The following is a 53,723-nucleotide window of genomic DNA, read 5'->3' as shown; positions in this document are numbered from 1 at the left end:
GGGGGTCTGATCTCTCCTGCCTGCTGTGGGTGGCGGGGGGGGCACCTCAAAGCCCCCCTCCGCGGCGAAATTCCCCCTCCCTCTCCTACCTGCTGCCTCCCCCTGGTGTTCCGGGCTGCACAGGACGCTATCCGTCCTGTGCAGCCAGTGACAGGATGTGGTCTGTCACATGGCGGCGATACCCGGCCGCTGATTGGCCGGGGATCGCCGATCTGCCTTACGGCGCTGCTGCGCAGCAGCGCCGTACAAATGTAAACAAAGCGGATTATTTCCGCTTGTGTTTACATCTAGCCTGCGAGCCGCCATCGGCGGCCCGCAGGCTATTCACGGAGCCCCCCGCCGTGATTTGACAGGAAGCAGCCGCTCGTACGAGCGGCTGCTTCCTGATTAATTAGGCTGCAGCTGGCGACGCAGTACTGCGTCGCTGGTCCTGCAGCTGCCACTTTGCCGACGCACGTTATGAGTGTGCGGTCGGCAAGTGGTTAATATAGGCCGTCTGTGACGTTGGGGGCAGTATTCCCTCGTGCATTATTTTGTTAAACATGGATTTCAGAGGTTGGCGCAGTTCCGTGCACAATAATTTAAAGAATTCCGCCGAGAGACCGTCTGGGCCTGGGGACTTGTGATTTGCCAAGTGTTTAATGGTGTCTTTAATCTCCTCTAATGTGATATCGGCATTTAGATTTTCTAGATCTGTTGCAGATAAAATTGGTAAAGGGATGTCCTTTAGAATGCTATCTATTTTGTTGGCGTCGTCAGTATCAGGTGCGTCCGCATATAAATCTGCGTAGAAACGCTGTAGACATGTGTTTATGCTCCGTGGGTCTGTTAAGATTTTCCCCTTTGTGTCTTTTATAGCGGATATGTGGTTCTGCGAGCGTTCCCCTTTGATATTACTGAGGAGCTTGCCTATTTTGTTACCATATCTGCGGAATTTTATGTCTGTAAATGTACTCGCTATATCTTCCTTGGCTCTCAGCCACCTATCTGTTTCTGCTTTTGCTTTGAGCCACTCTTGGCGGTTGCCCGGGGATGGGTCATTTTGGTAAAGTTTGAGTGCCCCTCTAACCTTTTCTACTGCACTTGTGTACTGCTTCTGCACTTGCTTCTTCTTGCCCCCTACGTATCCCATAATTCTTCCCCCTCAAAACTGGTTTAGCTGCCTCCCAGAACAGGATGGGGTCAACCATGTGGGCTTTGTTGTCCTCGCTATATTCGGACCACCACTGGCCTAATAAGGCCACAATTTTCATCCCCATATAGGTGTGTGGGAAAACGCCACAGTATGTCTGACCCCCTTTGTATTGTTTCTCCCATCTCCAGCTGAACCGGGGAGTGGTCTGAGATTACCATATCCAGCACCTCTACTGAGATTACTTAATTTATAATTGGTGCTGAGACTAACATGAAGTCTAAACGTGCCCACATATCATGGGGGCTGGAGTAAAATGAATATTGTCTTTCATATGGATGCAGTAGCCTCCATATGTCTGAGTTGCGTCTCTTTTGCAAAGGTGTTTATATTTTCTATTTTCTTTTTGTATAGCGCTGTCAATGTGCTGTTTGAAGTTCTGTCTTCATTAGCGTCCATTATTGTATTGAAATCTCCTCCCACTATCCAGCCGGAGATGGGGGACCCCATTAATAGACTTTGTACCTCCCACAGGCATTTTTTATTGTCTTCATTTGGCCCATATATATTCACAATCTGAACTTTGTCCCCATTTATGGTACCCCCTATCGATACCCATCGTCCTTCATCATCATGCTTCAGTTCCTCGAGACTAAATCTCAAATTTTTGTGTATTAGGATAATGACCCCTGCCTTCCTCCCAACTGCTGGGGAACCAAATACTTGTCCCACCCAGTATTTTTTAAGAAAGTTAAAATGCTCTTGGGTTAGGTGCGTAAGAGAGCGATTTCCGTTCGTAACTTCTTAACCACTTGAGGACCCACCCTTTACCCCCCCCTTAAGGACCAGCGCTGTTTGTTGAGATCTGTGCTGGGTGGGCTCTGCAGCCCCCAGCACAGATCAGGGTGCACGCAGAGCGATCAGATCGCCCCCCTTTTTTCCCCCCTATGGGTATGATGTGCAGGGGGGGTCTGATCGCTCCTGCGTGCAGGCTAGTTGCGGGGGGGGCACCTCAAAGCCCCCCTCCGCGGCGACATTCACCCCCCTCCCTCTCCTACCTCTCACCCCCGGTGATCCGGGCTGCACAGGACGCTATCCGTCCTGTGCAGCCAGTGACAGGACGTCCCGTCACATGGCGGCGATCCCCGGCCGCTGATTGGCCGGGGATCGCCGATCTGCCTTACGGCGCTGCTGCGCAGCAGCGCCGTACAATGTAAACAAAGCTGATTATTTCCGCTTGTGTTTACATTTAGCCTGCGAGCCGCCATCGGCGGCCCGCAGGCTATTCACGGAGCCCCCCGCCGTGAATTGACAGGAAGCAGCCGCTCGCGCGAGCGGCTGCTTCCTGATTAATCAGCCTGCAGCTGGCGACGCAGTACTGCGTCGCTGGTCCTGCAGCTGCCACTTTGCCGACGCACGGTATAAGCGTGCGGTCGGCAAGTGGTTAAGGTGTCGAAGTACCATAGAACGTTTACGTGGTGTTCTAAGCCCCTTTACGTTCCAACTACAAATTTTGATCACCATGATGATTCAGGAGGACGGGCATTGATTAAGGTATGTATCTTAACATTATGTGGTTTTTCCCTAATAGAGAAACAGTGACAACTCCCCCCCCCCCCCCCCCCCCCCCCAAATTAGTCCCTTCCCCAACAAGACCCAAAACATATAATATGGCATTCTATACTTTACATGTCCAGGCCAGATCGGGCCTGGTTCCTGGACTTCATCCAGTGAACCTTGTGTGGACCAGCAACGTGACTCCACTTCTTCCCTAAAGGAGAAGGGCCAGGAACGGAACCATGACTCCTAGACCTATTTAACTGTTAGGTATTTAACTTATAAACAGCCGAGCTGAGGCTGGTAAACATCCATGCAGTAGAGTTGCACGAAGAGTTCTTGACACTTTACTGAAGAGTCTTTAGTTTCCAGAAGTTTCTGCTGCATAGGATTGATGGATGGTATGGGTGATCAGTGCCCGCCATCTGTTTGATGTAAATCATCCTGTGCCATTTGCTCGCGGGGATGGCCTGATAGCGGCTATAGCTGCCGTGTCTTTACCCAGGAACAGCGACTCTGCTTCCTGGGGAGTTTTCAGGGTATGTGTGACTCCCCCTTCGTCGGTGACTTTTAGGATGGCAGGATACAGCAGGGTAAATCTCCATTTTCTCTGCACACATTCGCTACATGCTGTGTTGAATTTCTGTCTCAGCTTTGAGACTTCCAAGGAAAAGTCATTGAACAGCCTGAGCGCTGTGCCCTGATATTCCAGTCGCTGTTCGCTTTGCCTGTATGCGCGGAGTATGGCAGTTTTGTCCGCGTAGTCCAAGTACTTAATCATAATTGCTCTCGGTTTCACATTACGACTCCTCTCCTTGGGGGGAGCCACTCTGTGGGCTCTTTCCACTTTACAAGGTGTGGGGAAACCCAGAATCTGTGGTAATTGCTCAGAGCATAACTTGTGGAGTGTGTCTGCGGCGTATGATTCTGGAAGTCCTACCAGCCTCAGGTTACTTCGCCTGGAGCGGTTTTCTAGGTCCTGTATTTTATCATGCATCTTTGTTTTCTGCCAGGACTCTATCTAACTTTATTGCTCGGCCCGCATTTTCATCTTCTATATCAGAGATGCGCCGTTCTGCCTGCGTTATGCGCTGATTATGGGCTTGCAACTCTTTATGTACTTTCTTCAGGGTCTGCTGCACAGCCCCCTTTATCATGGATTCTAAGTCGGGCCTTAGTTGTTTGACTACAGCTGCTGCTATTTTGTCATATTCGGTCAAACTGGACTTACCCCCATTTGCTCCATCTTCATTATCTGAGTCCCAGTCCTGCTGGGTCTGGCTCTCAGCTTCCTCCGGGGCTTGGGATGATGGAGGGGACTTCTCTCCCGCGCTTGTCTTGGCCCTGTTCTTAGGCGCCATCTTGTCTTCCAGCGCACTGTCTCCCCGAGTATCTACTCTGCGGGTGAGGTATCTGTCCATTTCCCTTCCGGACGGTCTGTGGATGTCTGCGGAGGTTTACTTATGTGTCTCCCTGCCTTTGCCTGTACGAAGCGGGCGCTTTTGCTGTTTGTAGGCTCGGCTGGAGTCTGGTCACGGAGCGGAGCTCAGCAGCTAGCCTCCTCTCATCGCGGCGCCGGAAGTCTCCATACTGGCCATTTTAAGATATATTCAACATCCTCACTGCATCTATAAACTTGATTATCTAGGAAATTGAAATCATATAAACACACTTTTTGGGGAAAACCAGGCCTGGAGTTAACATAAGGCGTATGCCTGATGGAAAGGTGGTTCACGCTCCTCTGCCAGTGCCTCCCTCTTTGCCTATGCAGAGTGTAGATGAAAGGTTACCTGGGTCTCTGCATTCCACTGACTAGATCTCTCTTCAGTCAGGGGCACTACTAGCTATATAATACTGAGGGTACCTCTGGCTACCTAATTCTAAGGGGCACCTGCAGCTACTTATGAGTAAGGGAGAAGTGACAGCTGGGACAGCCAGTACACTTGTGGTGCAGTTCAGGTGTTTATAGGTCCATGAAGGGAGAATTCTAGGGTGCCAGGACATCTGTGCCTATAGGCTCCTATGTTTATAAATCCAGGTCTGGGTAGGACCAATCAATTTTATTGAATTGGGGTAAAATTTGAATGGAAAAATTGTAATTTGTAGCCACCTTAAGTCACCAAACAGGGAAAGTTCCATATCAGTTTATACAGTGTACAAAATGCATACTGCCTGCATTGCGCAAGTTGTAAACATTGCAACTGCTGCTGTCAGGATGCCTTCTTCAAATATAAGCCCCCCCCCCCCCCCCCCCCGTTCACAAGCTGAGGGAGAGAGGAAATTACTTTTTGGGGGGGGGGGGGGGGGTCCTATGCTCTGTGCATTCTGAAAAATAGGATTGTAATTATGTATAATGTAGAGTCACATTTGACCCTATTGCTGTAATGCAGCCTGTATAGTGCAGTATATACTGTAATTCATAGATGTCTGCATTGCCTAATAACTTACAGCATGCTGTGTGTTATCCAGTCAGCAATTGTCACACTGCAACAGTGTTAAAGTCCACATTGAAATATAGCTGCATTGTGTTTTAATGCAATTATAGTGTCTGATGGACATAGCGTGAAAAGCCTTGGAGTGGTACTGATCTATGCACAAAATGCAAGCAGTGAGGTGACCAGTACTATGAATAAACTTACCATTGTGTCACCGTAACACATTACTGTCAATCAAAGCATGCAAAGCCAAAAATAGGGAACATGGAGTACAGTGATCCTAAATATTAGAGTGGAGACGCACACTTTTAATGCTAGATTGCGTCACTGACAGCTGTAGGCCCCTTTTCCTCGGGCAGCTGATGGGCAGTGAAAAGTCTTACAATTGCTTGCTGAGCACACTGTTCCCCTTTAAGGGCTTACTTGCACAGGCAGTTGAACTTCAGCCTAAACATACTGTCATTAAGTTACATTAGTTATGTTAATTAGAATAGATAGGTAATATAATCTCTTACCCACCTTGTTTTAAAAGAACAGGCAAATGTTTGTGATTCATGGGCGTTGCCATCTTTTTGGTTGAAAGGAGGTGACTGGGAGCATGAGACAATGTTCCAACTGTCCTGTGTCCTGATAACCCCTTCCAGCTGTCAAATTCAAAATGTAAAAAAAAAAAATGCACCAAAACAGCAGAACGAGAACATCAGAAATCCCATCATGCTTTGCACAGCATAAGGGGAAACTGCCTGGGCAGTTTTCTTCTGTGCAGCTAAAAATGAGGCTTGTATAAGAAAAACAAAGTTCTGATGCTGTGAAACTGTTAAAGAAACACCAGGCCTTTTCAGTGCTGCTGAGTCGATTTTTAGTCTGGAGGTTCACTTTAAAGAGAAACCGTAACCAAGAACTGAACATCTACCCAAGCTACCCAACCACCCCCCCCATGATACGATATTGAATTGCGAATGCAGCTATGGTTTAATTTACTATCCCCCGTGGAACTGCACATCGCTCACATCAAAGATTATTGTTCTTCACAATTGTGGGGGGAGTTTGTGCTTTAATGTATGAACCGTGATGTGCCAAAAGAGCTTAGTGTTGAATGTGCATACAAACAATTGTGAAACTCATAGCTTCAAGGACATACTTTCAAAATATAATGTAACTACAACTTAATATAGGTAACTTTTGTGAGTACTAAATATAAACATTATTTTTCCAAAGACAATGGGATGCATGCATAGTACGTTATGACAGTCAGAGCACATGGAAATTGTACACTCGGGCACTTCTAGCCTTTTTGTCACTCCAGGTAAGAAGTCCTAAGTTACCCAATAACAAGGAGACAGAGGGAGGCACAATGGGGGATATAAGAAGGCATAGTGGGAGAGAAGGAGGCAGAGGGACACACAGATGGATGATCCACAAGGCAACTTAGGCAGTTGCCTAGGGCCTGGAGAGTCTAGTAGCCGGTTTATGCTAACCTCCGCAAATCTTGCCAAAAAAAGCTAGGTGGCCATCAAGCGTGGGCCTAAAGTCGTTGCTTGCCTAGGGAACCATTTCACTTTAACCCATCTCAGGATGCACGGGGGACTTACGGTAGCACAAGGAGACAGGAGGCACAGAGGGACATGGGGGGCAGAGGTGGCACAAGGAGACAGGAGGTACAATCACCTGTGGGGGTGTGGCTTCATCCATGAGGTGTGGCTTAGTTCAGGAGGTGGGGCTTAAACAGGGGCATGGCACCCCCAGGACCAATGGCACTCTAGGCAGTGGCCTGTAATGCATATGCCTGAAAACACCCCTGGGTACATTGGAAGCTGCTTTCTCAAGTTTGTGTAGCAAAACCAGCTGTTAAGAAAATGTGACAAGAAGGCAGCTTTGTGTTGGCATGATAAAAATTAACCCATTTGCACTATGTGCATTTAATGGCTATGGTATTGGGGCATGGCACAAGGTATACTCAGTAGGTCAAAATGTGGACTTTTTTTTGTAGCACGTATTGCTATAATAATGTGCTTGTAATTCTGAAGTGCAGGTGCATGGTCTGCTTAGTAGCAGTAGTTTGTTGTACCGTGTTAGCCATCCGTAAAAGCAAGAAGTTTTGGCTAAGTTAAAAGAATAAGAGTAAGCTTTCGGCTGTGCAGCCTTCTTCAGTCTGAAGAAGGCTGCATAGCTGAAAGCTTACATTTTATTCTTTTAAGGTAGCCAGTAAATGGTATCCTCTTAATTCAAAACTTCTTGCTATGGTCTGTTACAATGCAGAGATGTGAATGTATCCATACACTTGTATGGGTAGTGCATTTACATACAGCAAAGTAACCCGAATAGTGTGAACTCACCCTTGGGTTTGTTTTAGTTGAGAAGTTTTCTAATCTTTGCCCAGGCCGCTAGAGTCTAGGTCACATGAAATAGCCATGTATGGCAGAAGTTAGTTGCCTTTTTAGGAAACCGTAAACGCTTTAGTAATATTGGCAGACTGTAAACCTTTATGGGTCACATTCTCATATGTTTTATCTTTATTGTAGCTGACATCTCATAACGTGTTCAGTTCTTGCTTTCACTATTATTGCTGACACATTGAGGCCACGAGCAGAAATGATTTTAGGGCTGCAGTTCTAATGTTAGTAGATGCACTGAGTTTTTCCTGTCATATCTGCTCGGTCTGTAAACCTGAAATAAAATAGGCCGCTGCTCGCTGTAGCCGGTGTCAGCTCGGGCGGGATTCATCTGTTGTAGCGTGTGTGCCATAGAGCTTGCGGAGACTGGAGTCCAGCAAGAAGTCCACTGATCTGCAGAGAAGAAATGCAATATCATTTATATATGCCATCTCTGCATAAATTGCCAACACATTTTTCAGACAAAATGGTGTTTAATGATAATCTTCCCACAGGAGAATTCTTACTGGCATACATGCGAAAATGGTGCCGGGAAATTTGGGTGCAGGGTGAAGCCGTAAAAACTGCTTACCCTGCTCCTGCAAAAGTCCCGGCGGCATTAATTACTATTTCCCCTGCAGGCTGCCATGAACTTAATTTGGTAAGACTTAATTTGACTGCCAGCTATTACTGGTGGCCGAACTACGCTGTTTTTAAAGTAATTTGGGGTCCATTTTTTTACGGCGCCCAAATTACTGCCCAAGTGCTACTATAGCTGCAATTCACAGTGCGGTCTATGGCAGTACATGGTGCACCCAACTTCCTGCGCAGTTTTGTTCCTACTGACCAGATAAAATGACCAATAAGGAGTCCTGGAGGCAGATCCAAAGATGTTCCCGAGTTCACTATACTGGCCTGCCAGTCCAGTCTTGGCTTGTAACTACCTAAATCATTAGCCATGTTCAAGGAATTAATTCCTCCTTGCATGATGACATTTTCTTAAAGGAGTACTGTAAGGCGATTAAAAAAGATGAGTTCAACTTACCTGGGGCTTGTAATGGCCCCCCAGAGAAGTCCTGCGCAGTACACTCCAGGTGACGTCAGTGGGAGAGAGGACACGCATGTCGAGAGCTGTGCAGGCGCAGTGATTTGTAACGTTGAAGTGGGATTGTCGCCATAAAAATCAAATTTCAACAGCAACTGGTCTGAGTGTATTAAGCGATAAAGATGCTTATCCTGCATTCAAAACTTTTTCTGCTGTTATGGTTTGGAGTTATCACATACTTAAAGGAATACTATCGATTCACATTTTTTTCAATTGAGACAGGAATTGTCTGGGAAGTGCTGCTAAGTACTGGTGTATACATTTTAGTAGCAACTTCTTTGTTTACTGTTATCAAAATACATTCAATCTTTACTGACGCCAAAACTGACAGCTGACTGAGCCATGAGGAGAGGGGAAATTCCCCTCACACTTGATCAGTTAACTCTATGTGCAGCTCTGTGTGTGACAGAGAGAGAGAGAGCTCCCAACAGCTGCAGCTCCTGTGTCCTGTGTTTCTGATTGAAGTGTCTGAAGAGAGCAGAGGAAATGTAACTAATTGTCACAGCTATCCATACTGTTTTTGCTTTCAGAGTTTAATATGTTTAATATTTGCTTTCTGTAGTCTGATTTGCAACTCTGGCGGTGCATTGAAGCAGACACCCCTTCTGCAATTGATTTGTCCCAATATAGCTAAATCCTACCCTCAAATTACAGCTTTTGCCTCTGATATTTAACATGAAAAGTAGGAAAATGTTTACACAGCTACTTAGACATTATTTGCAAACTGTCATTTTATAACACTTGGGTATCGATAGTATTCCTTTAAGGAGCACTGGCCCTTTTAATAGTCAGTGCCAAACCGTTGCATGCTGTTTTTTTTTTTTTTTTAATCCTATAATATATTCCTCCTCTTCCATTTATTTCCCTGTCTAGCTGCCTATCTGAAATGCATCCCCTGCTCACTTGTGTTTACAGGCAAGGCTGAGGTGACTCAGGGATTGGAGAAGAAAAGGAAAAAAAAAAAGTAAAGGGCAGAAATGACATCAGGATTTAGCCTAAACTGTGGGCAAAAGACATGGTTCCCACCAGGAACAGAATTCTCTTCATTTACTGAAATCAAAACTCGGACAGTACAATACATGTGTTATGTAAGTAGATCAAGTATTTATCTACATATGTTTTTTTTTTTTTTTCCCCTGGCATAGTATGGCAGTATGGCTAATCCTCAGTGTTCTCCCCAGGCTCTTTTAGCCGGGTGCTCCACCCGGCTAGTTTTGGTGACCACCCGGCTGTCATCGGCTCACCTCCTCCTATGCTGTAAGCAAAATTGCTCACAGAGGCACTGGCCCTGCATTCTCATCTCGCCCCACCCGGCTACTTTTACATGCCACCCGGCTACTATTTCATGCCACCCGGCTGGAAAAAAATTTCTGGGGAGAACACTGATCCTACTGATTTAAAGCCGCAAATTCCAGAAGTGAGGCGCGGCGGGGGACTGGAGAATGGTTTTGTTCCAGCGCGGGCACAAGACTTCCCCGGGGAAGTGCTGCAAAGCATTCTGGGGCTGCTTCTCCCCAGTGCACTACCTTGGGTCATGCCCTTCATTTCCCTATCACGCCCTAAGGCTGCTTTCACAGTGAGAAGTTACAGGCTCATGTTACAGCAGCCTAAACTCACAGCACTGAAAAATCACAGGGCACATGTTCCGTTAGAGCGTTAGAGTATACTGCATGAGTCCGCTATTGTTCCTAGCCACATGGCTAATTAATATTCACTGCACAGTAGTGTTGTCCATTAGGATCTTTTTTGTGCGTCGAATCATCAGGAAGCAGGGAGGATATGACATCACAATTGGCTTCATAGGAGACAGACAAACATGGAACCTGCCATGAGCTGTCAGGAGCATCATTCTCTGGATTTCACAGAATTTGTATATAGGATTTGCAAACGTGGACAGTGAAATGCATATGTATTGTCAGTACAGACAATATTTAGCTACTGATATGTGTGTTTTTTTTCCTCTGAGACCCTATACCTAACAGCTCCTCTTTAAAGAGAATCTGTATTGTGAAAATCACACAAAAGTAAACATACCAGTGAGTTAGGGGACATCTCCTATTCCCCTCTGTCACAATTTCGCCGCTCCCCGCCGCATTAAAAGTGGTTAAAAACCAGTTTTAAAAAGTTTGTTTATAAACAAACAAAATGGCCACCAAAACAGGAAGTAGATTGATGTACAGTATGTCCACACATAGAAAATACATTCATACACAAGCAGGCTGTATTCCTTTTGAATCTCAAGAGATCATTTGTGTGTTTCTTTTCCCCTGCAGCTATCTTCCACTGAAGTGTCAGGCTGTTTCTTCCTGCAGACAGCTCTGCCTGTATGTAATTCCTCAGTATGTGAAAGCCCAGCCAGCTCAGAGGAGGATTTATCCAGCTTGTAAAAGATAAGAGAGAAGCTGCCCTAATCTAAATAATACACAGGCAGTGTGCATAGAGGGGCCTGGAGGGGGGAGATGCATCACAGAACCACAACACTGAAGAACTTGGCAGCCTTCCAGACACAGGCCTGACAAGTCTGACAAGAGAGAGATAAGTTGATTTATTACAGAGATGGTGATAGTAGAACGTGCTGTAAGCCAGAACACATTTTAATTAAATTTATACGTCCTGCTACTGATAAGGGTAATTTTGTCCAGGCGACCAGCTTGTTCTGAGCCAGGGATAATAGTGGAGCCACATTATCTTTATAGTAGAAGGAGGGGTTTGCCTGTATTACAACACCCAGATATTTAAACGAAGTGGTAATCTTTAGAGGACATGGAAGGCCTTCTTTTGATACTGATGGGGTATCTATGCCCAAAATAGCGGACTTGCTCCAGTTTATTGATAATCCTGAGTACTGGCCCATTTCAGTTATTGTCTCGTATGCAGCTTTTAGAGAGGAATGAGGGTCCTCTAGATACAGAATTGTATCGTCCGCGTATTGACTAATCTTTTCTTCTACATTGTGAATACGGAGACCTCTGATTAATGGGTTTTTCCTAATTCTACATGCTAGTGGTTCAGCTGATAAGGCATATAAAAGGGGGGACAGGGGGCAACCCTGGCGAGTTCCTCTATATAGAGAAAATGGTTTAGAGATGATAGAGTTGGTACAAACTTGAGCCTTGGGTTCAGTGTACAATAATTTTACCCATTTCATAAAGTTCTCACCAAATCCAAATCTAGCTAACGTAGCAAATAAGAAGGGCCATTCTACTGCGTCAAACGCTTTGGCAGCGTCTAGAGTTACTACGCATCTGTCTCCGGTGTTTTCATGATGCGCTTGTAGATTAGTGAATAGGCGGCGAATATTGAGGGCAGTCTTTTTTCCAGGCATAAAGCCAGTCTGATCCTTTGTGACCAGGGAGAGAATTACTTTATTTAGTCTGGTTGCAAGGATTTTAGCTAGTACTTTAACATCCATGGGTAGTAAAGAAATTGGTCGATAAGAAACGCATTGTGTGTGATCTTTGTCAGGTTTGGGGAGAACTATTATTAGGGCTGTACACATGGAGGCAGGAAGAATATTCTTCTCAAAGGCCTCATTAAAGGTAGAGAGTAGTTCTGGAGATATAATGTCATTAAATCTTTTAAATAATTCTATAGGGAGGCCATCTAGTCCTGGGGCCTTCGAGTTTGGGATAGCGTGTACAGCTACTTCCACGTCCTCCAGAGTAATGGGGCTATCTAAATATTCTCTTTGTTCCGGGGACAATCTAGGTAAGTCAATCTCTGCAAGAAATATTTCTGCATCTGTCTGTGAGAACTGAGTTTTTGAGGTATATAATTCTTTAAAATATTCAGCAAATCTTTGATTTATGCAAAGTGTCCCTTTTAATAATTTTGAGTTCTTATCCTTGATTGCGGTTATTGCACAGGATGCTGTTCTCCCTTTCGCCATTCTGGCTAGAATGGTACCAGTTCTTTCCCCGTGCTCATAAAAGGATTGTTTGTAGAAGAATTGTTGAGATTTGGCTTTTTCGTGGAGTATTATGGATAGTTGATTTTGAGCTTTCTTCCACTCACATAAGGATTCCTCAGATGGTTTTTCAATGTACAATTGCTCCAAGAGGGGGAGCTGGTTTTGTAGTTTGAGAATGGTGGATGAGGATTCTCGTTTAAGGTGGGAAATCGTACTGATTAGAATTCCTCTGAAATAAGGTTTAAAACTGTCCCAAACAAGTGAACGAGAATGTTCATTTTTATGTACTATGAAATAGGATTGCAGTTTATTTATTAGCCAGACATCCGATGTGAGTATGGAAAGCCAAAAGGGGTTAAATTTCCACATGAAATTTGTAGGAGTGTCAGACCATCTTAAAGAGAGATAAATAGGAGAATGGTCAGATGTCACCCCAGGGAGATGTTTTATAGATTCAGTCAGGGGTAGCAAGGATTGGGAGACAAAAAAATAGTCTATTCTTGAGAGCGTATTGTGGGTTGCTGAAAAACATGTATACTGTGTGGATGATGGGAAAAAATGTCTCCATACATCACTTAGTAATAGTTCAGACATTAGGTTTGCAAAAGGGGTGTTTTTTGAGGGCAATGTATTTGGGAATCTATCCAGTGCTGGGTTGCATACTGCATTGAAATCTCCTACCCATATGGATGGGCATGGGGGGAATGATGTAATGAAGGAGACACCTTCTTTAAGTATTGTGGATGAGTATGGAGGAGGAATATAGAAGGATAGTATAGTTATTGGTTTATTCTCAATTGAGCCATATATGAATACATAACGGCCTAAAGGGTCAATATTTGATTTGTGCAATGAGAAGGGTAAGGATTTATGTATTAGTACTGATACACCTCTTGAATATTGGGAAAATGTGGAGTGGTATGCCTTTCCCACCCAACCACGCTCTAAAGCCTTCACCTTACTACCAGTGATGTGAGATTCTATGAGAACCAGTATGTCAGGTCTATGTCCCTTAACATAATTAAATACAACAGAACGTTTAATTTGATCATTCAATCCTCGGACGTTCCATATTCGCTAAGAATAGTTAGTGCTTTTATGGGATTCATTGTAAGGGCCGGTGTAGAGTTGTGAGCCATAATGAAGCCATATGCAGCATCAACGTGTTTCCACGTGGTAGTACTAGTAGATGTATTTTTCCATTGCGCACCAATTGTATTTCAGAATATAAACTGAACCTGAACCTGAATACCCTTAGGTAATTAACCCCCGGATCCCTCCCTATCTCACTGAAAACCCTAAGTGAGATCTTAAACCCATATAAAAACATAACTTATAAGCCCTTACAAGTGAAACACACCTTGAAACGACCTATTAACCGATGTGTACAAACGTTGTTGGTATTACAAAGTATGAGGGGGGTGGTAGGACATCAGAGCGACAGCTCGTCCGGCTTAGTAAAATTTAGAACCATCCTTATCGCTTTGTGCATAAATGTGTGCATATTAACCGGGAGATACGGGGTATAATATTCAGATGTAGTCTTTTCGATTGTATGAGGCACCTGTTAGGAGATCCTCTCAAGAGTGTAGTCTAAGACCAGTGACAGCCGCCCTACACATAGCTGTAATCGTACCGAGAGCAGCAATGTAATCATACTAGACATATTATTTAGCGGCGATTTTGTGGAAGGCACTGAGAGGTGATTCAATATTTATATATCTAAACATAGCATAGCAAAGTACATACAGTAAGATTCAAGATTATCTGCTTTACAAACAAAACGTGCATGCATACCACATTTTGGTGCATAAGGCACCAACTTAGGAGAACTTTCATAAAGTAAAACGTAAAGTTATTAATAGGAGCATTATATACGAGTAGATACTTTAGGAACAGAAAAACGTACGAGCCTGTCATGGTTAGGGTTGCCGCGATTTACCGGTACCGCGGTATACCATGGTTTTACAATGCACGGTAATCACGGTAAGCACTTTTAGGAAATACCGGTTTAGGCTGCATTTCCGTTTCCCCCGCCACCGCTCCGGCATTGTCCTGCTCTCCGTCTCCCTCCGTTTGGAAGGCAAGCTCCCAAAGCTAGTTCCTGATTGCGGGAGGCTTGCCGACATGAGTGCAGGAGCTGGGTGGTGATACGCGTCCTGTGATGACGCGGGCGGCCACGGCTGGAGAGCACACAGAGATCTTTCCTTCCCCCGCCCGCCCGCAATGTTTCCGCTTGTGGTTTTTTATTGTGGACTGTACCACAAAGGCAGAGGGGGAGTCACCAGGTCATTCCTACCTAAATAAATACGGGAAATGAGAAAAAGCAACAGCCCGTTCTCCCCTCCTGCTAGATGTATGCAGCCCCCTGCCTCCCCCGACTGCAGAGCTGACATAAACACTGATACAGATCAGTGTTCAAAGGAATGTCCAGCTCTCCTCCCCCATAAAAATGAGTATGCCGCCCGCCCGCCCGGGAGAAGGAGCGAGAGACACACTGCACGTGGACAAGCTGAAGCTTATGACACAAGATAAGCGATGTTGCTGTGTGAGAGGTGCTGTGTTTGAATGCAGCCAGTGTGTAATGTATGGCATGTGTGTGATGCCTGAGCTATGTCTGCCTGATGGATGAATGTCTGCCTGATGTATATGTGTGTGTGTGTGTGTGTGTGTGTGTGTGTGTGTGTGTGTGTGTCCGCCTGCCTGATGTACGTGTGTTTGTGTGATGTCATGTGTCCTCATGCCCACCGCTCCCCCCTGTTCTACTCTGTCCCCCTACTTTTAAAAGAAATCGTCCGCAGTGGCTTAGCACAGGACTTCACCTAATTCATGTCCGCTCCACCCATTTGCATTTTATTTTTCAGCTCTGGTATCCTTTAAAGGAAACCAGAGACGCAGCATAGTGAAAGTTTTATAGGTAACTGCGGCTTCCTCCAGCCCGATCATGCGCACAGATCCCTCCCACGCCGCCATCCTCAGCCTTTTCTATCGCTGTTACTGAGTCCCGTAACTTTGGCCAGTCGCTGCCAATTTTACGCATGCGCAGTGCGCTCCCTCTGTCTCTGGCAGAAAATATTACTATGCCTACGTAGTATTATTCTCTGCTGCAGAGAACGCACTGCGCATGCTCAGACTGGCCGCAACTGGCTCAAGTTACCGGACTCAATACCAGCGATAGAAAAGGCTGAGGATGGCGGCGTGGGAGGGAACCGTGCACATGATGAGGCTGGAGGAAGCCGCAGGTATATATAAAACTTTCACAATGCTTCATCTCTGGTACACTAAGGTGTATAGTAAAGTTTACCACCAGCATTTTTAAAGTGGACCTGAACTCAAAACGTCCTCTCTGCTCAAAAAGATATGCAACAGCAATTTCTTTCTTTGTTACGGCTGATACAAATCCTAAAATAAATCTGCACAGTTTCTACTTCCTGATTCATGGAAGCCGACATATTAACCTACTGTGCTTTCAAATGGCCTTATTATCTGCCCTCTCTGCCATAGGCAGTCATGTGACACGGGGAGAATGAGATTTACTTTTGGTACTGTTTGGGATTGTTATTTTTTTGACATTTTTATAGGTAGATTGGAATGAGAATAATTGCGTAATACCGTATACCGTAATACCGTCATACCGTGGTATTTTTTTTGACGGTTATCATACCGTGAATTTTCATACCGTTGCAACCCTAGTCATGGTAGGCAGATAATGTGGAAGTATTTGGTCGAAGGCACCCATAAGGAGATCCATCGAGTACAGTTAGAGACATTGCTGAGTGCATAAATCCCTGATATAGCTGCCATACATAAACGACATGCAGCATTGTACATGTGATCTGCAGAATAACGATTGTTATACCAGGATGTTAACCACTTGACGACCGCCCCCAGCCAATGGGCGGCGGCAAAGACTGGGCCCAAACGACCGCAATACGCCCATCGGCGGGGGCGGCTGCGGGAGTGGCTATGCAGCGATCGAGTCATTAGTGACGCGATCAGCCGCCGGGGACTCGCTCCGCCCACCGCTCGTGGTAACCCGCCGGCCGTTCGGAAGCGCCGGCAGGTTACTAGCACCCGGATCGCCGCTGCACATATGTATAATAGGCTTTGTAATGTATACAAAGCCTATTATAATGGCTGCCTCCTGCCCTGGTGGTCCCAGTGTCCGAGGGACCACCAGGGCAGGCTGCAGCCACCCTAGTCTGCACCCAAGCACACTGATTTCCCCCCCCCCTGCCCCCTGATCGCCCACAGCACCCCTCAGACCCCCCCCTGCCCACCCCCCAGACCACTGTTTGCACCCAGTCACCCCCCTAATCACCCATCAATCACTCCCTGACACTATCTGTCGACGCTATTTTTTTTTATCCCCCCCACTGCCCCCTCCTGATCACCCCCCCACCCCTCAGATTCTCCCCAGACCCCCCCCCCCTGTGTACTGTATGCATCTATCCCCCCTGATCACCTGTCAATCACCCGTCAATCACCCCCTGTCACTGCTACCCATCAATCAGCCCCTAACCTGCCCCTTGCGGGCAATCTGATCACCCACCCACACCAATAGATCGCCCGCAGATCCGACATCAGATCACCTCCCAAGTGCAGTGTTTACATCTCTTCTCTCCTCTAAACACCCACTAATTACCCATCAATCACCCCCTATCACCACCTGTCACTGTTACCCATCAGACTAGACCCTAATCTACCCCTTGCGGGCACCCAATCACCCGCCCACACGCTCAGATTGCCCTCAGACCCCCCCTTATCAATTCGCCAGTGCAATATTTACATCTGTTATTCCCTGTAATAACCCACTGATCACCTGTCAATCACCTATCAATCACCCCCTGTCACTGCCACCCATCAATCACCCCCTGTCACTGCCACCCATCAATCAGCCCCTAACTTGCCCCTTGCGGGCAATCTGATCACCCACCCACACCAATAGATCGCCCGCAGATCCGACATCAGATCACCTCCCAAGTGCAGTGTTTACATCTCTTCTCTCCTCTAAACACCCATTAATTACCCATCAATCACCCCCTATCACCACCTGTCACGGTTACCCATCAGATTAGACCCTAATCTGCCCCTTGCGGGCACCCAATCACCCGCCCACACCTCAGAAAGTCCTCAGACCCCAGCCCTGATCACCTCGCTAGTGCATTGCTTGCATCTATTTCCCCCCTCTAATCACACCTTGAGACACCCATCAATCACCTCCTGTCACCCCCTAGCACACCTACCCATCAGATCAGGCCCTAATTTGCCCCGTGTGGGCTCCTGATCACTCGGCCAAACCCTCAAATCCCCCTCAGACCCCCTTCCGATCACCTCCCCAGTGCATTGATTGCATCTATTTTCCCCTCTAACCGCCCCCTGAGACACCCATCAATCACCTCCTGTCACCCCCCTAGCACTCCTATCCATCAGATCAGGCCCAAAACATCCTGTCATCTAAGAGGCCACCCTGCTTATGACCGGTTCCACAAAATTTGCCCCCTCATAGACCACCTGTCATCAAAATTTGCAGATGCTTATACCCCTGATCAGTCATTTTGAGAAATTTGGTTTCCAGACTACTCACAGTTTTGGGCCCGTAAAATGCCAGGGCAGTATAGGAACCCCACAAGTGACCCCATTTTAGAAAGAAGACACCCCAAGGTATTCTGTTAGGTGTATGATGAGTTCACAGAAGATTTTATTTTTTGTCAAAAGTTAGCGGAAATTGGATTTTTATTGTTTTTTTCACAAAGTGTCATTTTTCACTAACTTGTGACAAAAAAGAAAATCTTCTATGAACTCACCATACCCCTAACGGAATACAATGGGGTGTCTTCTTTCTAAAATGGGGTCACTTGTGGGGTTCCTATACTGCCCTGGCATTTTAGGAGCCCTAAACCGTGAGGAGTAGTCTAGAAAACAAATGCCTTAAAATGACCTGTGAATAGGACGTTGGGCCCCTTAGCGCACCTAGGCTGCAAAAAAGTGTCACATGTGGTATCGCCATACTCAGGAGAAGTAGTATAATGTGTTTTGTGATGTATTTTTACACATACCCATGCTGGGTGGGAGAAATCTCTCTGTAAATGGACAATTGTGTGTAAAAAAAAATCAAAAATGTGTCATTTACAGAGATATTTCTCCCACCCAGCATGGTTATATGTAAAAATACACCACAAAACACATTATACTACTTCTTCTGAGTACGGCGGTACCACATGTGTGGCACTTTTTTGCACCCTAAGTGCGCTAAAGGGCCCAAAGTCCAATGAGTACCTTTAGGATTTCACAGGTCATTTTGCGACATTTGGTTTCAAGACTACTCCTCACGGTTTAGGGCCCCTAAAATGCCAGGGCAGTATAGGAACCCCACAAATGACCCCATTTTAGAAAGAAGACACCCCAAGGTATTCCGTTAGGAGTATGGTGAGTTCATAGAAGATTTTATGTTTTGTCACAAGTTAGCGGAAAATGACACTTTGTGAAAAAAAAAAACAATTAAAATCAATTTCCGCTAACTTGTGACAAAAAAAAAAAATCTTCTATGAACTCACCATCCTCCTAACGGAATACCTTGGGGTGTCTTCTTTCTAAAATGGGGTAATTTGTGGGGTTCCTATACTGTCCTGGCATTTTAGGGGCCCTAAACCGTGAGGAGTAGTCTTGAAACGAAATTTCTCAAAATGACCTGTGAAATCCTAAAGGTACTCATTGAACTTTGGGCCCCTTAGCGCAGTTAGGGTGCAAAAAAGTGCCACACATGTGGTATCGCCGTACTCAGGAGAAGTAGTATAATGTGTTTTGGGGTGTATTTTTCCACATACCCATGCTGAGTGGGAGAAATATCTCTATAAATAGACAATTGTGTGTAAAAAAAAATAAAACAATTGTCATTTACAGAGATATTTCTCCCACCCAGCATGGGTATGTGTAAAAATACACCCCAAAACACATTATACTACTTCTCCTGAGTACGGCAATACCACATGTGTGGCACTTTTTTGCAGCCTAACTGCGCTAAGGGGCCAAAAGTCCAATGAGCATCTTTAGGCTTTACAGGGGTGTTTACAATTAGGCACCCCCAAAATGCCAGGACAGTGAACACACCCCACAAATGACCCCATTTTGGAAAGTAGACACTTCAAGGTATTCAGAGAGGAGCATAGTGAGTCCGTGGCAGATTTCATTTTTTTTTTTGTCGCAAGTTAGAAGAAATGGAAACTTTTTTTTTTTTCTTTTTTTTGTCAGAAAGTGTCATTTTCCGCTAACTTGTGACAAAAAATAAAATCTTCTATGAACTCACCATGCCTCTCACTGAATACTTTGGGATGTTTTCTTTCCAAAATGGGGTCATTTGGGGGGTATTTCTACTATCCTGGAATTTTAGCCCCTCATGAAACCTGACAGGTGCGCAGAAAAGTCAGAGATGCTTGAAAATGGGAAAATTCACTTTTGGCACCATAGTTTGTAAACGCTATAACTTTTACCCAATCCAATAAATATACACTGAATGGTTTTTTTTTTAATCAAAGACATGTAGCAGAATAACTTTCGCGCTCAAATGTATAGGAAATTTTACTTTATTTGAAAAATGTCAGCACAGCAAGTTAAAAAAGTAATTTTTTTGCCAAAATTCATGTCTTTTTTGATAAATATAATAAAAACTAAAACTCGCAGCAGCAATCAAATAGCAGCAAAAGAAAGCTGTATTAGTGACAAGAAAATGAGGTAAAATTCCTTTAGGTGGTAGGTTGTATGACCAAGCAATAAACCGTGAAAGCTGCAGTGGTCTGAATGGAGAAAAAGGCTCTGGTCCTTAAGGGGCGAAAAGACTGTGGTCCTCAAGTGGTTAATGAGGCATATTTAGCAAAGTCAGCAAAGACATACAGTACCTGAGGTTGAGGCTGGGGGATCTGCAATGCTCCCCGAAATGGAGGAAACAATATAGTTCTGATGCGGTACTTCCAATGGTTGTTTAAAGCAGTAATAGGGGCCAGGTGCATCGGGAAACTTGCAGGAGAAAACTTGCTGTTTGTCCCGTGACGCAGTTGTAATTTCTATTGTGCTGGTAAGGGTGAATACTGCGAAGTTATCCTCTCATGACCTTAGCTAATCTTCTTCCTCTGTGAGAGATGGTTTTGAGCGAGAGCATTTCTCCAGCCAGCTAGTGACTTCTTCTGGGTCTGTAAAGAAGTGGGTTTTGGCACCATCCGCTACTCTAAGTTTGGCCGGGTAAAGCATGGCGTATGCAAGATTGTTGTCTCTCAGTTTTCGTTTGGCTGCAGCAAATGTGGCTCGAATCTTTTGAACCTCCAACGAAAAGTCCGGATAAAAGGATAGGGTTACGTTTTCAAATTTAACCGTACCTTTTTCTCTCGCCGCTCTCAAAACGGTATCCCGGTCTCTATAGTTCAAAAGTTTAAAGATGAAGGTTCTGGCAGGTGCACCCGGAGGTGGAATTTTTGGAGAGATTCTGTGTGCACGTTCAATTATGAATGCGGAAGAAAAGCTGTCACGGCCGAATAGCGTTATAAGCAGGTCTTCGGTAATTTTTTCTTGAGAATTACCTTCACTTTTTTCAGGTAGTCCTACAATTCTTATGTTGGATCTACGCTGTCTATTCTCGTGATCCTCCTGACGGTCTTTGATTAACTTCAGGTCCTTTTGCATCTGACCCTGCTCTCTGGAGAAAGGTCGCATCTTATCTTCCAGGTCACTAATACGTGTCTCTGCTGCTTCCACTCTGGCCTTAAGAGCATGGAGGTCTTGTCTGAGAAAGGATACATCTGCTCGCACTTCCCCTAGAGTGGATGTAATGGAGGTTAAGCTGGTTTGACATGCCGTGATTGCTGTTAAAATCTGTGTTAGTGTAGGAGGCTCAATGTCTTCTGTAACCTCCTCCGCTGGAGCTGATTGCGTGTCAGAGTCAGCGCCATCTTGGTCATCTCGGCGGAATTTATTTAGTTTAGCAATAGCCGTGGATTGTCTCACCGAGGCCATGGTCTTTCCTCAAAAGGTCAGTGTGGTGTTATCTGCCCGATCAGCCCAAAACTTTGAGCTTTAAAGAGGGTTTAGGATGCTTTCAGGATGTTGCCGGAGCAGAGCTTGCCTGGTCTGCGTCCTCACTCCATTAGCACTTGGCCACGCCCCCCTTTGGCAGACACTTTAGACTCGTGCAGAGATGTCTTGGGACATGCTAGGCCTCCCTGGAGCCTTTTTTTTTTTAAATGTAACCCTGATGTTACTGGCTCATATACCTGTATATAAGTCTACATGCTGCAGTGACAGAGTTAAAGCAGACCTGAACGGTTATTCCACATATAGGGCCTGATTCGCAAAGCTTTTCTGTTAAATTGTCTCACCTTATTTATTAATTCACGATTGTCTCTCCTTAAAGAGACACTGAAGCGAAAAAAAAATATGATATAATGAATTGGTTGTGTACTATGAATAATTACTAGAAGATTAGCAGCAAAGAAAATATTCTCATTTTTATTTTCAGGTATATAGTGTTTTTTCTAACATTGCATCATTCTCTAATATGTGCAGATTACACAACACTCAGCATTCAAAATGATTCTTTGAGAGCAGTCTGTGAACTAATGACCTCTCCTCTGGCAGAGAAAAAGTAAATAGTTCAATAACAGTTGAGATAATAAAAGTCAGAAAACAGCCCTCTCCAAGACTTTGAAAGTCGTAGAGATTAATGGCTTTTTTGTATAGAGATAACAACTGGAGTTTCTTAACTCTTCCTGTACTGGAAACAATTAGACTGATGTATCTGATCTTAATGTTTTTTTTCTTAGCTGTACTACACATACAAATCATAATATCATAATTTTTTTTTCGCTTCAGTGTCTCTTTAAATGACTTAACTTATGATTTAGCTCTCCTTAACGGACTAAACTCATGGTTTAGCTCTCCTTAAAGGGACTCCGAGCTCACGAAAAAAAGAAAAGTTGTACTCACCAGGGGCTTTCTCCAGCCCAGTGCTGGTCGGGAGGTCCCACACCGGCGTCCTGGCTCCTCTCCTTCTCCCCGCTCCGGTATAGCTGACAGGCCGCAGCCCGGGCGACACTCGGTGGAGTGTCGGGCTGCAGCTTCCGCGTATGACGCGGATTACGTCACACGCCGGCCGCCTCGCGTCATCACGGCGGCCGGCGTGAAAGTACTGCGCATGCGCAGTACTTTCACGCCGGCCGCCGTGATGACGCGAGGCAGCCGGCGTGTGACATAATGTGTCGCCCGGGCTGCGGCCTGTCAGCTATACCGGAGCGGGGAGAAGGAGAGGAGCCAGGACGCCGGCGTGGGACCTCCCGACCAGCACTGGGCTGGAGAAAGCCCCTGGTGAGTACAACTTTTCTTTTTTTCGTGAGCTCGGAGTCCCTTTAAAGAGACACTGAAGCGAAAAAAAAATTATGATATAATTTGTATGTGTAGTACAGCTAAGAAATAAAACATTAGGAGCAGAGACATAAGTCTAATGTTTCCAGTACAGAAAGCATTAAAGCGACTCTGAAGTCTCATAAAATTCACGTTTTCATTTTAAAAATCACTTTAACATCATTGCCCTACCTAAAACGCCGCAGCTATACCGGAGCGGGGAGAAGGAGAGGAGCCAGGACGCCGGCGTGGGACCTCCCGACCAGCACTGGGCTGGAGAAAGCCCCTGGTGAGTACAACTTTTCTTTTTTTCGTGAGCTCGGAGTCCCTTTAAAGAGACACTGAAGCGAAAAAAAAATTATGATATAATTTGTATGTGTAGTACAGCTAAGAAATAAAACATTAGGAGCAGAGACATAAGTCTAATGTTTCCAGTACAGAAAGCATTAAAGCGACTCTGAAGTCTCATAAAATTCACGTTTTCATTTTAAAAATCACTTTAACATCATTGCCCTACCTAAAACGCCGCATCTCGTGGCTGAACTCTAACTAAATCCCCCCCTAACTCTCCCCCGCAAAATCCATGACTTGGTCGTGGATTTTGCTGCCCCGGGAGGCAGAGCTTCAGCTCTGCCTCCATGGGCGTCAATCCACGCGTATCCCCGCCCCGCATTAAAAGAAGACTGAGAGGGGCGATCCGTGCTGATAGACGCGTGTAGAGGCAGAGCTGCAGCCGAAACCTCTGCCTCTCACTGAAGCGCTCCCCACAGTGTGCCCTGGGAGTTTGGGATGATTTAGTTAGTGTGTCAGCCGCGGGGATGTGCCATTTTAGGTAGGGCAATGATGTTCAAGTGATTTTTAAAATAAAAACATTAATTTTATGAGACTTCAGTCTCTCTTTAAGAAACTCCAGTAGTGCTCTATTCAAAAGAGTTATTGAACTACACGACTTTAAAAGTTGCAGAGAGCTCTGCTTTCGGAAGCTTATTATTTCAAGTGTCTGCAGAAAAAAAAAATACAGTGCCAGAGGACAGTTCTAAAGTTTACTAGCCGGCTCTGTAAAATCATTTAGGATGCTGAGTAGTGTGTAAATTGCAAATATTAGAGAATGATGCAAGGTTATAAAAAAACTGTATAACTGAAAATAGAGAACATTTTCTTTGCTACTAACGTTCTAGTAAGTATACGTACTACACAACCAATTCATTGTATCATAATTTTTTCTCGCTTCAGTGTCTCTCTGACTTAAATCATGGTTTAGCTCTCCTTATCTATTTATCTCATGAATTATCTCTCCTTATTTGTTCATCTCCTGCATTAGCACTCTACACAGTTAAGGTGAAAAATAATTAACCTTTGTGAATCAACCCCATAGTTGCTTAACCACTTGAGGACCGTGGGCTTTACCCCCTTTTAGGACCAGACCCTTTTTTTCCATTCAGACCACTGCAGCTTTCACGGTTTATTGCTCGCTCATACAACCTACCACCTAAATGAATTTTGGCTCCTTTTCTTGTCACTAATAAAGCTTTCTTTTGGTGCTATTTGATTGCTGCTGCGATTTTTACTTTTTATTATATTCATCAAAAAAGACATGAATTTTAGCACAGAAAGTTAAAAAAAATCATTTTTTTTGCCGACATTTTTCAAATAAAGTAAAATTTCTGTATACATGCAGCATGAAAAATGTGGACAAACATGTTTTTGATAAAAAAAAAACCCATTCAGCCTATATTTATTGGTTTGGGTAAAAGTTATAGGGTTTACAAACTATGGTGCAAAAAGTGAATTTTCCCATTTTGTAGCATCTATGACTTTTCTGACCACCTGTCATGTTTCATGAGGGGCTAGAATTCCAGGATAGTATAAATACCCCCCAAATGACCCCATTTTGGAAAGGCATCCCAAAGTATTCACTGAGAGGCATAGTGAGTTCATAGAAGATATTATTTTTTGTCACAAGTTAGCGGAAAATGACAGTTTGTGACAAGAAAAAAAAAAGTTTCCATTTCTGCTAACTTGTGACAAAAAAGTTTTGTTTCAAGATTACTCCTCACGGTTTAGGGCCCCTAAAATGCCAGGGCAGTATAGGAATCCCACTAATTACCCCATTTTAGAAAGAAGACACCCCAAGGTATTCCGTTAGGAGTATGGCGAGTTCATAGAAGATTTTATTTTTTGTCGCAAGTTAGCGGAAATTGATTTTAATTGTTTTTTTTTCACAAAGTGTCATTTTCCGCTAACTTGTGACAAAAAATAAAATCTTCTATGAACTCACCATACTCCTAACGGAATACCTTGGGGTGTCTTCTTTCTAAAATGGGGTCATTAGTGGGGTTCCTATACTGCCCTGGCATTTTAGGGGCCCTAAACCGTGAGGAGTAGTCTTGAAACAAAAATGACCTGTGAAATCCTAAAGGTACTCATTGGACTTTGGGCCCCTTAGCGCAGTTAGGGTGTAAAAAAGTGCCACACATGTGGTATCGCCGTACTCAGGAGAAGTAGTATAATGTGTTTTGGGGTATATTTTTACACATACCCATGCTGAGTGGGAGACATATCTCTGTAAATGACAATTGTGTGTAAAAAAAAAAATCAAACAATTGTCATTTACAGAGATATTTCTCCCACCCAGCATGGGTATGTGTAAAAATACACCCCAAAACATTATACTACTTCTCCTGAGTACGGCAATACCACATGTGACACTTTTTTGCAGCCTAGGTGCGCTAAGGGGCCCAACGTCCTATTCACAGGTCATTTTGAGGCATTTGTTTTCTAGACTACTCCTCACGGTTTAGGGCCCCTAAAATGCCAGGGCAGTATAGGAACCCCACAAGTGACCCCATTTTAGAAAGAAGACACCCCAAGGTATTCCGTTAGGTGTATGGCGAGTTCATAGAAGATTTTATTTTTTGTCACAAGTTAGTGAAAAATGACACTTTGTGAAAAAAAAAAACAATGAAAATCAATTTCCGCTAACTTTTGACAAAAAATAAAATCTAACTCGTCATACACCTAACAGAATACCTTGGGGTGTCTTTTTTCTAAAATGGGGTCACTTGTGGGGTTCCTATACCGCCCTGGCATTTTAGTAGTCTGTGAGTAGTCTGGAAACCAAATGTCTCAAAATGACTGTTCAGGGGTATAAGCATCTGCAAATTTTGATGACAGGTGGTCTATGAGGGGGCGAATTTTGTGGAACCGGTCATAAGCAGGGTGGCCTTTTAGATGACAGGTTGTACTGGGTCTGATCTGATGGATAAGAGTGCTAGGGGGGTGACAGGAGGTGATTGATGGGTGTCTCAGGGGGTGGTTAGAGGGGAAAATAGATGCAATCAATGCACTGGGAAGGTGATCGGAAGGGGGTCTGAGGGGGATCTGAGGGTTTGGCCGAGTGATCAGGACCCCACACAGGGCAAATTAGGGCCTGATCTGATGGGTAGGTGTGCTAGGGGGTGACAGGAGGTGATTGATGGGTGTCTCAAGGTGTGATTAGAGGGGGGGAATAGATGCAAGCAATGCACTGGCGAGGTGATCAGGGCTGGGGTCTGAGGGCGTTCTGAGGGTGTGGGCGGGTGATTGAGTGCCCTAGGGGCAGATAGGGGTCTAATCTGATGGGTAGCAGTGACAGGGGGTGATTGATGGGTAATTAGTGGGTGTTTAGGGTAGAGAACAGATGTAAACACTGCACTTGGGAGGTGATCTGACGTCGGATCTGCGGGCGATCTATTGGTGTGGGTGATCAGATTGCCCGCAAGGGGCAGGTTAGGGGCTGATTGATGGGTGGCAGTGACAGGGGGTGATTGACAGGTGATCAGGGGGATAGATGCATACAGTACACGGTGGGGGGGGGGGTCTGGGGAGAATCTGAGGGGTGGGGGAGTGATCAGGAGGGAGCAGGGGGCAGTTTAGGGAATAAAAAAAATAGCGTTTACAGATAGTGACAGGGAGTGATTGATGGGTGATTGGGTGCAAACAGTGGTCTGGGGGGTGGGCAGGCGGGGGTGGGTCTGAGGGGTGCTGTGGGCGATCAGGGGGCAGGGGGGGGGGAAATCAGTGTGCTTGGGTGCAGACTAAGGTGGCTGCAGCCTGCCCTGGTGGTCCCTCGGACACTGGGACCACCAGGGCAGGAGGCAGCCTGTATAATACACTTTGTATACATTACAAAGTGTATTATACACTTTGTATGCGGCGATCCGGGTGCTAGTAATCCGCCGGCGCTTCAGAACGGCCGGCGGGTTACAGCGCGAGGGGGGCGGAGCCAGTCCCCAGCAGAAGATCGCGTCACGAATGACGCGATCACTCCGCCCGTACAAGGACCGCCGCCAATTGTACATACGACGGTCCTTGCAGGATCCACTTCCCGGCCGCCATTTGTACATGCGGCGGTCGGGAAGTGGTTAAGCCCTGTTCACACTGCACAGGTTTCCAGCCTTGTTTTGGAAACGCGTGCAGGAGGCCGACACGCATAACATCAGACAGTGCATAGAGTGCACTGTCTGATGTTCACACTGAATGCGTTCCGGACCTATGCGGTCCGGGAACGCATGCTGCACGCATTTATTGCAAAAACGTACGGCTGTCCCATTCACTTTTCAGTGATGGAATCAGCCACGCAACGCATACAAAAGCGGATGGCGTGCGTTCTGCACGCATGACGTTCCGCGTTTGTAATGTGAACGGGGCCTAAGAAATTCACTGTCCTGTATTTGTTTAGCCAGATCAAAGTTTCTAATTAATTCTGATCAGCTGCTGTGAATAGACTGCAGGACCTCTGCCAAGGTAGCTCTCCCCATACAGTAACACTGAGACTTAACTCTTTCAGTGCTCTCTGCAAAGTGAAGCCAAGTTAACTTAAAACTCCAGATTTTTTTATTTTAGGATTTCTCTAGATTGTAATGAAAAATTTGCTCCATAAAGGTTATCCTGCTGTGGATAATCTTTTAGAGCAGATAGGAAGTTCTGAATATAGTTCCACTTTAAAGTAAACCCGCGGTGAGAGTGATATGGAGGCTGCCATATTTATTTCCTTTTAAGCAATACCAGTTGCCTGGCAGTCCTGCTGATCCTCTGCCTCTTAATACTTTTAGCCATAGACCCTGAACTAGCATATGCAGATCCGATATCTGACAAGATTAGCTGCATGCTTGTTTCAGGTGTGTGATTCAGACACTACTACAGCCATTTAGACCAGCAGGGCTACCAGACAACTGGTATTGTTTAAAAGGAAATATGGCAGCCTTCATATACCTCTCACCTCGGGTTCACTTTAAGTTAATTGATCACAGTTGTTGTAATTGAACCTCCTTAGTGATAAACCCCACTCAGGCTCGGGCGGATAATTTGCATCTCAGAGTGGTAACCTCGAGTCTGACTTGTGGTAGCTGCCAGGAGGTATGTGCAGAGCATAGCGTGCAGTGGCCATTTGTAACTCACCTCCCCCCAGGATGCAGACGCTGGCAGCCATTTTTCTTCTAGTCCTCGGAGGCTTGCAATCTCACTATGGGGGTAGACCACCACCTGGTGGATGGAGGGAGAATTGCAGCACTGCATCCAGGGGTGTAAGTCGCTGGGCTGCTGCAGATCTCTCTAGTGGCATGATTTTTTCCTGCTTTTAGGGTCTTAAAGCATATGAAAAAATTGCACCGCTTTTAGACCCTAGATTTGAAACCATGCTGTTAGTTAGGGAGATTAAACCAAACAAAAATGTCCACATGGGCTTTGCTTATACTTGAGTGCAAGGTTAGCGGATTCATGTCTGTTTTTTTTTTTTATTAATGGAAACTTATGGGAATCTATAGAGCATTTCATAATTACCCTCTACATTGACTTGATCTGTAATGTGTTATTTAAAGCAGAACGTGAAAATATTGTATACACGAGTAAAATTAGCACTGACCTGTCTATTGGCGTTATAATAAATGGAATAGTGGAAAGTCCTACAGCAGTAGTAGCCCACTTTCTTGCTGGGAGTGGCCAGCGCGTGACTCGTGCCATTATGTAAAGTGATGCAGCGCATATTCGGTTGATGGTGAATCCAGGAATAGCCACAGATGCCAGAGCTTGCCAGACAAATGTATCGATCACAGCCACCGTGACCTCCTTTGTTCTTCCAGGACTCTCCTTATTAGCCTTACGAAAAAGCAGAGAAGAGTGAAGAGAGGGCCAGCACATATTTCTTTTAAATTATTTAGATTACATTTTTCTTTTATTAGAGAGCTCCAGAAATTGTTGTTTGATATTGTAGAGCCAAGTATAAAGCTATAAAGTTCTCTCAACACTTCAGAACATTTATATTGGAGCTCCACTTAGTAAACCATGCATTTCAGTACTACATGTTGATGGGACTAAAGGAAAAGTCAACTTTCCACTCAGATTACATATTTCAAGGATTTCTGGAAAACCTTATTTCAGCCTGATTCCTCCCCAGTTGTGAGCGTTTGACAGTCATTTCACTGCATGTCATCTGCTGGAGCAAAGGGTCCCTTGGGGCATTTCCATGAGCAGTTGATAGGCAGTGAAAAGACTGTTGAACTCTCACAACTGCTTGGTACATGCTCACTGACTATGCAGTTCAGCTGCCCATGGAATAGGGCCCTTAGGCCCCTTATCCACGAGCAGTTGATAGGCAGTGAAGCCTCTCAGGCCTCTTTTCCATGGACAGTTGATAGGCAGTGACATGCCTCACAAACGCTCACTACTGCTTGCTGCTGCCGGATAACTGCTCACTGCTGCGGTAACTTCTTGCAGAGCACACAATTCAACTGTCCGTGGAAAAGAGGCCCCAGACTCTTACAACTGCTTGCTGCCACCTGGCTACTGCTTGCAGAGCACACAGTTCAACTGTACTGTGGAAAGGAGCCCTTAAAGGATAATAGAGATCATTAATAATAAAAGAGTTATACATACCTAGGGCTTTCTCCAGCCCCATCCACATGGATTGCTCTGGTTTCCTTTAAATTGAGGGCTCATTTCCACTATCGCGAATTCGCATGCGTTTTTCGCATGCAAATTCGCATAGCAATACAAGTGAATGGGACTGTTTCCACTTGTCAGGATTCCTTTGCGTTTTTCTGTGCAGAAAAAATTCACATGGCAGAGCCATCAGAATTCGCATGCCGCATACCGCTATGCGAATCGCATACAATGTATTTCTCAATTCGCATAGAAACAATGGAAAAGCACACCAGCACTGCCATGGTTAAATTCGCATCATCCATGCGAATTAGCGTGCAAATTTTTTCCGCGGCGATTCGCACCGCACAAGTGGAAATGCAGCCTTACACACTATTTAGAATTGCATGCATTTGCTGCATAGTAGAAAACGCATGCAAAATCACACATACTGTAAGTATGTGTTGCTCAAAAATCACATTGGTATGCAAATTGTCTTGCAATTTTACGTGTGTTTTTAACATTGCACAGAAAGTTCCTTTTCCCCACATACTGTATGCGAATTGCATGCTACTTACATACAATACCTTTTTTTTTTTAATGGAGCCCTAAAGACGAGCATTTTCGCATGTGTCTTAGAAAAAAAATTCAGCTTATTTTTTCACATCTCTCTTGAATAGGTACACTATTAAAAACACATGAAAAAAACACACAGAAATGCAAAGAAAAATGCACATGCCAGAAAATGCATGGTTTCATAATCATTATAGGAGTCTAAAGTAGAGATGTCGCGAATCTCCAATTTTCGGTTCGCGAACCGGGTTCGCGAACTTCCGCAGAAGGTTCGGTTCGCGGAAAAATTCGCGAACCGCAATAGACTTCAATGGGGAGGCGAACTTTGCAAAAATAGAAAAAATTATGCTGGCCACAAAAGTGATGGAAAAGATGTTTCAAGGGGTCTAACACCTGGAGGGGGGCATGGCGGAGTGGGATACATGACAAAAGTCCTGGTGAAAAATCTGGATGTGACGCAAAGCAGCGTTTTAAGGGCAGAAATCACATTGAATGCTAAATTGGAGGCATAAAGTGCTTTACAACATCTTGCATGTGTATACATCAAACAGGGAGTGTAATTAGAGTACTGCTTCACACTGACACACCAAACTCACTGTGTAACGCACCGCAAACAGCTGTTTGTGTAGTGACGGCCATGCTGGACTACTGCGCAACATGGCGTGATTGCTCTTCCTCACTCAGTGATGTCAGGTAATGTGTGACTTCCTTCTCAACTTTCCATGGCATTGTTAAAAAGCTTACGTTTTGTTTTTAATTTACATTTTCTACTTGCTGTGTACTTGTTCAGTACCGCTACAATGAGAATCCTGTGGAGGCGGGCAAGTCTGCCATTGTGACCCCGGGTAATGGCCGGGGAATGAGAGGTTTGAATCCGGTGTGGAGCCTGAGCAACGGCTACCACTACACATCCAAGGAGGGCAGCGGGCAGGCATGCACGCCCGCCCGCCCCGAGGTAGTGACCAAAAATAACAATACAGGAGGAGGACTTTCGAGGCCCTGCTGTGTATTTGAAATGAATGTACTTTAAATCCTTTAACGAGAACCAGTTATGGCGGGCAAAGATGACACCACATTCCTTTCACGAGAATCATATGGAGGCGGGCAAGTCTGTCATTTGTGACCCCGGGTAATGGCCGGGGAATGAGGGATGGAATCCGGTGTGGAGCCTGAGAAACGGCTACCACCACACATCCAAGGAGGGCAGCAGGTAGGCATGCACGCCCGCCCCGAGGTAGTGACCAAAAATAACAATACAGGAGGCGGACTTCCGAGGCCCTGCTGTGTATTTGAAATGAATGTACTTTAAATCCTTTAACGAGAACCAGTTATGGCGGGCAAAGATGACACCACATTCCTTTCACGAGAATCATATGGAGGCGGGCAAGTCTGTCATTTGTGACCCCGGGTAATGGCCGGGAAATGAGAGATGGAATCCGGTGTGGAGCCTGAGAAACGGCTACCACTACACATCCAAGGAGGGCAGCAGGTAGGCATGCACGCCCGTCCCGAGGTAGTGATCAAAAATAACAATACAGGAGGCGGACTTTCGAGGCCCTGCTGTGTATTTGAAATGAATTAACTTTAAATCCTTTAACGGGAATCCGTTATGGAGGGCAAGTCTGCCATTGTCACCGCGGGGAATGAAGGTTGGATTGCGGCCCGAAGTGGGAGCCTGCTGAGACCCATGCTGTAGCTGCCCTGACCGTGCTTTGCAGACCAGGCATCTGTGGTCAGATGGACCCTTGAGCCAGCGGAAGACAAACCAAGTCGAAAGCATTTGCCAAGAATGTTTTACGGAGGGCAAGTTTTTTTGCCCTTTTTTTTAAATTTTTTGAAAATGATAGATGGTTGTATTTTTAAATTGTTTGAAAGTTTAGATGGTTGTATTTTTAAATTGTTTAAAAGTGTATCCATTCTTCCTCCCCCCCAGCCACGAACAATACCATGGGAACGTGGAGCAGCAGAAGCCCCCTGTGACGGCTGCCACGGTTGTTCTCCGCTGCTTGTCTTTTGAGGGGTGCTTCTTTTCCTCAGGTGTTCTTGCCATAGCTGTTTGTGCCTTCTCTCCAGGTGCCTTCGTAAAGCACTTGTCCCTACGTGACAGTTGGCCTTTCCACGGCTCAATTTTTGCTGGCAGAGACAACAGATGGCTTTGCTCCGATCTGAGACACACACGTGAAAAAATTTCCAAACCGCTGAGCCCCCCTGGGCTGATGGCGCTACGGTGGCATCAGCAGCTGACGTTGAAGGGCATGTTGGCTGTCTGGCCATAGCTGGCGATACATGGCGCCGGACACTGCCCCCAGCTGATTCTGAGGACGAGCTCCCTCTTGTATTGCGTTCCGGAGTTGGAGCCTGATCAACGTCTACCACCACACATCCAGGCAAGGAGGGAAGCAGGCAGGCATGCACGCCCGCCCCGAGGTAGTGACCAAAAATAACAATACAGGACTCAGGAGGACCTTTTGCGGCCCTAATTGAAATGAACTAACTTTAAATCCTTTAACGGGAATCCGTTATGGAGGGCAAGTCTGCCATTGTCACTGCGGGGAATGAAGGTTGGATTCCGGCCAGAAGTGGGAGCCTGCTGAGACCCATGCTGTAGCTGCCCTGACCGTGCTTTGCCGACCAGGCATCTGTGGTCAGATGGACCCTTGAGCCAGCGGAAGACAAACCAAGTCGAAAGCATTTGCCAGGAATGTTTTACGGAGGGCAAGTTTTTTTGCCCTTTTTTTAAATTTTTTGAAAATGATAGATGGTTGTATTTTTAAATTGTTTGAAAGTTTAGATGGTTGTATTTTTAAATTGTTTGAAAGTTTAGATGGTTGTATTTTTAAATTGTTTGAAAGTGTATCCATTCAAGTGCAAGTTATGCACTGACTGCCAGGTATAATGTGCAGTCACAGATGCAGTGAAAGGTATGCAGTGACTGCAAACAGCCGTTTGTGTAGTGACGGCCGTGCTGGACTGGTGCGCACCGTGACGAGAGTGCAGGTGATGGTGGCTTTTCAGCCCATATGCTTGCCCGGCTGATGTAGCTGAATGACAGAACAGTGACTTTCCAGCTGATCAAATTTGGTCTGACCACAATGAAGCAACGACCTTAATATCTTTTGTGTGCCACCCCCACCCGAGACACTCAAATAGCCGGCGGTCATTGCTTCATTGTGATGCGCAAGCCCCTTCACCGCGGCAAGGTAATGATCACGAAGGGGGATGGGCACATGTACACGCACCAGAAAAATTAGTGTAGCGGCCGCTGCTAGCAGCGGCCTTAAAAATTCAGGAATCCGCCTAGAGTCCTGGACCCTGTTGGTAGTGGCGGAGAAGGCAGTCAAGCGGCCTGCAGGCAGAGATGCTGTGTGTGGGGAGTGGACTGACTTAGTCTTCGGTCGTGCAGTAGCCCTCCGTGATCCATTCCTCATTCATTTTGATAAAGGTCAGGTACTGAACACTGTCGTGACTTAGGCGACTTCTCTTCTCAGTAACTATGCCTCCAGCTGCACTGAAGGTCCTTTCTGACAGGACGCTTGCGGCAGGGCAAGAGAGGAGTTGTATGGCAAATTGGGACAGCTCTGGCCACAGGTCAAGCCTGCGCAACCAGTAGTCCAAGGGTTCATCGTCGCTTTTCGCAGAGTCTACATCCACACTCAAGGCCAGGTAGTCGGCTACCTGCCGGTCCAGGCGTTGGTGGAGGGTGGATCCGGAAGGACTATGGCGAGGAGTTGGACTAAAGAACGTCCGCATGTCCGACATCACCCTGAGATCGCTGGAGCGTCCTGTTCTTGCCTGCGTGGACTTGGGAGGAGGAGGGTTACTGCCAGTGGTAACTTGATTGCGTTGTGCAGCCACATCACCCTTAAACGCATTGTAAAGCATCATCGACAGCTTGTTCTGCAAGTGCTGCATCCTTTCCGCCTTTTGTTGAGTTGGTAAGAGGTCCGCCACTTTGTGCCTGTACCGAGGGTCTAGTAGCGTGGCCACCCAGTACAGGTCATTCGTCTTGAGTTTTTTGATACGGGGGTCCCTCAACAGGCTGGACAACATGAAAGAGGACATCTGCACAAAGCTGGATGCAGAGGTACTCTCCATCTCCTCATGCTCTTCCTCAGTGACGGGACGCAACTCCTCTTCCTCCCCCCAGCCACGAACAATACCACGGGAACGTGGAGCAGCAGAAGCCCCCTGTGATGGCTGCCGCGGTTGTTCTCCTTCCGCCGCCTCTTCCTCCTCCACAGAAACACCTTCCTCATCATCACCATCATTAGAGTCTGACTCCTCTCCTTCCCCACACGACTCCTCTTCTTCCTCCTCCTCCCCCCTCTGTGCTGCCGCCGGTGTTGTGGAAACATCGGGTTCGTGTGTAAATGGCTCCAATGAATCCTGCTGCCCTAACTCTTCTTGTTCACGCTCCTCCACAGCTGTATCCACCACTCTACGCACGGCACGCTCCAGGAAGTAGGCGTAGGGGATCAAGTCGCTGATGGTGCCCTCATCGCGACTCACCAGTTTGGTCACCTCCTCAAAGGGCTCCATGACCCTGCATGCATTTCGCATCAGTGTCCAGTTGTTGGGCCACAACATCCCCATCCTCCCAGATTGTGTCCTTGTACTGTAATGATACAGGTAGTGGGTGACGGCTTTCTCCTGGTCTAGCAGGCGAGAGAACATCAGCAGGGTGGAATTCCAGCGAGTCGGGCTATCGCAAATCAGGCGTCTCACCGGCAAGTTGTTTCTACGCTGAATCTCTGCAAAGCGTGCCATGGCTTTGTAAGAGCGCCTGAAATGCCCACACAACTTCCTGGCCTGCTTCAGGACGTCCTCTAAGCCTGGGTACTTGGACACAAATCTTTGCACGACCAGATTAAGCACATGTGCCATGCAGGGTATGTGTGTCAGCTTTCCCAAATTCAACGCAGCAATGAGATTGCTGCCGTTGTCACACACCACGTTGCCGATCTCAAGCTTGTGCGGGGTCAGCCATTGCTCCACCTGTTTGTTAAGAGCAGCCAGGAGAGCTGCTCCAGTGTGACTCTCCGCTTTCAGGCAAGACATGTCTAACACTGCATGACACCGTTGCACCTGGCATGCAGCATAGGCCCTGGGGTGCTGGGGCTGTGTAGCTGGGGAGGAGATGGCGGCACAAGCCAAGGAGGAGGAGGATGACGACAGCGAAGCGGTGATAGCAGGTGGAGAGGAGGTGGCTGGAGGCCTGCCTGCAAGCCGTGGAGGTGTGACAAGTCGGTCCTCTGCGCAGCCACGTACTCCCTGCTTGCTGCCATCGGTCACCAGGTTGACCCAATGGGCTGTGTATGTAATGTAGTGGCCCTGCCCGTGCTTGGCAGACCAGGCATCCGTGGTCAGGTGGACCCTTGACCCAACGCTGTGTGCCAGAGATGACACCACTTGCCTCTCAACTGCACGGTACAGTTTGGGTATGGCCTTTTGAGAAAAATAATTGCGGCCTGGTATCTTCCACTGCGGTGTACCAATGGCCACAAACTTACGGAAAGCCTCAGACTCCACCAGCTTGTATGGTAATAGCTGGCGAGCTAATAGTTCCGCCACGCCAGCTGTCAGACGCCGGGCAAGAGGGTGACTGGCAGACATTTGCTTCTTCCGCTCAAATACTTCCTTCACGGACAGCTGGGTACTGCTGTGGGCAGAGGAGAAGGAACCGCTCAAGGGAAGAGGCGGTGTGGAGGAGGGTGGCTGTGAAGGTGCAAGGGAGAAAGTGGATGAAGACGATGCACCTGAAGGAGGAAGAGGAGAAGGAGTTTGGCTTGTCTTTTGAGGAGTGCTGCTTTTACTCAGGTGTTCTTGCCATAGCTGTTTGTGCCTTCTCTCCAGGTGCCTTCGTAAGGCACTTGTCCCTACGTGAGAGTTGGCCTTTCCACGGCTCAATTTTTGCTGGCAGAGACAACAGATGGCTTTGCTCCGATCTGAGACACACACGTGAAAAAATTTCCAAACCGCTGAGGCCCCCTGGGGTGATGGCGCTACGGTGGCATCAGCAGCAGCTGACGTTGAAGGGCATGTGTGCTCCCTGGCCATAGCTGGCGATACATGGCACCGGACACTGCCCCCAGCTGTTTCTGAGGACGAGCTCCCTCTGCTTCTATCATGGAGTCGTCTCCTCCTACTCCTCTCTGACTCCTCCTCTGAACTGTCCCCCTGGTCATCTCCTCTACCGGGAACATATGTGCTATCCGTATAATCGTCATCATAATCCTCCTGGCCAGCTGCGCTTTCCTCAGACACCTCCTCAAGTGCACCAACTTCAGGTGGGCCACCATCATCCCCATCCACACACGTTACGTCCATACTATCGCCACCTAACTCAGACGTATGAGGTGGTGTACCTGCGCCTTCTTGTTGTTGTTGCAGTAGTGGCTGGGTATCAGTGATTTCACCACCACCACCAAATAACTCCTGCGAAGTGTCAAATGCAGCGGATGTGGTGCTTGTTGTAGCGCTGGTGGCTGCGGGAGATGAGGTGTTCTGTGTTAAATACTCAATCACCTCCTCACGATTTTGGGAAGTGATGGCACGTGCCTTCTTCTGAGCACTGTATTTTGGGGCAGGTCCGCATGAAATCACAGCAACACCACCTCGCACAGCCACAGACCTGCCGGTGCCTGGTGGCCTTCCTCTGGGTCTGCCTCTACCTCTTCCTCTACCTGGTTTGTCCATTTTGTCCATCTCGGGGGTATGCTAGCTATATGCAGTGAGGTGGGTTCTCACTCAACACAACAGGTAGTTAGATGCAGTGAGCTGGGTTCACTCAACAGTAAAGGTACTTAAGATGCAGTGAGGTGGGTTCTCACTCAACACAACAGGTAGTTAGATGCAGTGAGGTGGCCAGGTGGGTTCTCACTCAACACAACAGGTAGTTAGATGCAGTGAGCTGGGTTCACTCAACAGTAAAGGTACTTAAGATGCAGTGAGGTGGGTTCTCACTCAACACAACAGGTAGTTAGATGCAGTGAGGTGGCCAGGTGGGTTCACACTAAACACAACAGGTAATTAGATGCAGTGAGCTGGGTTCACTCAACACAAGGCTAGGTATATGCAGTGATGAGGTGGGTTAAGTAAACACAACAGGTACTGGGTAGTTAGATGCAGTGAGCTGGGTTCACTCAACAGTAAAGGTACTTAAGATGCAGTGAGGTGGGTTCTCACTCAACACAACAGGTAGTTAGATGCAGTGAGGTGGCCAGGTGGGTTCACACTCAACACAACAGGTAGTTAGATGCAGTGAGCTGGGTTCACTCAACACCACGCTAGGTATATGCAGTGATGATGTGGGTTAAGTAAACACAACAGGTACTGGGTAGTTAGATGCAGTGAGCTGGGTTCACTGAACAGTATACAGTAAAGGTAATTAAGATGCAGTGAGGTGGGTTCTCACTCAACACAACAGGTAGTTAGACTTAGATGCAGTGAGCTGGGTTCACTCAACACAACGCTAGGTATATGCAGTGATGAGGTGGGTTAAGTAAACACAACAGGTACTGGGTAGTTAGATGCAGTGAGCTGTGTTCACTCAACACAAAGCTAGGTATATGCAGTGATGAGGTGGGTTAAGTAAACACAACAGGTACTGGGGTATATGCAGTACTGGGTAGTACAATGTGCAGCTCCCTGTCACACACACAGGCAGTCAGTCACTGAATGTGCTGGGCTGCTGGCAGTGGCACACACACTATCAATTAGCAAGGCTGTGCATGCAACAAAAGTGTCAGAAAAAAAAATGTACAGGTTGAGCTCTGAAAAGAGCTGTTGCTGGGTGCTTTAAAAGCAATATTAATCAGTCAGGAACAAGCAAAGCAGCCTAGAACCTAACTAATCTGTCCCTAAGAGAAAAAGTCTGCAGCAGCTGTCCCTTTCCTCTCTCTAGCAGGCACACGAGTGACTGTAATGGCCGCCGGAGGCTGCCTTATATAAGGGGGGGTGGGGCTCCAGGGCTTACTGTAGCCTGAATGGCTACAATGTGCCTGCTGACTGTGATGCAGAGGGTCAAAGTTGACCCTCATAGTGCATTATGGGGCGAATCGAACTTCTGGAAAAGTTCGCCTGGCGCAGGCGAACGCGAACCCCCAATGTTCGCCTGGAACCGTTCGCCGGCGAACCGTTCGGTACACCTCTAGTCTAAAGCTGGTCATATGATCTTAATGTGACAATCTTATTATAACTATACAGTATAGGAGCCAATAGAGGGAGAATACTACAAAACTGTAAATTGTAAGATCAAAAATGTATAGTTTTCTGTATTTTAGATAAACCTGATACCTCTGCTGCTTTGTGCCCCTTGTCTGCAGCATCTGCAGTAACATAGGCTGATGCAATTCCATATGTGGCCCAAACTACTACTTTAGGCACCAAGGCACGAAATGACTCTCCAACTTCATTCGCATAGCCTGGAGAAAGAAAGAAAAAGTCATTTTGACACAGCACAATTCCCAAGTAAATTCTATTCCATCATGTCGTCTTAACCTACATGCATACTCTGTGTTCAACTCTCAGAAGCTGAAATATGTTATATCCATAATAATATATTCATGTATTCAAGTGATTCTGAATCCGGTCTGTTGCATTACAGGATAATACCACAGGCCTGATTTACTAAGCTTTTCTTAGACTTCTATTATGTGAAGAAAAAATGGTGATATATTAAATGGCAAAAAATGTCAACACTTGTAATGGTCATACTTAATTGACAGTGATGGATGTTGAAAAGTTAGTGGATTAATGACTACAGGATTGAAGTAATAAACACACCACAGCGAGTACTTTAACCAGCTGAGGCTTTCCTAAGTAATTGTTTCCACCAGCATCTGATAGGCGGTAAATTCACCGCCTGTCAGTTGCTCCCGTCCACCGTCAAGGAACTTATTAGCATGCGGCATGGGTGGGGGCCCCTCATGGAGTTGCATCTGAACACGGCAGTTTTTGCCGCATGGTAACACCGCTGCGTGTCAGTGCCTTGACAAGCATGGTGTTGCAACCACTGCCATTTGGCTGCATTTTCATTTCACCTGAATGGCAGTTTTAAATAGCAAGTATTATCAGCGCACCAATTTGCAGTGTGGTTTACGCCTTGACAAAGGGGAAACCTTTGAGGCCCCTGAAACAATTGTTGGATTTTCTGTAGATACTGGAACAATAGAAAGTGCGCTGTGAGCAGGGGCGTAACTAGAAATCACTGGGCCCCCCTGCAAAGCTTCGGATGGGGGCCCCCCCAACCCAAGTAAAGGTGCCCCCAGTATAGCCAGGTAGTGGTGCCACCCCTCCCCCCCCCCCCACACACACACACACACCTCAGGCTCTCCCTTCAGCATTGACGGCAGCATCAAGCGGTTATGGCGTGGACATACCTCTTTCGCCCTCCATGTGGTGGAGGTTCTTCTCTGTAAGCGCCTGATCCTACTTCTTGATAAACAAGAAGTAGTGTCAGGCACTTACAGAGTAGACCCACTGCCGCATGGAACATGGAAGTATGTCCACGTTCCATTCCCGCTTGATGCTGCCATCAATGCTGGAGGGGGAAGCGCTGACAGGGGAGCCCAAGGTGAGGGAGGTGGGATAGTGGGGCCCCCTTCCCGCCGCTCTGTGTGGCCATTATTCCCCTCATGCGCTGCACCCCGGGTCCCCCGTGGCTGCATCCCTTGCAGCCCCGATAGTTACGCCCCTGGCTGTGAACTGCAAATTGGTGTGCTGATAATATTTGCTAGTGGTACTACCTATACCACTTTATCAAGCACCCTGGAATATTGACGGCGTGCCTACTCTACCATTGGACTTTCGGAATGCCAGTTGTGGGTGGCAGACCGAACAGTAAAGTGTTAAACAAGCAGTTCAGATGACCGTGGAAAGGATTACTGTGAGCATGTACATATGATTGCAAATTAGAGTCTCATCTAGTTTCATAATTATGCAAAAAAAGTGTACTATTACACAAAAACAGGGTTCCAAAGAACTTGCTGGATGATTACATCGTCCAAGCAAGTTCTTTACCACCCAGCCAGGTGATATTTAGAACTGAATTAGGCAGCAAATTTTAGAACTCGCCGGTGCTTAACCCTGGGGACTTCATGAATTGCATACAGCAAAATGAGTCTATTACATGTCTTTACTGGAATTTTGGACCACACTTGCTTTGTCAGCTGCTCCAAGGCTTTCAGATTTGAAGGGTACTGTCTCTTAACTGCTGTTTTTAGACCCCCCCCCCCCCTTTCACCACCCCTTGCCCAGTGACATACTTCCTGCTGGACAGGAAGTATGTCACTGAGATTCCCTGTCGTATTCACATCATTCTGTGCCACACCTGCCAACATATTTGCATTTTCAGTGTCGCCCATTGACTTTTATTACTTCAGCTGTTGCATCATTGTGGAAGTCCAACAGTAACGCACTGTTGACTTTGCAGTGGCTCGTCAGCCGATTGGGAACTTCCGGTGCAACGTGACGAGGTAAGTGTGCTAAGACCCTTTGCCTTGCATTGTTGTTGTGGTACCCTGTGGTAAAACAGGGTAACGCAATACACTCTTGCAAGGCAAGTGTAAAAGGGGCCGCAAAGGAAACCTGAAGTGAGAAGTATATAGAGGCTCCCTTATTTATTTCCTTTTCAACAATGCCAGTTGCCTGGCCGCCCTCCTGATTTATTTGGCTGCAGTAGTGTCTGAATAACAACAGAAACAAGCATGCAGCTAATCTTGTCAGATCTGACAAGAATGTCAGAAGCAACTGACCTGCTGCATGCTGGTTCAGGGTCTATGGCTGAAAGTATTAGAGGCAGAGGACCAGCAGGATAGCCAGGTAACTGGTATTGCTTAAAAGCAAATAAATATGGCAGCCTCATCCCTCTCACTTAAGTTGTCCTTTAAGACTATACTTTCAGGGATCGTCGCTATAGATTTTGTCTATGGAGATGTGCTCTAAAGTATAGTTTCCCAACCCGGTCCTCAGGGCCCACCAACAGTACATGTTTTGCAGAAAACCAAACACAATCACAGGTGGGGTAATTAGTTTCTCAGCAGAGTTGATTAACTACCTTTGTGGATTTCCACAAAACATGCACTGGTGGGCCTTGAGGACAGAGTTGGGGAACACTACTCTAAAGCAGAGGTAGGGAACCTTGGCTCTCCAGCTGTGATAAAACTACAAATCCCAGCATGCATTTGCCTTTATTAATCATGGCTGTGGCTGTCAGAATCCTGCAATGCATTATGGGACTTGTAGTTCCTTAACAGCTGGAGAGCCAAGGTTCCCTACCCCTGCTCTAAAGTGTAAAAACTTGCAAGCAGTGGCTGGATAGTGCTCTGCCTCTGCCACAGGAGACCAGGGTTCGAATCTCGGCTCTTCCTGTTCAGTAAGCCAGCACCTATTCAGTGAGGAGACCTAAGGCAAGACTCCCTAACACTGCTACTGCCTACAGAGCGCATCCTAGTTGCTGCAGCTCTGGCGATTTAAGTACGGCAAGAGAAAAGCGCAATATAAATGTTCTGTGTGTGTGTGTGTGTATATATGTGGCCTGAGGATGATCTAGAGCAAGCCTGGGCAAACTTTGCGTGCCCCTTGCAGCATTCTGCAGACCACGGGCCGCATTCCTATCATTCCTGGGCTCCTCCTCTCTTTCCCCCTCCCTCCCGCAAGAGTGCGATTAGCGGGGGGTTAAGTCACCTACTCGCTGCTTCCTGCGTTGTGTCTCCATGACAACAGGGCATCTTGTGACATGTATCACACGCTGTCAGCCAGCATGTAATACGCTGCCACGTCCCAAAGGCGTCATGTGACACCCTGTTGCCATGGAGTTGTGATACAGGAAGGAGCGAGTAGGTGAATTTCAACCCCCACTAATCGCCTGCTCGTGACTCTGCAGGGAGGGAGGAGGAAAGAGAGGAATCCGGCCACCTATCAGCAGGCCGGATGTACTGCGCCGTATCTGGCCCATGGGCCGTAGTTTGGCCAGTGCTAATCTAGAGGTTTGTCAGACCCTCCTCCAATTTACCGCTGTTTGCTTGGGACCATCTTCTTTTGCAAATGTGCTCCCATCCAAGTGAGGCCACACTGCACAGGCGTAGGAACGGCCTGCACAGCATCACAAAGATGCTTGTGCACGGAGTAAAGAGCGGTGCACAAGCAATTCCATGCTACTGCACAAGTACACAGACAGGAGCATGGACAAGAACATATTCAACAAGGCTTGTTCAATATGTTCAAGGGGTCCCAGTGCTAGAGTGGCAAGGTAGAGGAGAATGAAGAAAGCTTCTGGACTATCCAAAGGCTTCCCACTACTAAGGTATGTGTGCAATTTTATTTTTTACTTCATGTACCCTTGAATAGCATGACCCTGGTCTTTTTAAGTGAGAACTGTTTCTGCTCAACTGACTGAGGTTTCTACAGGTGTGTGACTCAAAAGCAACTAAAGCTCAGCATGACTGCGTGGCTACTTGAATTGGTTATTAGGGAATGAAGATGGTAGCCTCTGTATTCCTCTCTTACACGTCAGTCAGGACTACACAGTTTTCGATCTACCTACAGAAAAATGAGCATGGGGTGAACCTGAATTAATCAGGTTCAGAAGCCAATGATTTTAGTTTCTGAATCTGTTTACCCTCCCAACAAATTTGGCTCAGTCCCTACAGTTTGCCACTTACCACAGTAGGTGGAAACTTCTGCATGATTCAGAGGCGTTCCCAATCCTCCAAGACCTCTTTGCTTATCTTCATGGCCATGGAGCTGCGAGCACCTGTGCAGTATCTATAACTATTAAGAGTGTAGACTATCCACTGATGGCTGGTACACACCATGCAATTTCCCATCAGATCAAGGGTTGAATTGATAATTTTTGATAGGTCTGATCAGGTTCATTTTTCCAATCAATTCTGGACACATCTATCCAAAAATCGACTGGAAACCTGATCAGATCAGCCAGAAATTATCAATTCAGTGGGAAATTACATGGTGTGTACCAGGCATAAAAGAAAAAAGTTCTGGTCTGGATGTCCTTTTATTAAAGAGACACTAAAGCGGAAAAAAAAATATGATATAGTGAATTGGTTGTGTACTATGAATAATTACTAGAAGATTAGCAGCAAAGAAAATATTCTCACTTTTATTTTCAGGTAGATAGTGTTTTTTCTAACATTGTATCATTCTATAATATGTGCAGATTACACAACACGCAGCATTCAAAATGAGTCTTTCAGAGCAGTCTGTGAAGTAATGACCTCTCCTCTAGCAGAGGAAAAGTAAATAGTCCAGGAACAGTTGAGATAATAAAAGTCAGATAACAGCCCTCTCCAGGACTAACTTAGTCGGAGAGCTTAAAGTGAACCTGAGGTGTGTTTAAAGAATGTTATCTGCATACAGAGGCTGGATCTGCCTATACAGCCCAGCCTCTGTTGCTATCCCAAACCCCACTAAGGTCCCCCTGCACTCTGCAATCCCTCATAAATCACAGCCATGCTGTGAGGCTGTGTTTACATCTGTAGTGTCAGTCTCAGCTGCTCCCCCGCCTCCTGCATAGCTCCGGTCCATGCCCACATCCCTTCCCTCCAATCAGCAGGGAGGGAAGGGATGCAGGCGGGGACTGGAGTTCTGCAGGAGGCGGGCAGAGCAGCAGACTGACACTATAGAGATAAACACAGCCAGCTCTGACAAGCTGTTTGTCAGCAGCGTGGCTGTGATTTATGAGTGATTGCAGAGTGCAGGGGGACCTTAGGGGGGGTTTGGGATAGCAACAGAGGCTGGGCTGTATAGGCAGATCCAGCCTCTGTATGCAGATAATATTCTTCAAACCCACCTCAGGTTCTCTTTAATGGCTTGTTTGCATAGAGATAACTGGAGTTTCTCAACTCTTCCTGTACTGGAAACAATTACACTGATGTATCTGATCTTAATGTTTTATTTCTTAGCTTAGCTGTGCTACACATACAAATCATAATATCATCATTTTTTTTTTCGCTTCAGTATCTCTTTAAATTCCCCATAGATTCTATATACAGTAGTTTTAGTAAGCAGTGACATTGAGCAGACTTTCCAACTTTGAAAGTCATTGGAACTCAACTGACAACATAAAGTGGTAAAGTCATCTATGAGAAATGGACAGCAAGATATGCAAGGACCGACTTACCCAAGTACCTGACCCACGTGTCCCTGTAGAGGTCAGGCTTAGTGGCTGCAGAGTGCTGCTCAGAATGCTGTGCCATGCCCGATCACTGGGAGCACTCAGGGACAGGAAGGACACTGCAGTCAGGGACTGTCACACAAGAGAATGACACAGGCGCGCAGACCTCTACGTGTGTCCAGGGCGCTGTACCGTGTACTGTTTACACTAGCAATACCCAGAATAGACTGTACTCTATAAAGCGCTCATTCAGCTCGCTTCATCAATGCTCGGCTACACGACAACCTCCGAAGTGACGCAATCCTCCATGTAACTCCCATGTCTCTTTACAGAGAGAGCAGAACGGCTTCTATTCTGTACCTTGAAGGAGCTGATAAGTTGCAAGACAGGATCGCCGTTTACGCGACGGGCTCAGGTTGGAAATTGTGAGACATTCCCAGCAGTGTCCTGTCTGTGCCAGACCACCCAATGAATGGACACTGCTGGCGTCACGTGACTTCCCCCGGGGTCTCCTAGTTTAAAGATAGTTGCTGCGACGAGGAAGAGGTTTACTGCCCGTATGTATCTGGTTACTGTTCTGTTGTAATCTGTAACTGACAGTGCGGCCCCGGAAATGACTGCTGACAGTCTTTAGAGCTGCTTTGGAGTTTTACATTTCGGGCAAAGGAAGTCATTCCTCCCAACTCTTCAAAATAGGACAGAAGAACAACTATAAAGCAAACAATATGTAGGTGAAAATATTCTAGTTGGGACATGGGAAATTCAAGAGCAAAATTATTATCATTAAGTATTTCTATATCTCTGACATCTTCCGCAGCACTTTACATAGGACAGTCATGTCTGTCCCTCAGAGGAGCTCACAATCTAATCTAGGCATGGGCAAACTTGGCCCTCCAGCTGTTAAAGGACTTCCGAGGCCAAAACGAAGAAAATTACACTTTACCTTTTTCTTAGCAGAATCCACGGAGGACGCCCTGCGCGTCCTCCGCTCCATTCCGCCGTCAGTGTATGCCTTTTCGTTCCCCCAGGGCTTGCCCCGACCCCAACGGGTCGCATCAATGCCACCCCTAAGATGGCCGCCGCCTTGATCCGCGGCTGCGCAGTACCCTTTGCCGCGATTGCGACTGCGCAGCCTTTAGCCCGCCTCCCGCCGCACACTTCAGGAGGATGCCGGGACCCATACGCGGCGGGAGGCGGGCTAAAGGCTGCGCAGTCGCAATCGCGGCAAAGGGTACTGTGCAGCCGCGGATCAAGGCGGCGGCCATCTTAGGGGTGGCATCGATGCGACCCGTTCGGTGGGGTCGGGGCAAGCCCTGGGGGAACGAAAAGGCCTACACTGACGGCGGAACGGAGCGAAGGACGCGCAGGGCGTCCTCCGTAGATTCTGCAAAGAAAAAGGTAAAGTGTAATTTTCTTCGTTTTGGCCTCGGAAGTCCTTTAAGGAACTACAAATCCCACGATGCATTTGCCTTTATGAGTCATGACTGTGGCTGACAGACTCCTGCAATGCATTGTGGGACTTTTAGTTCCTCAACAGCTGGAGGGCCAAGTTTGCCCATGCCTGATCTAATCACTACCGTAGTTCTATGTCCTTTGGGGTGTATGGCCAATTTTGGGGGAAGCCAATTAACTTATCTGTATGTTTTTGGGATGTCAGGGGAAACCTGAGAGCCCGGGGGAAAACCCACACAGTAAAAGCCAATTTTCATGCATCTGCAGAATTTGTAGTGGTCAGAAAAAAATACAGTACAGGAAAATCACACTGCACTGTAAGCAAAAGCATAATTTAGCAGTTGTAAGTATTTGTAATGTGTAAGTAGTTGCAGTGTATAAATAATACATGAAGATATGTAGGCTTGCAAGAGGGATTTGGGCAATGGCGTAGCAATAGGGGTTGCCGAGCGACCGCATCGGGGCCCTTGGGCTAGAGGGGCCCACCCCTCAAACACAGTATTAGCTCTTTATTGGTCCTGTGCTGATAATCACTTCTATGGTTGATTTGAATAGTAGTGATTGTTAACACGCAGTTTCCCATCCCCTTTTTGCACCTTTGACATTAGGCAATGCGTATGGCTGTGCAGTCGAGACACAAGCGCACTCGATCGCACTGTATCTGTGTGCCGTGCATTGCGCTGGTGATCCCATTAATTAGTGAATGGGATTAGCGATGCGTTTTGCCAAAAATGCTTGCAGCAGTGCGATAGCACATCGCACTGCTGCATAGAGCACACGTCAGAAGTGCTCACTATGTTGATCGCACACTATACGGGCTGCTGTAATGCGCACAGCTGTGCATATTGTGTGAACGAGGCCTTACTCTGCCCCCACCTTTTTTGCTGAAGTGACTTATGACGAGAAAATCACTAGGCACATACCAGGAATCGCGACTGCAAATCGCTACAAAAGCGATAAGCATTTGCGATTACAGTTAGCGAATTTTGGTGAGATGTAGCCCTTAAAGTCGAAACTCAGGATCAAAATAAGATGCCTAACTGAAGGGGTGGAAGCCCCAGGATCCTATTGAGGCTTCCCTCTGTGGTCCGATGTCCCCCATTGCTGAGCGCGGCCCCTCTCCACATCGGGGGCCACTTAGCTCCTCTTCTTGCAATGTGGCCACGCAGTAGACAAGCGAGCACAGCTGCGCATGCGCAGGAGTACAGAGCCCACGACTCTGGCTTGCTGTGCATGTGAGGGAGGGTTCGCGAGCCTATTGCATGGCCATGCTGCAAGAAGAGGAGCTGCGCGGCCCAATATATGATCGCTAATCTTCCGGGGACGGCGCTCAACGACTGGGGACAACCTAGCAGGGAGGGAAGCCTCAATAGGATCCTGAGGCTTCCCTCTCTTTAGGTAGGTATCTCAATTTGTACCGAGCTTCGGATTGGGTACACTTTAATGCAGAGCTGCCCAATAGGTCGATCGCAATCTACTGGTAGATACCTATACTGAGGCACATATACCTAGCTAACCTATACTGAAGGCACATATACCTAGCTAACCTATACTGAAGGCACATATACCTAGCAAACCTATACCGAAGGCACAAATACCTAGCTAACCTATACTGAAGGGACCTATACCTAACTACCTTTCCGGGGGGGGGGGGGAGGAGGGAAAGTACCTAATGTTGGCCATACACATCAATCTCTCCCGACGGCCCCAATGATACAAAAGGCCGATACAGGACAAAGTTCATTCCTTCATCCTCTTCTTGGTCATTCTCCATTAACAGATCTTCGAGTACCTGTAAGATCTCCTCATCAGTGGGGTTCAACTGCACCTGAGGGCAAAACCCAGAGTGCTTGAATCATCATCCCCTATCATTTGAGAGAGGGAGGAGGAAAAATCTAAATTAACGTTGGATCATGGCCCCTCAATTTGTGCCTTCAGGTGAGTTAGGCTAAGCCCATCCACTCCTCACTATGTTGGCTCTTTTAGAGCATGTAGGTCGATACAGCCCTTTCCCACAGTCCCAGGCTCTACCCTAGAGCACTTCTTTGAATGCACCCTGAGAGATATAAAAGCAGAGATTTATGACAACACGGAATCCAATCTTACTCTGGAGGAGAAAAGAGCATTGGGATGGCTAAAGAGGAACCGTGAGGTGGTACGCAGAAAAGCAGATAAAGGGGGAAACCTCGTTATGTCCAGTGCACAATATTGCACTGAAGCTATGAGACAACTGAATGATAGGGAGACTAATAACCTGTAACGATTGGTGTCAGCAAGGACAGATTTTCTGATTATTGGTGATCTGTAGTATCACCAATAATACAGACGCTATACCTGATTATGTGGTGATCTGCAGAATCACCAATAATGCGGGTATAGCAAGACACAGGACAACCAGGTGTAAGATAAGTGTTTGGTGCAACAGTAACTCTAGATAGAGATATCCCCTTTCCCAGAGGAGCTGGTAGAGGGAGGTGTCTCTATAGAACACTGGAACAGTACTCCAGCAAGCTGGAGACGCAGATGAAGTAGTGATCGGTTCACCCGAGGAGCGGGTGATGCACAGTAAAACAGAAGGTACTTATCACCCAAGGAGCAGGTGATTCAGACCGTACTGAAGCTATCAACCTGAGGAGCAGGTGATTAAGACTGTACTGCAGCTATCAACCTGAGGAGCAGGTGATTAAGACTTTACTGCAGCTATCAAACTGAGGAGCAGGTGATTAGGACTGGACTGCAGCTATCAACCTGAGGAGCAGGTGATTACTATACTGAGAATCCCTCACCAGAACTAAGCTCACTGGTGAGGGCAGGAGAGTCAGACAAGCAGATTCGGCAACACACGAACAGATACGGTACAAAGACAGAAGACTAAATTAGAGTAAGGTTCAAGCTGAGTCGGCAATAAGATCAGATAGGCATAGGCACAGAATCAGAAGGCAGAAGAGTAGTCAAGGCTAGCAGAGGGTCATAACAAATAATACAATACAATTAGTACTTTAAGCTATCAACAGAATCTGGCTAAGTGTGGATCCCCAGCTCCTGCTGGTTCTAGCACACTTTGGGATCTGACTAAGGTCTGAGTGCTAACACGTAGCATTTGCAACAGCAGACGAAGAGCAACTGACATGCAGGTCCTATATATACTAAGAGCGCTCCACAGCGCCGCCCCAGTCACTCAGCCAATCCGGAGCACTGCTGGAGTCAGCTGACCGGCTGATCAGCTGACTCCCCTTCTACTCGCACAAAGGTCCTGTTGCCTGGCGCGCGCGCGTAGCTTTCAGTCTATGTGCAACTGAGGGACCGGGCAAAACTCCAACATGTAACTGTGCAGCAATAGCCGCCGGCTGAGACGCGGAGACAGCCGCCATGCCGCTCACTACCGTGGCGGCATCTTCGCTATCTATTACAGTACCCCCCCCCCCCCCCCCCCCCGAGGAGTGGACCCCAGACACTTCTTACCCGGCTTCTCAGGGTGTAACTCGTGAAACTCGTTTTTTTAGCTCCTTGGCATGCATGCGGCAAACCGGCATCCAAGTTCTCTCTTCCAGGCCATACCCCTTCCAATGGACCAGGTACTGTACAGAATTCTGCACTAATCGAGAATCTAAACTCTTCTCGATCTCATACTCCGGTTGGCCGTCAATCATCACAGGGGGGGGGGGGGGGAGCGGGAGAGGAATCCACATGCACAGCAGGCTTCAGCAAAGAAACATGAAATGATCTCACACCTCTCATGCTAGCTGGGAGATCAATCACATATGTCATATCATTAATCTTTCTTAACACAGAATATGGGCCTACAAATTTGGGTCCTAACTTAGGTGATGGTTGCTTTAACGCCAGATGCCGAGTAGACACCCACACCATGTCTCCTGGGGAAAACGTCCACTCTACAGACCGCCTCTTATCCGCCTGTTTTTTCTCTGAGTCTGGAAGGCTTTTTCCCAGATTCCTTTTAACTAGCACCCAAATCTCCTTTAATACCCTTTGCCAATCCTCTAGAGCTGGAAAAGGAGAAGATGCCACTGGTATTGGAAAAAATTTGGGAGATCTCCCTGAAACCACCTGGAAAGGAGAAAAACCTGAAGAGGAACTCTTCAGATTATTATGTGCAAATTCTGCAAATGGCAGGAATGTTACCCAATCTGACTGTGCATCTGCCACATAACACCTAAGAAATTGCTCCAGGGACGGGTTAACCCTTTCGGTCTGTCCATTGGTCTGTGGGTGGTAGCCTGATGAAAATGACAGGTCCATACCGAGCTGGTGGCAAAAGGCTCTCCAGAATTTAGACACAAACTGGACTCCCCTATCTGACACCACATTCTCTGGAATGCCATGCAGCCGGAAAATGTGCTGAATGAAGAGATCAGCCAAATCCTGGGCTGAGGGGAGTCCTTTCAACGGGACGAAATGAGCCATTTTACTGAACCTATCAACTACCACCCAGATGACCGTCTTGCCCTCAGACCTGGGGAGTTCTCCTACAAAGTCCATAGACAAATGAGTCCATGGTTCATTTGGCACTGGTAAAGGTTGTAGCGTACCTACTGGTGCTTGACGAGAGGGCTTATTTATGGCACACACAGAGCACTCTCTCACAAACTCTTTGCAATCAAGTGCCAACGAAGGCCACCATACACATCTGGCCAGTAGGTCCTGAGTTCGAGCAGCCCCGGGATGCCCTGCATTCTGATGGGCATGAAACAATTGTAGGAGTTGTAAGTGAAAGGAAAGTGGCACAAACAGAACCCCCTCGGGCTTCCCTTCTGGGATATCCTGCTGGTAAGGCCCTAGGGTAACCGCCCAATCCTGCCAGGTTTTCGTGGCTGCCACCACCAGTCTTTGAGGTAAGATGGTTTCAGGGGTGGATGGCTGAACTGTCTCGGGCTCAAAACACCTAGATAATGCATCTGCTTTGACATTCTTACTTCCCGGTGTATACGTTATAACAAATCTGAACCTTGAAAAGAACAACAGCGAGCTTGTCGGGGGCTAAGTCTTTTGGCCCCATCGATGTACTCCAAATTTTTATGATCAGTATAGACCGTGATCGTATGTTCTGCCCCTTCAAGCCAATGGCGCCATTCTTCAAGGGCTAGCTTAATGGCCAAGAGCTCCCGATTGCCAATATCGTAGTTCCTCTCGGCTGGAGAGAACCTACGAGAAAAGAAGGCACAGGGATGTAGTTTGCCTTGAAGGCCAGAGCGCTGAGACAGTACAGCCCCAACCCCAATCTCTGATGCATCCACCTCAACAATGAAGGGGAAGGTGACATCCACGTGTCTCAAAATGGGAGCAGAACAAAATAACTTTTAACGTAGCAAAGGCAGACTGTGCCTCTGCTGACCAATGGTAAGTGTCAGCCCCTTTCTTGGTAAGGTTGGTGAGGGGTGACACTACAGAAGAAAACCCTTTGATGAACTTCCTGTAGTAATTGGCGAAGCCCAGAAATCTTTGGAGTGCCTTCATTTCTACAGGTTGAGGCCACTCCAATACAGCAGAGCCTTTTTCAGGATCCATGGAGAGACCTGAAGTGGAAATAACATATCCCAAGAAAGGGACTTTAGTGACTTCGAAAAGGCATTTCTCTAACTTCGCATAGAACGAGTTCTGCCTCAATTTTCTTAAAACGAACTTCACGTGTTTCCAATGTTCTGTTAGATTGGGGGAGAAAATCAGTATATCATCCAGATACACTAACACAAATTTTCCCAGAACTTCCCTAAAGACTTCATTGATCAACTCTTGGAAGATGGCAGGGGCATTACACAACTCGAAGGGCATGACCAGATACTCGTAGAGCCCATCGGGCGTGTTGAATGCCGTCTTCCATTCATCACCGTCCCTAATGTGTACAAGGTTGTATGCCCCTCGTAGATCTAACTTAGAGAAGATACTGGCATTGGTCACTTGAGCAAACAAATCGTCAATCAAAGGCAGTGGATAACGGTTCTTTACTGTGATCTTATTTAACCCCCCTATAGTCAATACAAGGTCGAAGCCCACCGTCCTTTTTCTGTACAAAAAAGAACCCAGCCCCTGCTGGTGACCGGGAAGGACGGATAAAGCCCTTGGCCAAGTTATCCTTAATGTATTCCTGCATAGCCAGCTTCTCTGGCCCCGAAAGATTATAGAGATGACCTCTAGGGGGCATACAACCTGATCTTAACTCTATGGGACAGTCGAAACTCCGGTGTGGTGGGAGTTTCTCTGCTGATTTTGGACAAAATACGTCAGAAAATTCTGTGTACTGCATTGGCACCCCTTTCAACTGAACCTTGGTGGCGTAAACAGCAACTTTCTCCAAACAATGATGATGACAATGGGCTGACCAGCTCTGTAGCTGACCTGAAGCCCAGTCGATCTGAGGAGAGTGTAGTTGTAACCAGGGCATATCGAGGATTATGGTAGAGGTTGCCATTTGCAGGACAAAGAACTGTAGTTTCTCCTTATGTAGAACCTCTATTTCACACAACAACAAGGGAGTCTGGGAAAGAGGCTGTCTACACTGTAACGGAGAGTCATCTACCGCCGTGATCAGAATCTGACGGTCTAACGGGAGTAAGGAAATCCCCAATCTTTTGACAAAGTCATAATCTATAAAATTGGCTGCAGAACCTGAGTCTACGAATGCCTCTGTGGGCGTGGCCCGATCCTCCCAGGTAATGGAGCAAGCGATTATTATTTAGAGGTACCAACGGCTCGCCTAGGGCATTACCTCTGACTACACCTAGGCGGCAGCGTTTCCCGACTTTTGAGGGCAATTCTGGACAATGTGACCCTCCTCAGCACAATATAAACAGAGTCTTTCTGACCTTCTGCGATTCTTTTCCACTTGCGTTAACCTAGAATGACCGATTTGCATCGGTTCATCCTGCGGTGACGAGGGTGGAGGCGTAGGAAATAGATCTTACAGCGTTTTTCCCACGGGTTAGTTTTTGATAGCGAAGGCGGTGATCAACCCGCACCACCAATGAAATTGCCTCGTCTAGGGATTTAGGCTCAGGATGCCCTAGCATCAGATCAGAAACTGCATCGGACAATCCTGACAGGAAACAGTCTAATAACGCATACGTTCCCCATATAGCTGATACAGCCCACCTCCTAAACTCTGCGGCATAAACCTCCACCGGATTACGACCCTGCCTGAGAGTCTTTAGTTTCCTCTCAGCCGTGATAGCAATATCCGGATCATCGTTAATAACGGCCATGGCCTTAAAAAACTCCTGAACTGAGGATAAAGCCTCATTCTCTGAGTGCAGACAATATGCCCATGTTTGTGAATCTCCTGACAAAAGGGTCTTTATAAACGTTACCCTCTGGTTCTAAGATCCTGACAGATTAGGCCTCAACTCAAAATAGGATAGCACGCGATTTCTGAAATTCTGAAAGTCAGATCTATGTCCAGAAAACTTTTCGGGTACGGACATGCGAAGGTCCGTGACTGAAGGGGATCGCACTGTATCAATAGTCGTTTGAAGTACCTGAACTGTCCCAGACAGTTGAGTGATCTGAGTCTGTTGGGTATTGATCACCCCGGTAAGATTGTTTACCGCGGTGGTCAGGACTTCAACCTGACTACGCAGTGCATCCATAATGTTTGGTCTGCTGTTCTGTAACGATTGGTGTCAGCAAGGACAGATTTTCTGATTATTGGTGATCTGCAGTATCACCAATAATACAGACGCTATACCTGATTATGTGGTGATCTGCAGAATCACCAATAATGCGGGTATAGCAAGACACAGGACAACCAGGTCTAAG

At 46.6% G+C, this 53,723-nt stretch overlaps 1 protein-coding gene across 1 annotated transcript; it reads right to left on the bottom strand.

The window, feature by feature from the left end:
* Positions 1-7,579: 7,579 nt before the first annotated feature.
* MTFP1 (mitochondrial fission process 1) lies at positions 7,580-45,107 on the bottom strand. The gene is made up of 4 exons (XM_068271499.1): positions 44,508-45,107; positions 38,663-38,790; positions 28,800-29,032; positions 7,580-7,910 (listed from the first exon to the last, which is right to left on the bottom strand). The coding sequence occupies exons 1-4, from the start codon at positions 44,581-44,583 to the stop codon at positions 7,829-7,831; spliced, it is 519 nt and encodes a 172-aa protein (XP_068127600.1). The 5' UTR covers positions 44,584-45,107; the 3' UTR covers positions 7,580-7,828.
* Between the last annotated feature and the right edge of the window lie 8,616 nt (positions 45,108-53,723).

Source organism: Hyperolius riggenbachi, chromosome 1 (genome assembly GCF_040937935.1).
Source record: "Hyperolius riggenbachi isolate aHypRig1 chromosome 1, aHypRig1.pri, whole genome shotgun sequence".
Classification (NCBI taxonomy): domain Eukaryota; kingdom Metazoa; phylum Chordata; class Amphibia; order Anura; family Hyperoliidae; genus Hyperolius; species Hyperolius riggenbachi.
Note: the sequence above shows the minus strand (reverse complement) of the source record. Positions and strands in the feature narration are given on the sequence as shown.

What these genes read in the sequence shown, in the direction of transcription:
- MTFP1 (XM_068271499.1), bottom strand. Translation starts at nt 44,583, where the DNA reads ATGGCACAGCATTCTGAGCAGCACTCTGCAGCCACTAAGCCTGACCTC. An exon ending in CACGTGGGTCAGGTACTTGG is followed by an intron (nt 38,791 to 44,507) that starts GTAAGTCGGTCC and finishes TTCTTTCTCCAG; the next exon opens with GCTATGCGAATGAAGTTGGA. An exon ending in AGGGGCACAAAGCAGCAGAG is followed by an intron (nt 29,033 to 38,662) that starts GTATCAGGTTTA and finishes CTTTTTCGTAAG; the next exon opens with GCTAATAAGGAGAGTCCTGG.